Source organism: Narcine bancroftii, chromosome 11 (genome assembly GCF_036971445.1).
Source record: "Narcine bancroftii isolate sNarBan1 chromosome 11, sNarBan1.hap1, whole genome shotgun sequence".
NCBI classification, from domain to species: Eukaryota; Metazoa; Chordata; class Chondrichthyes; order Torpediniformes; family Narcinidae; genus Narcine; species Narcine bancroftii.
In genome coordinates, this window is record NC_091479.1 from 45,060,803 (window position 1) to 45,132,891 (window position 72,089).

General features: G+C 44.3%; 2 long non-coding RNA genes across 2 annotated transcripts; both read right to left on the minus strand.

Annotated features, from left to right (window-relative positions):
* Nucleotides 1-18,363: 18,363 nt before the first annotated feature.
* Nucleotides 18,364-24,284, minus strand: LOC138745325 (uncharacterized). The gene is made up of 4 exons (XR_011346173.1): nucleotides 24,160-24,284; nucleotides 22,851-23,040; nucleotides 22,102-22,179; nucleotides 18,364-18,754 (listed from the first exon to the last, which is right to left on the minus strand). It is a non-coding gene; the product is annotated as an uncharacterized lncRNA (long non-coding RNA).
* Nucleotides 24,285-31,902: 7,618 nt separating this feature from the next.
* Nucleotides 31,903-41,388, minus strand: LOC138745326 (uncharacterized). The gene is made up of 3 exons (XR_011346175.1): nucleotides 41,275-41,388; nucleotides 39,616-39,756; nucleotides 31,903-32,333 (listed from the first exon to the last, which is right to left on the minus strand). It is a non-coding gene; the product is annotated as an uncharacterized lncRNA (long non-coding RNA).
* Nucleotides 41,389-72,089: the final 30,701 nt, after the last annotated feature.

Genomic DNA, 72,089 nt, shown 5'->3' on the forward strand with positions numbered 1-72,089 from the left:
TTTTCATGCCCAAGAATTTCTGCAGACCCTGAACCGTGGTAGGTGTTGGAAAAGCACAGACTGCCTCTACCTTGATGGTTAAGGGAAAGACACCATTGACCATGATCTTGTGTCCCAGGAAGTCGATGGTGGACTTGCCAAATTGACATTTGCTATGGTTGATTGGAATTCCTGCAGCCATTGGAACAGACAGCCTAAATGCAGTTGGTTATATTCTGTTCAGTTTGACTGGATTTGAGGACGTCATCCAAGTAGATGGAAGTGAACTCTGCCCAAAGCATCTATAAGATGTTGGAAAGTTTGAGCGGCATTCTTCAGCCCAAATGGTATCTTTAAGAAATTCAAAAAGCCTGAAAGGGGTAACAATGTCATCCTTATAGACCAGGATCTGACGGTATCCCTTGACAAGATCAACTTTGGAGAAAACATGGAAAATGTGCAGATGGGCAGCGAAATCTTGCATATGAGGGAGAGGGTAATGGGACATACCCTGGTCTGTTTTGGAGGTGTTGAAATTAGGAGATAATGATGGGAAATTCATTGAGCAGGACAGCATACGCATCTTTGTGCGGGGTATTCATCCCGAGGTAGGAAATTCTCCCTTTGCTGCATACCAGTGGGTATGGTTTCAAAGTGGTGGAACGACCAATTTCCTCCACTTCACGTCTACTGGCAAATCATAGGACCTTCAAAAATTTGCACCCAAAATGACCTGTGCAACGGAAGACAATACGCAATTCCAACGGAATGTCACACCTCCTTTCCAAATCGTGACCTGTCCTTTGCTAAAGCAGGGAATTGTAGCCCCATTTGCTGCTTGAAGAGCCAGGTGTTGTTATTTATGTTTTTTTTTCAAAATAGGTTGGTTGGATATTTGCACTTACTAGCGTCGTCTTGAAGATACAATAGGCCAGTCAGTACTTGTGCCAGATGCTGAGGCCCCGACTGGCAGCCGGCCTTTTCATTTCCTGCCTTTTTTCTCTAATAGGTAAATGGCTTTTTATGGGCTTTTTTCCCCATTGGAGATGGTAAAAACACCATTCTTGGTGCCCATCAGTAGGTTGATCCTTCTTTGACGGAATTGCAGATATAGGAGGCTTGTAGGACACAGTAGATGGATCTACTGATCAAAGAGGCTGTTTGTGAGCAGACACTTGCGTTGGAGAATGATCGAGCCTGTCAGCCTCCCATGCTACATCATGGGGATGGCAGAAATCCATGTTAACGATTGGTATTGTGACACGACCTGGGAGTTTGGACAGGAATAGAGTCTCAAAAAGTAAACAATCAGAATGACCATCTGCTAATACGAGCATCTCATTCATTAGATCAGATGGATCCCTGTCACTCAGGCCCTCCATATTTAAAAGCTCATGTCTAGTCAATTCCAGGAGAAATAGGCAGAACCTGGTTTAACTGCAGCCGTGGTGGCGGCATCTGCTGTCGTTGTGTCCATGATCACTGGAGATTCAAGCTTCGGCTGAATCTTGCATTCGGGGGGTCACCATTTCTGGCGGCAACTTTGGTACAGCTACTAAAGTCATATACATACCCACGTTAGTTAACACAAGACTGCTTTATTCAAACTTTACAGACTTCTTTTATATACCGCATTACTTGTCAGGGAAGATATTACAGCGGTGCTCAGGCAAGAGACTGGAGGTCTCATCGAGGGAGGCAGTGTGGGTAAAACTAAAAAATAAGAAGGGTGAAGTTACTATTATAGGGGTATATTATGGGCCGCCAAATGGGAAGGGAGAACTTGAAGAGCAAATGTGCAAGGAATTAGCTGGAATGTGCAGTAGGAATAGGGTGGTGTTGGTTGGGGATTTCAATTCTCATAACATCAATTGGGAAACACAGTCAGTGGGAGGGCAGGATGGCTTAGAGTTCATACAACGTGTTCAGGACTGCTTTTTGCAGCAGTATGTGGAGATGCCCATAAGAGGGGGGGCAATGTTCGATCTGTGGTTGGGGAATGAAATGGGGCAGGTGGCTGAGTGAGTGTTGGGGAGAACTTCAGATCTTGTGATCATGGGTCCATTAGCTTTTGTTTAATTATAGAAGGGGATAGGTCAGGTTCAAAGTCGAAGGTCTTCGAGTGGGGGAAGGCCGTATTTGAAGAAATGAGATGAGATTTGCAGAGAATTGTGTGGGCTGATTTTTTTGCCGGAAAGGATGTAGAGGAAAATTGGAGGGTATTAAAAGGTGAGACTTTGAGAGTACAGGATCATTATGTTCCAGTCTGGCCGAAAGGCAAGACCAAAAGTTCAAGGGTTTTCTTCGAGATAGTATGTACAAATATCTGGATAGTCAGGGATTGATCAGTAGCACCCAGCATGGGTTTGTGAAAGGAAATTCACGTTTGACAAACCTTGAGTTTTTTGAAGAGGTGACAAGAAAAATGGATAAAGGTAGGGCGGTTGACGTGATCTCTTTGGATCTTAGTTAGGCTTTTGATAAAGTTCCGCACGCAAGGTTAGTTAGAAAGGTTCAGTCACTAGGGATTAATACAGAGATAGTGAGATGGGTTGAGAGGTGGCTGTAAGATAGACAGCAGAGAGTCAGGATGGAAGCCTGTGATGAGAGGTGTGCCTCAGGGATCGGTGCTGGGTCTCGTTGTTTATCATTTATATTCATGATTTGGATGAGGGGATGGTTAATTGGGTAAGCAAATATGCAGATGATACAAAAATAGGGGGAAAAATGGATAGTGAGGAAGGTTTTCTTGGATTACAGGATTTGGTTTGTTTGGAAAAGTGGACTGAAAGATGGCAGATGAAATTTAATGTTGACAAGTGTGAGCTGCTGCATTCCGGAAAAAAATAACCAAAATAAGATATATGCAGTTTAGGGGAGGGCGTTGAGGAATGCAGAGGAACAGAGGGATCTTGGAGTTATGGTACAGAGTTCATTGAAGGTGGATTCCCAGGTAGACAGGGTGGTTAAGAAGGCATATGGCAAACTGGCCTTCATCCATGTGTACATGGATATGAGAGGGTTGGAGGGATATGGATGGAGAGTGGTGGGGGGGAACTAGTGAGTTGTTCAAGTGAACCAGCGCGAACTCAAAGGGCCGATATGGCCTGTTTCCATGCTGTAAACTGTTAAATGGTTAAATGTGCCTGGTTCCATGAGACATGGTGAGACATCATTAAGAGTTTGCTATCGATCCATGGGACCAGCAGGTTTAAATTAAGCCCTGTGAATGTCCTGTATCTACCTGCAGGAAACTCCACAGATCAACATGCCATTCCTCGGCATGCAGCACCATGTGCGTGTGATCCATTAAGTGGGTGAGTACCCAGCTGTCTGTTTTATGGTTTTGCGCGACGTCGGAGAACCGTGTCAGCGACGGTTCACAATGTGGGCTGTGCGCCCTCTTGGCCCACTACATTTATTTATTTAGATTATTCATGTGGTCATTACGTGCTGCATATTGTGTGTTTTTGTGCAGACACCATGGTAGTTTTGTCGGGTTGCAGATGTACGACCAAGTGCATCACTCCATAGATTCACAGAACATTACAGCACCGATACAGGCCCTTTAGCTTTTCTAGTCTGTGCCAAACTCTTATTCTGCCTCGTCCCACTGACAAGCATCCAGTTCATCGCCCTCCATCCCCCTTGTATCCCAAATTCTTCAATGCTAACATTGAGCTCACATTTCCTCATGCAGCTGGCAGCTTGTTCCACTCTCCCACCACCTTGCGTAGAGAAGTTCCCACTCCTGTTTCCCCTAAACTTTTCCCCATTCATCCTTTGCCCATGTATTAACGACTTCTCCAAGAGGTGGAGTCTCAAGAAAACAACCTCTACCCTCAAGGACCCTCACCACCCAGGCCAGGCATTCTTCACCCTGCTATCACTAGGGAAACAGGTCCAGGAGCCTCAAGATGAACGCCCAATTGTACAAACGCAGCTTCTCTCCTTCTGCCATCAGATTTCTGAATGGACAAGGAACCACAGATACTCCCTCACTTACTCTTCATTTTGCACAAATGGATTTCTTTTTTTAAAATGTAATTTAGAACAATATTTGCCCCTATATTGCTGCCACAAAACGACAAATATTGTGACATATTCATCACAATAAATTTTTAATTCTGAACACTGCGCGTACATCAGATAACAATCATAGCTCAAAAAACAATTTCAAAAGATGAATTAACTATTTCCATGCACCCTTCCCTTTTATGTCTATTTTTCTCAACCCACTCCATGATCGAGACATCTCCACCTAACCCAACCCACATTTCTTCTCCTATTCAAAGCACTCAGTAATACACCAAGGCAATAAAATAAAAACTCAATGCTGAAAATACTCAGCAGGTCATCTACTGTAAAAATAATTGGAGTTAAAACCTTCAGGTCGATAACCTTTCACTGGGATTCAGAAAGATGATCAAATAAACCTGATTCTCTTTGCTGAGAAAAAGAAGAGGGGAAATAACAAAATGAATACGTGGGATCAAAAGCCCGAGCAGCAGAAATAGCAGTGGTGCTGGATGAGTGGATTCGACTCGTTGATCAGCATATCTGTCTGGATGGAGGGGTAAAGGATAAACAAGACGAACATGATACCGTCACTGGGAGGTTCAATACGACAGCTGCAGAGAATCTGAAATGAAGGAATGGTGAAAATACTTGTTTTTGGATCAATGTGACAAAATTTCACCTGACAAAAGAAAACAAAATTGTTTTGCTCTGTCAGAATTCTCTAGATCAAGGGGCACAATAAAATAGTTCAGAAGCCAACATTACGAAATTGAACAGTGAAGTTAAAGAAATCGGCAGCAAGGGATAAAGCAGAGTTACATAATTCCCTGAAAATGGTAATAAATATGAAGGAAAGTTTGATAATAAATAGTCTCCCTTGCAGTTGGGGTACAATGTGTTTCTTGAGATCAGAGGAATCCTGGAGCCAGGACAAAGAGATCTTATGAAACCCAAGGATTTGATTGAGTTGTTGGGCTAGTTGGATGTGGAAGGGCTGAAGGGTCTCCTGCTCCTTCCACTGCCTCTGTTTTCTGTATTGCGATGCTGATTGGGTGCGCCTGTGTGTTTGCTCGCTCGCTGATTGGTTGCTTCAGTTGCGCAAGCCAATGGGTTGATTCGGTGTGTCCGCTATTGGATTGGACGCTGAAATCCATTGATGGGCGGATTCATGGGCTGATTGGCTCTTGCTGTGAGGAGGCGGGATGTTGGCGGCGGCGTCGTCTGATCGGAAGGAAGACAGGGTTCTAAAGACATCTTTTGGCATCTTGGCCTTTATTAATTAACATACTGAAAATAGGAGTTGGGAAGTTATGGTGAGGTTGTATAAGATGTTGGTGAGGCCACATTTGGAGTATTGTGTGCGGTTCTGGTCGCCTAGCTACAGGAAGGGTATTAGTAAGATTGAAAGATTGCAGAGAAGATTTACTAAGACGCTGCCAGATCTTCAGGAGTTGAGCTACAGGGAAAGGTTGAACAGGTTGGGACTTTATTCCTTGGAGTGTCGAAAAATGAGTAAGAAATTGCTTAAAGTGGAATATGATTGGGAAAAAGGCTGAGAAAGACTGCAGTGGACACAATTGTGAAGGAAATATTTTGCTTGAGAAAAATTGTCATTGGCCCATTTCCTCGGGAGTTATGAAACCATGCACAGAACAAGTCAATGAGGTACGATTAAAAAAGTGGTTTTCAAACTTTCTTTCCACTCACATCCCACTTTAAGTAATCCTCTACTAACAGAGCACTTCTGGCATAGGGATTAAGTAAAATATGAGCTGGGGAGGGGGGGGGGGAGTTTGAAAATCACTTCTCTCGATGAAAAGGTTTCTCCATCTCTGTATTAAGCAGACATCCTTTTATTATGAGGTTGTGCCCACTGGTCCTAAACTCTCCCACTCCTGGCAAAATCCTCTCTATCCAGCCCTTTCACTATTCATAAGATTTCAATGAGGTCCTGCCTAATCCTTCTAAACTCAGGCGAGTCTAGGCCCAGAGCCATCAAATGCTCCTCAAACATTATTCCTCTAATCCACAGGATCCTTCTTGTAAACCAACTCTGGGCCATCACATCCTCTCTTAGAAATGGGGCCTAAAATTGCTAACAACACTTACAAGATCAGGACAACCAGAAGGTGGTCACGGGAGGGGAAGCTAGCTGCAGGACTGCCTAGAGTCCCTGGATTGGATCGTGTTCAAGAACATACCTGAGAAACTGAATCACTGTACCAGGACCATAGCGAAATTTATCAAAACAGCTGTGGACGAGGGTGTCCCCACCAAATTGTTCAGGGGATTTTCTCAACCAGAAATCCTGGATGAACAACAATATCCAGAAATTGCTGAGAGCCAAATCACAGTTTGGAGATACAGATACACAAGGAGCCAATACGAACCATGGAAACCCATCTCGCAGATGGTGGAGATTCACACGAGAATGGAAACAACAAAGGATACCCGTCAGCTGTGACAGGGGCCTAAATGACATAAAGTGCTGCATAAACAAATCTGGTGCAGTGGGAGGCGGCAAAGCCTCACTCCACATGAACTCAATGCCTTCTACACCTGATATGACCACTAGTACAGGGAAGAACCAATGCACACCCCCCCCCCCCCTACATCTCTTGATGATCCGCTGCTATCAGTAACCAAAGATGACAACATGGGCTGCCTTCAGGAGAGTGAATCAAAGGAAAGGATCAAGCCTGGATGGAGAACCCAGCAGAGGACTGATAACCTGTGTTGACCAACTGGCCATGGATATCTTCAACATCTCACTCTGACAGGGTGTGGCACCCACCTGCTTCAAATAGGCATCAAACATACCAGTTCCAAAGAGTGGGGTAACCTGCCTAAATGATGATTGACAAGTGACACTCACATCCAGTGATGAGGTGGATTGAGGGGCTGGTGTTGAAGTACATCAGCTCCTGTCCAAGGGGCGACATGGATCGATTCCAATTTGGTTAAAGCAGTACCAGACCTATGGCAGATGCCATCTTCACTGGCTCTGCCAAAACCCTGAAACACCCAGACGACAAAGGTGCATCCATCAGAATGCTCTTTATTGACTAGAGTCTGGCATTCCAAACCATGCTCCCATCAAAGCTGATGAGCAAATTCCAAAGTCCTGGGACTCCATAACATACTGTGCAATTGGATCCAGAATTTCTTCATCTCCAGGCCCCAATTAGTGTGGATTGGCAAGAACAACTCTTCCAAAATCTCCATTAGCTCCCAAACACCAGAGGGTTGCATATTTCACCCCTGCTCGACTCGCTTTACATCTACAGCTGCATGGCTTGGTATGACGACACCATCTACAAATTCACTGACGATAGCACAGTCATGAGCTGCATGAGGAGGGCAACGAGTCAGCATTCAGGAGGGAGATTGAAAGCAGGGTTCAATCATGGACCAACAACAACCTCGCACTCAATGCCACCAAAACCAAGGAGATGATTGTCGACTGTAGGAAGAAAAAAAGATGGACACTGCCTGAATTGGAATGGTTTTGGTTTTGACACACACACACACACACACACACACACACACACACACACACACACACACACACACACACACACACATATATTTGTGCAGAGTGGAGTTAGAGTGAAGTAAAAAGTGTTGTTATTAATCTTTACCAATTAAAATTATTGTTTGAAGATGCCATTGTCCTGTGAATTATCATGGACCGTTTTGTGCGAATATTAATCTTTAAAGTTACAATAGTTTATATATATTATCAAGTTATTTTGTGGGTTGGATTCAGGGTCACACACACAATCCTTTGAGATGCCAGAAGGCAAGCCATGTACAAAGATGAAACATCTGCTCATTTTGCATCTGAAACCGAAAGAGGAAAACCTTCATGATGGTCCTTGAGATACTGGAGTGTTTGCTTTATTAAAAACGGAAGAATTTGTGTCGTCAGGGAAGACTGCTGATCAAATCGAGAGACCATCTGTTGATTATCTGTGTTCTTAAAATTGAAACTAAGTCAATAGAGTGCTGAGAGATGGCAGCTGTTCGAATAAGCGAGTTCTTGATTCAAGGCTGGAGTCCATTGGCTCATGATTCATACTTTTGAAGAGGCTGAATGGACTTCAAAGGCAGAAATGACGGCACGTGTCATGGGATGAGCCATTCTGGAGAAACATTACAAATGAGAGGCAGAAGATGTTGTCCATGCTGTGGGGAAGAGAGGATTGAAGATACAGTCGTCAGAGAAGGTACAGTTACATCGTCTTCTCCTTTGACCAGGAGTAACAAGTGGATTTTGAAGGAGGAAGACCATTTCTAACCGTATCTTTGAGATCAAGAGAGCAGCCTCGTTGAGACCGTGGAAATGGCCACTTTTGATGAATAAAGCCAAAGTAATCTTGCATTTGCAACATAACCATTTTTAAATGGAGACTTAGTTCAGCCCTTGACTGAGTTGATGAAATCTTGGTGGAAGAAAATAGCCACTCCACTGTCTCTTTGAAAAGACAACAGATTCATCATGTGGAACAGATTCTGAAATCTCCCTGCAAGAGAGGAAAATAAACTCTCGTAGAGTAAGTTTCAGAACAATGATTTTTCATCCAAGAAATTCAGACGAGTTTGAAAGAGGACCGATGACGAGGTTTTGAAATCCTTCAGTTGCTTTTGCCACAATTTAAAGAAATCGACATGGTGTCAAACGACTCAAATCCAGATACAACCCTTCACAAATTGAGCTCTTCCAGCTCCATTGGGTTCAACCAGCGAAAGATGAGGGGGTAAAGCCACCGCGTTAGAGAGAGTCAGCAGGTCAAACAGACATAGAGCAAAGAGAAAGAGACATCAAACACATTGTGGGTTTGTCCCTTCATCAAAGAAAGATGAGGAAGAGGTCAGAAATGGGACCATTAAATTGTGGGGATGGAGGGCAGGAGGAAGCCAACACACACAGAGAGGGGACTTGGGTACCTGGGGCAAACAGGCGGTTCCCTCCCCCTGCCCGCCCTTCTCCCCCTGCCCGCCCTTCTCCCCCTGCCCGCCCTTCTCCCCCTGCCCGCCCTTCTCCCCCTGCCCGCCCTTCTCCCCCTGCCCGCCCTTCTCCCCCTGCCCGCCCTTCTCCCCCTGCCCGCCCTTCTCCCCCTGCCCGCCCTTCTCCCCCTGCCCGCCCTTCTCCCCCTGCCCGCCCTTCTCCCCCTGCCCGCCCTTCTCCCCCTGCCCGCCCTTCTCCCCCTGCCCGCCCTTCTCCCCCTGCCCGCCCTTCTCCCCCTGCCCGCCCTTCTCCCCCTGCCCGCCCTTCTCCCCCTGCCCGCCCTTCTCCCCCTGCCCGCCCTTCTCCCCCTGCCCGCCCTTCTCCCCCTGCCCGCCCTTCTCCCCCTGCCCGCCCTTCTCCCCCTGCCCGCCCTTCTCCCCCTGCCCGCCCTTCTCCCCCTGCCCGCCCTTCTCCCCCTGCCCGCCCTTCTCCCCCTGCCCGCCCTTCTCCCCCTGCCCGCCCTTCTCCCCCTGCCCGCCCTTCTCCCCCTGCCCGCCCTTCTCCCCCTGCCCGCCCTTCTCCCCCTGCCCGCCCTTCTCCCCCTGCCCGCCCTTCTCCCCCTGCCCGCCCTTCTCCCCCTGCCCGCCCTTCTCCCCCTGCCCGCCCTTCTCCCCCTGCCCGCCCTTCTCCCCCTGCCCGCCCTTCTCCCCCTGCCCGCCCTTCTCCCCCTGCCCGCCCTTCTCCCCCTGCCCGCCCTTCTCCCCCTGCCCGCCCTTCTCCCCCTGCCCGCCCTTCTCCCCCTGCCCGCCCTTCTCCCCCTGCCCGCCCTTCTCCCCCTGCCCGCCCTTCTCCCCCTGCCCGCCCTTCTCCCCCTGCCCGCCCTTCTCCCCCTGCCCGCCCTTCTCCCCCTGCCCGCCCTTCTCCCCCTGCCCGCCCTTCTCCCCCTGCCCGCCCTTCTCCCCCTGCCCGCCCTTCTCCCCCTGCCCGCCCTTCTCCCCCTGCCCGCCCTTCTCCCCCTGCCCGCCCTTCTCCCCCTGCCCGCCCTTCTCCCCCTGCCCGCCCTTCTCCCCCTGCCCGCCCTTCTCCCCCTGCCCGCCCTTCTCCCCCTGCCCGCCCTTCTCCCCCTGCCCGCCCTTCTCCCCCTGCCCGCCCTTCTCCCCCTGCCCGCCCTTCTCCCCCTGCCCGCCCTTCTCCCCCTGCCCGCCCTTCTCCCCCTGCCCGCCCTTCTCCCCCTGCCCGCCCTTCTCCCCCTGCCCGCCCTTCTCCCCCTGCCCGCCCTTCTCCCCCTGCCCGCCCTTCTCCCCCTGCCCGCCCTTCTCCCCCTGCCCGCCCTTCTCCCCCTGCCCGCCCTTCTCCCCCTGCCCGCCCTTCTCCCCCTGCCCGCCCTTCTCCCCCTGCCCGCCCTTCTCCCCCTGCCCGCCCTTCTCCCCCTGCCCGCCCTTCTCCCCCTGCCCGCCCTTCTCCCCCTGCCCGCCCTTCTCCCCCTGCCCGCCCTTCTCCCCCTGCCCGCCCTTCTCCCCCTGCCCGCCCTTCTCCCCCTGCCCGCCCTTCTCCCCCTGCCCGCCCTTCTCCCCCTGCCCGCCCTTCTCCCCCTGCCCGCCCTTCTCCCCCTGCCCGCCCTTCTCCCCCTGCCCGCCCTTCTCCCCCTGCCCGCCCTTCTCCCCCTGCCCGCCCTTCTCCCCCTGCCCGCCCTTCTCCCCCTGCCCGCCCTTCTCCCCCTGCCCGCCCTTCTCCCCCTGCCCGCCCTTCTCCCCCTGCCCGCCCTTCTCCCCCTGCCCGCCCTTCTCCCCCTGCCCGCCCTTCTCCCCCTGCCCTTCCTTCTCCCCCTGCCCTTCTCCCCCTCGCCCTGCCTGGCCCCGCCCACTCCCCTCCTTGACCTGCCCCGCCCCCTCCGGGCTCCCGCCCCTCCCATCCCCCTCCCTCTCCCTCATCCCCCTCCCCTCCCCCTGCACCGACGCCTCGGCTCCACCCAAACACCCCGCCGGTACCGGCCACTCCTGGGTGGGGCCCGGCGGGCTGCGGGTCGCCCGCTTGCGCGGCTGAGGAAGGTCCCGGCGCTGCCGCCAACTTCATCCCATTCGCGCCCGCGGCGACCCGACGGACCCTGATCAGACGACGCCGCCGCCAACGTCCCACCTCCTCACAGCAAGAGCCAATCAGCCCGCGAACCCGCCCATCAATCCAACCCGACTTCAGCGTCCAATCCAATAGCGGCCTCACCGAATCAACCCATTGGCTCGCGCAATTGAAGCAACCAATCAGCGAGAGAGCGAACACACAGGTGAACCCAATCAGCATCGCAAGACAGAAATCAAAGGCAGTGGAAGGAGCAGGAGACCTTTCGGCCCTTCCACTTACAACTACCCCAACACTCAATCTAATCCTTGGGAAACACAGGATCACTTTGTTTTGGCTCCAGGATTCCTCTGATCTCAAGAAATACATTGTACCCCAACTGCAAGGGAGACTATTTATTATCAAACTTTCCTTTATATTTATTACCACTTCCAATTTAATGGAGGACACAAGTGGTAGTGTCAGCCAGCTGGACTGCCTCGGGGAACCTCATGGAGCAGGCAATCATGGTGAGAAGGTAACTCATCCCGTGGGAGGCCGGTAGTGACCCTACAATGTCATTGTAGATATGGCTGTACCTATGTGGTGCTGGCTCGAATGTCTGGGGTGGCGCCTTCACGTATGTCTGCATTTTGGTCATCTGGCAGAGTGTTCAGGCCTTGGCCCACTGACAACCTGTTTCTGGAGGCTCAGCAAGAGCAACCGATTGACCACCATTTTGACAGTACTGATGGCCGGGTGCGTCAGATTGTGCACCTCATCATAAAACTGCCATCTCAATGCTATCGGCACGATGAGGTGGGGTTTGCCATTGGAATGTCGCAGAGGAGCGTCTACTTACCAGGATCGATGTTAACATCCTCCAGCCTGAGCCTGGACATTGCTGTCTTGCTTGCAAGGATCTCAGGGTCATCCTGCTGTCCCCTGCCGAGGGCTAAGTAGTCTATTCACTGGGACAGGGCCTGGATAGACTTGATTGCGGGGATGGGGCAGTGTGTCACCCACGATGTGTTGAATGTCTGTAGTGAACTCAGACTCATATGAGAGGAGTCGCTGCTGCTTGGCCGACCACAGGTCTAACACTTTATGGAAGGCAAATATTAATGGCTTCTGGTCCATGAAGACACTGAATTGTCTACCTTCCAAAAATACCTTAAGTGCCTGACTGCCAGGTACAGCACCAATTGTTCTCAGTCAAAGACGCTGTATTTGAGTTCAGGTGGCCAGAGGTGTCTGCTAAAAAAGGACAGGGGCTGCCATTCCCCTTTGATGAATTGCTCCAGTGCACCCCCTACTGCTGTGCAGGAAGCATCTACTGTGAGAGTGGTGGGTGTCTCTGGCCTGGCGTGTACCACAAGGGTTGTGTTGGCCAGTGCGTCCTTGGCCTTCTGGACGCCTCCAAATCCTATTGTCCCAGGTAATGTCTTGACCTTTCTCCGCATGATGAGGGCCACGGGGGGGCGTGGCAAGATGGCGTAAGGATCAGACGTGCCTTCCAGTCCGCTCCTGACTCTATCTTAATGTTTTGTCTAGAAATGCCCGTTAAAATTCTTTAAAAGTTTAGATAACTTCAGTGCTGTTAATTTAACTTATAATGGTAAAATTGGTGGAAAAGAGCAAAAAAAAACGACAACAGATTATCAAAAAACTACATTTTCCAAAAGTTCAAGTTTTGGAGCCTACCTACAGGAAAAACATCGAGACTCAGCCTGAAATGGATCCCAGGAGAAAGGTACAGCTTTCGGATGTAGAGTTCAATATTACATCGGTAGAGCCCACTAAAGAGGGCGCCAAACAGCCTTTAGTAAAAAGTTACTCAGGTTCGCACATGTGCAGTAACATCTGACGGCAATGTTATGAATGAACCACTTGTAGTAACATCAGTTGAAGTACCGGCTGGGGAAAGGCATTTGTCAACTGTAGCGGTGGCACTGCAAACTGCACCTTTTGAGATAAAAGAACCTATACAACTTGATGGATGGGGAAAACCCCGGCCAGCGTCCTCCAGTCATTGCTGGAGAGGCTGTGGCAGGGGTTTCCACACGCAGCTATACTACAAGGAAGGCAACCAGAATGAAGGAAGCAAAAGAAGACCCTTTGGTTATGCAGAAGAAGCAGGAATCTGTTGAGCCAGAATCTCTTCCAATTGAAAAGATTCTTGTGAATCTTGAATCTAAATTATCTTATACAATGCAGGGATTATCCAAGATTATGACTGAACTTGGTACTAGGTTTAATACTCTGTGGTGAAAATACATTCTTAACAGATGGCTGAGTTTGGAGCTTTTAAGCTTGAAGTGAGAGATAAATTTAATTCGTGTGAAGAAGATATATACGAAATACGAGATCATGTTTCAGATGTGACCAAAATGGTCAAAGACTTACAAACTCAAAATAAAGATTTGGTGAAAAAGATTGATTATTTGGAAAACCAATCCAGACGGAACAATATAAAGATTATTGGTTTGCCGGAAGGAATGGAGGGACCAGACCCAAGAAAATGTTTTACTGAATGGATTCCGCAGGTGCTGGGTCAAGAACATTTCCCGGAAGATATAATACTGGAACGTGCTCACAGAGCCTTGCGTAGAAGACCTATTTCAGGTCAAAGTCCAAGACCTGTTTTGGTTTGTTGGTTGAATTATTACGACAGAGAAATAATTTTACGAGTGGCAATTAGAAATGCACAACAGAGAAAATCACCCTTGATGATTCAAAATAATCGAGTTTTCTTCTATGCAGATTTGAGTCAAGAAGTTATGTTCCAATGACGGGAATTCAATTCTGCTAAAGAGTTGTTGTGGAAGAAAGGTTATAAGGCAACCTTTAGATATCCAGCTGTTTTGAAGGTTTTTCAAGATGGTTGCCAACCAAATTTCTTTGATTCTCCAAAGGAAGCTATAGCATTTGCTCAAGAGCTGCCAATTACTCTGTTTCAACAGAGACGTAGTCGCCGCGATCTCTAAGGAGACAAGAGATGGAAGAAAAGAGCCGTGCTCCAAGAAGGAATGGTTGTAATGGTGACTCGGCAGTTGGAGCTGATTAAAAGAAGAGTTGTTCTTTTTTTTAAATTTTTTTTTAAAAAAGGAATATTAAATAATGATGATGTTAGTTTAAGATGAAGTGAGAGTTGGGGGAGAGAACTGGATGGGCACTATTTCCTGAAAGTCATCTGCTACGTGTGAGTTATCTCACACCCATTTTTTTTGGGAGTTACCGCATTGCGTGGTTTAGACGGGAGGGGGTATTTTTAACCTCCTACCTGTTATTTTTCCTTTTTTTGTATTATTAGATTAAAGAGTTAAGGGTTTTCTTTTGTGTTTATAAAAAAAAGCATAAGAAAGTATTTGATTGTTTAAAAAACTAAAAATTCATGCGGTTTTTTTTGTAAAGTTTATTCAGTAGATCAGGAATATTTGAAATTTAAATGTGAATGGGATGGATAAGTTTTTTTTAAATATTTTTTCTTTAACTTTAAGGTGAAAGGAGTGGTAATTCAGGTGCATATTATTTTGCTATTTTAGTTATAGAACGAAGGGAATAATGGTGAAAGTTATAAATTGAATTGTACAATTCTTAATGAGGCTTGAATTTTGTTTGTGGCTTATGCTCTATTTGTTGAAGATATAGATTTCGTTGTAGATGTATTTTTATTATTTGGATCTGAATTTTAACGTAATGATTGGGGATATTTAAATGTGGTATTGGAGCTTTTATTGGGTAATTATTCAAGGTTAAAAGGGAAAAATGGTGGAAGAGTACCAAATTTGAATTCTACAATGTTTAATGAGGTTGGAATTTTGTTTTAAGATGGCAGTTTATGTGACTAATATGATGTTAGATGTGAAGTTAGTTGATATTTGGTGAAGGTTTATCTCTATAGAGAAAGTTTTATTTTTCATCTTTTTTTTTCTCATGCTACAATTTTTTTTAAAGAATTGATTATTGTTTAAGAATTTTTGATAGACAATGTTACTAATTTTACTAATTTTTTATTTTAAGTTTGTTAATTATATGTTTCATCTTAACTCTGTTAAATATATGCATTTAAGTTTGATTTAAATATGTTTTTTAAGTCTGATATCTTAGTATTAATTACTTTTCTTTTTGTTAGTATTTTAATCGGTTATGTTTTTGGTTTTTTTTGTAAGTGGGTTTTTTTCTCACATATATTATTAACTTTATTAATTCTTCACCCTTTATATTGGGGGGAAGGGGGGGTTGGACTAATTTGAGTTGGGTTATTAATGTGTAATAATTATTGGGGAGGGTATACTTTATTTAGATTACTGATACTGTATTGTAATTTTATTATTTTGTTCTTAATTTTTTAAATGTAATTCTATATGTTATTCATGTTATAAAATCTTAAATAAAGTTTAAAAACAAAAAAAATGATGTTGGCCACTACCGGTATGAATCGGTGATAAAAATTAATCGTACCAGTGAATTCTTGCAGCCCCTTCATTATGTGGGGTTTGAGGAAGCACTTAACAAACTCTATCTTTTCAAGCAGGGTTTAGTTCCGTGCCTGTTGATTTGACCCCCAAGGAAGTCGAACGTTTCCAACCTGAACTAGCACTTAGCAAGGTTTATATAGTAAGTCCAAATTCCCGCAGCCAGGCGCACAGTCACATTAGATGGTCTCTGTTTAGCTTCATTGCCACCACTTTGACATATTGTGGTTACTGCCACCCTCTGCTGTTGGAGAATATCCTCCTTGGTCTCAGCCCCTCAATGTAACTAAGAACCCCTAAAATGCCCCTCATGTTTTGGCCTTCATCACTACTCCTGGCAAGGCATTCTTGACACCCACAACTCTGGGTAAAAGAAAATACCCCTGATATTTCCCCTAAATCTTCCTCCCTTTGCTTTTGACAGATGTCTTCTAGTGTTTGCTACTCCGATCTGGGTTTCAGGCAAACTGAAGGGCATCTTTCACTGAGTTTCTGGTTTTCCAGCAGTTGTGGATGTCTGTCTCTGGATGCTCTGCTCCGTGGACCACCCCGCAGTATCCCATCTAGTCCTAGAGTCTCTGTGTCAGACATTCTCTGCTGACCACTGCCTGATGGCTTTGTGGTCAAATGTGTTTGTCTATGAAACCGTTCCCAGGAAGGTAAAGGGGCAAAGTCTTGCTGACTGGAACATTGTGCAGCACCAGGGTCAGGCCAATCTTTCGCAACACCTAAGCCAGGTAGAACCTCAGCACATAGCAGCATTTGGTGCCCTTGCACTTTGGTTGCAAGCACAGCCACACACAATTATGGCCATGCTGGTTACACCCTTGTCCCCATTGATTGACGATGTACACGGTCCTTCTCCAGACTCTATCCATTTTGGACCCTCACATGAATAGGAAATTTGTTTTGGGAATTGACAGGGTGGTGGTGTGGGGATGGGCCAAACCTGGCTCACGTGCAGCAGGACCGAAAGTTCCTTGCACATTGCACCTGATAATCAGGTTTTACCCGAATGACAGAGATGGGTATCTCTGTGGTTCTCCCTGTCTCCTGGACCTGGGGGTCTTTGTACTGCTCCCCATCTCCTTAAGTTGGTGCTTTGTTCTCCACCACCCCCACAAGAAATCCAAGACCCCTGGATGGAGGGCAGAGGCGCAGAGAGATCAGTGAGAACACGGGTAGTTTCAACAGGGTGGGGTCCATCCAGGCGCCTGATAACAGGAGGAACCAAGTGGGAAGGAGGATGCAGGGCATTCGATAGCAGGACATTGCGAGAGAGTGGATTCCTCGAACTCTTGAGGGGAGAAGGCGCTGGTCGATCCATCGGTTTAGGTGGGGCAGGGTATAGACATGGCAGCTGACTGGAATTGTCAGCGGGTTACTGAGACCTGGGAAAGGAGGGGAAGGAGGGTGCAGTAGTGTTCTGAGAGTGCTGAGGGAGAGGCAACATGGGTGCCACCTCAAGGCAATGGTCCCCTGATTGATTGCAGGGATGGGCTCTGTAAATAGACTCATAGATATCCAGCACAGAGCATCTTTGTCGCCCTGCCATCAGGAAGGAGATATGGAGGAATAAAAGCAGAGCAGCCAGGGAGGGAAATAGCTTCTTCCCACAGGCCGTGCGATTGACAAGGCAACATGAGCTGGATGGGAGCTAAGAATGAAAAGGGTGAGAGGAATATGGACTGATTACAACAGCTCAGCTAGCAGGAGAGAGGGGCTGAAGGGCCTGTTTCTGTTTTGTCTATCTGGACCAGCTTTTGAGTTCAAGCTTTAAAAAACCCAATCATTTTTAAATTTAATATCAACGGTACAGAATGAATCAAGAGACAAGATGTCTGTCCAGCAGCAAGCGTCGAAGGCACTTCCTGAAACGGAGGCTCTGAAACCACAGGGAGGTTCTGGACGGAAAGAGGCCCAGCTTCTTCTGGAAGGAGGAGAGGAGAGGCAGGGGAAATGCGGGGGAAGGGAAGGGGAGGGGAGGGGCTAGGGATGCCGTCCACCGTTCACCTCCCCTTTCCTCTACCCCGTTCCCCTCCCCTTTCCATTGCCCGTTCCCCTCCCACATCGCCTCCCCCTTCCAGTCCCCAGTTCCCGTCCCCCGCTCGCCTCCCCCATTCCCCTCCCCCTTCCCTTCCTCCTACTCCTAACCCTAACCCCTAACAAAATCCTAAACCTAACCTTAACACTACCGATACCCCCTACCACCACTCCACGTCCCCTAACTCTACCCCCACCCCATCCACTAACCCTAACTTTATTCCTACGCCTATGCCACCCCCTAACCCCAACCCTAATGCTACCCACCATCCCCTAACCCCAAACCTCACTCCTCCTCTACCCCACTGCTCCTAACACAAGCCCACTTCCCTGAACTATAGACCTAACCATAAACCAAGATATAGCCCTACCCCATGTCTCCTAACACTAACCCTAACTCTACCCAACTTCCCCAACCCTAAACTAAACCCTATCCCTATCCCTTACAACCTACCTCCTTCCCCTAACCCTACCTCCTACCCCTTCCCATACCCGCACCCCCTACAACTATCCCCTTCCCCTAACCATACCTCCTACACCTTCCCCATACCCACACCCCCTACAACTACCCCCTACCCTATCCCTTACAACCTACCCCCTTCCCCTAACCCTACCCCTTCCCCATACCTGCACCCCCTACCACTATCCCTACCCTATCCCTTACAACCTACCCACTTCCCCTAACCCTACCTCCTACCCCTTCCCCATCCCCGCACCCACTACCACTACCCCCTACCCTACCCCTTACCACAACCCCTACCCTTACCCCCTTCCACTACCCCCTTTCTCCTACCCCCTTCCCCTCCCCTTCCTTCCCCTAGGTTAGGGGTAGGAAGGGGAAAGGGAAGGGGGAGGGGAAGGGGAGGAGGAGAAAGGGAGGGGAAGGGGGAGGGTTAGGGGAGGGGATGGGGGAGGGGAAGGGGAGGGGGAAAGGGGAAGGGAAGGGCGGAGGGGAAGGGGGAGGTGAAGAGTGGAGGGCTGGGGTTAGGGCATAGGTGTGAGGGCAGGAGAAGGGGAAGGTGAGCGGGAGGGGGTTGGGATGGAGGAGGGGTAGAGGAGAAGAGGGGAAGTGGGTGAAGGGACATGGAAGAGGCAGGGAATGGGGTTGGCAGGGCCAGAGGGATACGACGGGGAGGGGTTCAGGCCATCATGTTGTTGTCCGTCCTCTGTTCAGCTGGGATGCGAGGTTCTCTGGACTCGTGTCTTGTCTCTGAGATCGCTCCTTCTCCTGGGAAGAGAAATACGAGTGATAGAGATACTGCCTCTGAGGCCTGATCACAATGACTTTGGAGGGTCCCAACTCTTTCCCCATCATCCCCCCTACCCCTGAACACTGGAGCCTTTCCCCTTCCTCTGCTTTACCTGAGGAAGTCTGTTTTGGCGAAAACCACGATCTCTCTCTGCAGAGCTCAGAGCAACGTGTGTCCATCAGGCAACACCCTGGTTCTCCACGATATGGCAGCAAGATGTTAGACAATCATGGATGGATCAGTCGAGACCATTCAGCTGATCCATCTGAACCTACCCCACAACAATGTTACCCTCCCCTCCCTCACACCAGTACTCTCCATTTTTCTTGAATTCCTGTCCATATTAAAATCCTTTTCATGCCTTTTTTGGACCAGCCTCCGCTACTACCCCAACAATGCATTCCAGCCACCCACTACATTCTGTGTGAATAAAATGTACCCCTCACGTCTTGCCTAAATTTCCCTCAGCTCACCTTATTTAGCCGTCCTCTGGTATTCTCGCCCCAGGAATGCACACAATATTCCAAGTGTGGTCTGACGAGAATTTTATACATCTGCAACGATACCTCTTGGTTTTTGAACTCAATCCACTGACTCCTGAAGGCCAGCACACAATACACCATCTTAAACTCCCTCTCAATTTGCACAGCAACTTTGAGCGATTTATGGCGCAGGATCTAAATATATCTCAGTCCTGCACACTGTTCATAATCCTGCCATTAACCAAGTGCTCTGCCCACACATTCTTGTAATCCGCATTCAATGAAGATATTGGTGTATATGAAGCTACTTTTAATGGGTCTCCAACCTTCTTTGGAATAACTGTTATTCGTGCCCTTGAAAATTACTCTGGAAATAAACCTGGACCAGTTGCTTATTTAAGTACATCTGATTTACAGGATTGAACTCCATCTGTCACTTCTCTGCAAACTGGATGACCTATGACAACCTTCTACACTGTCTACAACATCTCTACCTCTGTGTCATCCCCTGACGTACCCACCCTTCCACTCCCATCATCATTCATAAAAATCACAAAGAGCAGGGGTCCCAGAGCAGATCCCTTTGGAGCGCCACTAGTCATTGTTCCATCTACTACTACCCTCTGTTTTCTGCAGACAAGCCAATTCTGAATCCACACAGCCAAGGCTCCATGGATCCCATGCCTCCGGACATTCTGAATGAGGCCTCCGTGGGGACCTTGTCAAGCACCTTACTAAAATCCTCGTGCAGCACATACAGACCTTGACCTTCATCTATCTCCGTTGACACCTCCTCGAAAAACTCAATTTGACTCGTGAAGCAGGACCTGCTCCTCACAAAACTATCCATGAGTTTCCCCAGCATGTTTGGGCATTGCCCTCGGCCCCAGCATCTGCAGACTTCCTGGCCAGTCCCTCCCTTACCCCTTCCCAGAGCTTCCGCATCCATTAGAACATCAAGCATTGCTGCCCAGAACAGTCCCTTTGGCCCATAAAGGCTGCACTGACCTTTGTAAATGTTCTCCACAACCTTTACCTGTACCACACCCATAGGAACATAGGAAGTGGGAACAGGAATAGGACAAAAATGGCCTATCGAGCCTGCTCCGCCATTCAATACGATCATGGCTGATCTAATTTATGACCAAACTCGACCTACCCTGCCTTCTCGCCATATCCACAAATTCCTCTATCATGTAAAAATTCTGTTCCCTTACATCCACATGCTCGTCTCAGAGACTTTTATATGTACCTATTCTACCAACCGCTACCACTTTCTCCGGTGACGCATTCAAATCTCTCACAACTCTCTGCATAAAAAAAATCTCCCCTCACCTGAAGCGGATGCTCTCTGAGATTTGCACCTGACACTTTAGGAAAGGTTTCTGGCTGTTCATTCCATCTAAGCCCCCCACAATCTTATTTAGAATAAGTTATTAAGCTGTGGAAGGGGCAAGTTGGGAGAGGGAGGAGGGGAGAGAGCTGGTGGGGGAGGGGTGAGAGCTGGTGGGGAGGGGACAAGGCCGTGTTGTGGAGAGGGATCAGGACCGCGTTGAGGTGGTGAACGGACAGACATGGGTGGATCTACCTGCCGAAATAAAGGAGCAATAAGAAGGCCATCTCGGGATCTACCAGCATCTTCTGCGGCTTGATGTCTCAATGGAAAACCCCCTGAGGATGGAAGTAGGCCATGCTCTGCTACAGCTGGTACATGAACATCTGGCAACACAACGATATAACATGACCCACTCTGCCTCCACACTGGCCGGGTCTATATCCTGAGGGTAAGGGGAGGTGGGTGAAGGGCCCCTCCCTGCCAATCAACATCCATCCTCATCATCCTCTCCACCCCTCTCCCATCACTACCCTTTCTCTCCTCACCAATACCCATTGAGACCCTCATGCACCCTTCATCGATATCCAGTCCCCAGCGAGACTCAGCCAGTAAACTCCTTCATATCCTCCAACCCCACCATCCAAGCTTGCCCCAGTGGACAACTTGACCACCCAGACCCACAACCACCTTGATGTAGATCATGGGAATGGGCTGCTTGGCCTTGTTGAAGTGCTGGACCATGCAGTGAACCGTCTCGGGAACATAGTCCAGACCCAGATTCAAATAAACCTGCTCTTCCTCTTGGACACAATACAAACATGTCAGCTGGATTTACCCTCCAAAACCCCGTGCCTCTCCCAACAGGAGTGCCAGCCCCTCCTGCTCTCTGTAGGCCTGATGCCCCCACTGCTCAACACAACATGGCATGAATCCAACGGCTCAGCGAGCAGAGCGTCAACAGGCCGTAGTGGACCCGTCCGCTGCCCCATCATTCGGCTTCTGGTGAGACTGCACAAAATGTGCAGCTCTGACCGCCCTCCCTCGTGAGGCAAGGATTCACCGGGGGAGAAAAACCATTGACGTTTCGAGATGAGAAATGTTTGCAGCCGGGTGTTGGCTGGGGTCGAACATGTGGAGGCTGAGTTGTTGGGACGATTCAGAGCAGGCGTTGATTTGGAAGCGCACCAAAAGGTGCCAAAAGTGAGTTATGGGGGAAAGTACATTCGTGAAATGAATTGGGGAAACAGACTGGAGGGGCTGAGTGGCCGAATTTGGCGACCTTGTCTTGTGGTCTTGGCTGCTGCTGTCTGGAGTTGAAATGGCAAGAGGTCATGAGTTAATGGGTGAGGAGCAGGGCTGCCAACGTCAAAGAGTCAGCACTGGTCAGAGGGGCAGGATGGAGGCAACAGAGAGGCTGCAGCGAGACAGATCGATTGAAGGAATGGGGAAGGTAGCAGCAAATGATATGCATCAGAGTGAGGGTGGGGTGGGTGCAGGTGGATCTTACCTTGACTACAGAGGAGAAGTTGAGAAGAGGGACAATGATGGTGTGATCCAACTTTCGCACGATCTGCAGTTTGCGGTTCTATGGCGAGAGAAGAACATCAGCAAGGCTGGGCGATGGGTCGGGGCCCTGAGGAGCAACTTGTCCAAGTTGAGGGGGGAGGCGGGGAGGAGATTTGTCAAGAGGTCAGAGGTGGGGAACTCCAAGGGAGGCCGAAGTGGGGGACTTTTCGAGAGTCAGTGGGGGGGACTTTTCGTGTCGCTGGAGTGGGGACTCGTCAGGGGGTTCAATGAAGTATCATTTCAGTTTTTATGATTGTTTTCCCAGCTTCTACAAAACAATGAATTTGCAGAAAATCTTTGATATTTGCCAGGTGAGTGTGTGTGTGTGTGTGTGTGTGTGTGTGTGTGTGTGTGTGTGTGTGTGTGTGTGTGTGTTTGTGTGTGTGTGTGTGTGTGTGTGTGTTTGTGTGTGTGTGTGTGTGTGTGTGGGATGGGGGGTTGTGTGTGGGGAGGGGGGCTGCTGTTGTGGGTTTGTGTGATTTTCTCTGTTTCCAAACCCCATGGCTGCTTTGGTCTCTGTCAGATGCTCCTCTTTCCACCCACCCTTCAAAAATGTGTTTGGGGTGTTTGTCAATTGGGTGTAATTGTGTGAAACGGGCTCATGTGTCGCAAGGGCCTGTGAACGTGCTGTAGGCCCTAAATTTAAATATCAGGGTTTTTCATTTCCACACAACTGCTCCTCCCCCTCACCTTGAATCTCTTGTCTTGCAAGATCTTCTTGATGGCAATCAGCTCTCCGGAGTCCACCAGCCTTGCCTGGTACACCACACCGAAAGATCCATTGTCGATGATTTTAACATCTGTGCAGGACTCCACCTTGGGGACGTTGGGTCCATGACACGGTGTGGCCACCTCTGTTGTGACCTTATTGCCATGTCCTCTGGGGAAGAAGCAGCAGCATTTACACACCCAGAGGGTACACAACAGGTCATTTATCCCAACCCAGCCTTGCTGTCCAAGTTAGTCTCTACCCCTCCCTCTAACTCCCTTCCAAGTGTCACCTAAATGTCAGAATTGATCCTCTGGTGGTTCGTTCCAGCTTCTCTCAGTAGAAATATTGCCACCCCAGGTCCTTCTATGATCACTCTCCTCAGACTGAGGCCAGTTCTGCAGCCGTTCACTTTGTCTACAACCCTCCCTCCATGAGAGGATCGGGTCATCCTGAACTTCAGCACGTCCCGGGGAGATGAACCACTCTGAACCCCACCACAGGTTTAGCAGAAGCCCTCCACATTCCCAGAAGCTCAGCAACATCGTGATCTTCCATGATGCAAGCGAGACCTCGTCGCCTGAGGGAGCAGGTGGTGCGGAGAGAGCCCCACTCTTCGCCGCTCAACTCTGTTGGGTCCGCCGCAGCAGAAACACTTTCTAGCACCTTGATCCAGGTCCACTGGGGGAAAGAATCCTATTCCGGTTGGGGGTGTGTGGGGGTGTATGCAAGGGTGGAAGGGATCTTGTAACCACGGGGGGGTGGGGGGTGGCGGGTGGAGGAGCGGTCCTGTCTCTCAGTGGACAGATCCCATTCCAGGTGGAGGGGGAGCTCTGTCCCATTTCTGTTGAAAAGTCTGCCTTCCATCCCCCTCGCAACTTCTCTTCTCCCTCAGACACCTCACACTCTCCCCTGCCCCGATTCCTCTACCACACTCTCATCCCCCACCCATGGTTTCCCCAGTGCTTTCCGTCCCCTCGCACCCCATTCCCCCCAGCTCAACCCTATGTCCCCTACCTCTGATCCAATCTCCCTTGACATTAGCCTGTGGTGCAACCCCATTCCTTCGCTCTCCCCTCCACTCCCCCAGACCCCATCCCTGTATCCCCTCACATGCCATTGTTCTCCCCTCCCCAGTCCCCTCCAGCTGCCTCATAAAGTGCCCTGCACTCAGGATGGGGAGAGGGGATTAAATGCAGCCTCCATTCTCTCCGCCCACACTGGGTGAAGGATGGTGCCAGAGGAAGCTCTGTCCCAGTAGGGGAGCCTGTAACAGGCTCTTTATCTCACCCATGGGTGGAGGGTGCTTCCAAACACAACCCTGTTGATCAGAGGGTCCCTGGGATGAGACAGCGTCCTACTCCGACACGTGGGCCAGAATCCCCTTCCAGGAGAGACATCTTTCTTTTGTTGCTGTGCCATGGCACGACTCAGCTATGGCTGCCCCATGCAGTGACATCATCACCCCCTCTGTGTCATCATCTCCCCCCTCTATGACACCTCCCCTCTCTGTGACACCACTAGTGTAATGGGCAGGGACATCCAACCATTTAAATCCTTCTCAATTTCCCCAAGAAGGGGAGAATAATTCAGCTGGTCTAAATTACTCGTTGTTATCTATTCTAACTCCTAGATATTTGATCCCATTTTGCCGCCACATTTGTTGACTATTTTCTTGACATTGGCTCTAATCCCCCTTCCTAAGTGACATGATTTTGCACATATCCCAAAAGAACTTATACCCAGAGATGTCCCCATAGTCCTCCAGGGTGGAGCACAACTTGGGCAATGAGTGTATCCGGTCTGTCAGATATATCAGAACAACTTCTGCAAATAAATTGATTTCATGCTCTTCCTGGCCTGTTCTGAAACCTTTAATGCCTGAATCCTGGCAAATGGCCTCAGCTAATCGCTCCATGGCCAGTACAAACTCACTCACTGGGAGTGTGGGGGAGGAGTCAGACCTTGATTGGCATGCCTGTTGGCTACCTCTGTCCCTCTCATCTCGACATCAGTGGCTCAGGTTGGGGGAGTCTGTGCTGCCTCCTGCAGTGCACAGCAGCGCTGCTGGACCACCTTTATCTCCTTATTTTCCTGGGCCCTCTCCAAATCTTTCCTTTCTATGATCTCACATTGGTTTCTCAGGAGAAACACTGGCAGCCAAAAGGCACCCTCTGATTCCCCTTAGATTTTGGGAACCCCGACTTCTTGAAGTGGGACCACACGTGGTGACCTATTTTCTCAAGATGTGGATCCAGGAGCTTGGACCAGTCTACCAGTTTGCCGTGGTCCGCCAGCATGCTTGCCAAGCTCCCGAACCCTGCACTCTCGTCAGTCCACCCGCAGATCTTGTTCTCCCTGCCTGCACTCGATTTCCTGCCCCAATTCCAAAGTATCTCCACTGCAGCTGTGTTCAGTCGGAACTCGAAGGACCCTGCTCACTGCACCAATTATTATGTGTGTGAAACTGATTCGAGGGTTCCCAAGGGTGGCGAATTTGAACACAGTTGTCTTTTATTGACACATGTAGTGAAGTCGCACGAGGAGTAAAAGACACACACAGACACAAACTCGCCGGATTAATCGATACACTTGCAACCACTCGTGGATAGAAGACTTGACAATCAACTTGTCACAAATGATACCTTGAACAGGTCATTCATTCACTCATTGATCTTGGATGCCTGTGGGTGGTAGGGGATATGCAGGTGGCCCCAAATACTTGGCATCACCACCCATTGCTGGTCGGACGTTATCCGATAGGGTATTCCACATATGGAGCACGCTAAAATGGTGCTTGGTCGGCCCGCTGGCAGGACATCTGAGTATGTGCTGACCATCGTGAGAACATATCACTTTTTATTTTGGCAGGGGAGAGGCCTGATATGGTCAATTTATCAGACTTGGCCAGCTCCCGAACCCCAGCGAATGCGGCCCTTGGTTTTAATTGCTGACAAATAGGGCATTTGGCCATCACAGTTCTTGCAACATCATGAGACCCCCAGATCCTCTGTCCATCATAGTGCCCCCATATGCCCACATTTATGATGCACCAATGCTGCCAAGGCTCCGGGGTCTCTCTGCTTGGGGAAAATAGTGGCAGAGCATATTTGAGCAGCTCAGTCCACAGTGGCATTGCGTCAGCTTCAGCGGTTTTCCTGGAGGTGTGTCCATCCACATGGTGGACCCTGACTATTCTTTTGTTGTTCCACCTCTCAGAAGATCTGCCAGTGCTGTTGTCCTCAGAGCAGGCAGCCATGGATCTGCCTCCCTGTCTCCTGCCGCCGACCCATCCACACTGACGTGCTGTTTGGCACAGCCCAGAAATCCTGTTGCACTGATCGGAAAAGAGGCTCCTGGGCCCGCCTGGTTGTCCCTTTTCGGATCAGTGCCACAGCTGCCAGCTTGGACAGTTGGCTCTCCCCTCCACCTCACCCTCTTGTGTCAGTACTTTATCTGTGGTGGGCTGGAGCGCTCCCACCTTACACCACTGTTTTTCGCACCTCCATCAGCCGGAGCCATCAGTAAACCAAGCTTTTTCCTGCTGTCCAGCATTGAGGATGTTGAACGGTTTGCCCCAGGCCATGGTGCCAAGCTCTTCTCGGGGTCATTCAGGTGGGAGGCTGTCACTTTCGGGCAGGACATGATTTGTTCTTGCAAGTGGCTCAGCCCTTCGATCCCGGCCTCTGTGCGGTCTGCCATGTACCACTTCTTCGGTCCGCTGTGAGTGGCATCCGCAGATTTAACCCATCACATGTTGGGGAGGTGTGGCTGGATTGTGACTGTCTCTGCTGCCATCTGGTTCTCTGTGGTGAGCAGGCGAGCATCTGACACTCAGATGGGGAGTCGCGGGAGGCACCTTCCAGGAGGGAATTGAACAAGAAGCTGTGTGGGACTCGGTGACCTTGCCTCTTTTGCTTGACGCTCCAATAGGCCATTGTCTTCATGGCAGAGACAAGTCATTCAAAGTGTCTTCCAGTTTTGAGGGGTTGGGGATACTTGTGGTCAGTGGCAGTGGCGTTCAACAGCGTGTTTTGCCATTAAAGAAGCCATTTGTTGTTCAGGTCATCAATGAAGCGGAGAGTTTTTTTTTCTGGGCAACATTGTACAGTAGATGGAGGGGCAGGGTGAGATGGGGAATATGTTGGCACCAGTAACCCAAAAGACCCACAAACCTTTGTGCCTCAACTTGTTGGTGGGCACCGCAATGAGGATTTTGCTTTGAGCAACCATTGATATTTCTCTGCTGCCTGGATGCTCAGGAAAAAGACTGTTGGACTAGGACCCTGGACCTTTTCCAGGTGGTGCCTCCCTGGTGCCAGTGTCTGGGGTGTTGCTGCTGGTGTCCAAGACATCCTAAAGTGGGCCAGAGGTTGCGGTACATGGAGATACCAATGACATAGGGAGGAAGAGGGAAGAGTTCCTGAAAAGTGGGTCCAGGGCGGTTGGTGAGAGCTGAAAAGAAATAGCATGAAGGGAGTCATGTTGGGATGACAGTCTGGGCCATGCGACAGTGAGGGCAGGAACAGAATGAGGTGGAGGATGAAGGCGTGGCCTGAAGGTGCGGGTTAAGAGCTCCTTGAGGGCATCCTATTTGCCTTGCTCGGGAGGCTGATGTCAGAAGTCGATGAGCCTTGCTGCCACGTCCTGATGAGCAAGAACATCATGGAGGAGTAATGGATGTCATCAGCGGTGATCTCTTGGAGGTGGAACTGGTCCTTGGCCTGTTTGAACCCCACGTGTGGCTGCGACATCCAGAACGTTGACAGCTTCAACCAAACCATCTGAAGCGCCGCCTGGACCGTGATCTTCACATCCAATTGAAGGGCTGGGTCCTGCTGAGGTCACCACTGTAGCAGGCGCGCTCCCGCGAAGTCTGGAAAGAATGACATGCACCCAAGAAGTGGAAGTGGAAGATAAGTTGCTTGAACAGGCAGCTCCAGCCTCCGGTTGGAAGGCGATCCTCCCGTTGCTCATTGATTCCCACGATGTGGGAATCCCCTGGGATGAAGGGCATTGGCCCCAACGGGGTCTGCGCTGTCAGCGTGTTTGTCGGCTCTCTAGTGTAGTGACTCGTGTCTCGGTTAACAGGCCACTCCAACTCAATATGTCAGAAGAATATGCAGCCCATATTTACCAAGGGTGGGTGTGGATATTTACATGAAACCCTGACACTCCCTTTCACCTGAAGGCCTCCGTTTATTCAATGAAACTTTAAAGTAACAGACACTTCTGTTGAGGCGAGAAGGGGAGAGGTTAGGATATTGGGGATGAAGGTGGGAGGTGGTTTCTTTATTCTTTCTTTTATAGATGCCACACATTAGATGAGCATTATTATTAATTGTGTGAATTTGTTGTGGTTTTAAGTATATAAATATTTTTTTTAAATTATCGGCAGGACCACGAGTGGCAGATAGGATCATGGGTACTCTCTTCCTCCAACCCACCCACCCCAAATATCAATGGGATAAACCGGGTTCATTGTCAACGTCGTCGAGGATCCCTTCCACCTGCCCACAGCATTTGGCAGCTCTTCTCGTCGGGAAAGGGGTCGAGGAATATCGGAGCCAGTAGCACCAGGCCCAGAAACAGATTCTTCCTGCGAGCAGTGAGAATGGAGAATGATGGATGACCGGCTCAGACAAAGACTCCAAGACTCTGCTATTGATTCAACAGAATTTATTTCTTTTTTGGGAGGGACTGCACGTGTATCATTTGTCTCTCTGTGCATAGGTCCGGTTGTGTGTTTGCAGAGGTTTCCACCATGAACACAGTTTCCTCGGGTTCAATTTGAACGGGTACAGAGGAGCTTTCCTGGATTGGAGAATGTATCTCATGAAACAAAGTTGACTGAGTTCGGGCTTTTCTCTTTTTCACCCCAAAATTAACTTTATTCTAAAATTATTGACCAAGAGGACAACTGTTCCATGTCTTTTCTCATCCTCGTGTTGCATACCTATATTCTCTTCACTGCACACGTTCTCTGTTTAGCATCATTCCACCACTTTGACACCTTGTGGTTACTCCCTGCACTCTGTGGTTGAAGGGGTTCCCCTTAGTCTCCGCCCCTCAAGACCCGGAGGATTAGAGTCCTTCCCCACAGCGCCCTCGTGTTGGCTGCGCCAAGCCTCAGTGCATCTCTCAGCAACCTGGAATAGGCCGGTGGGCAGCGTTCCCTCACCCACATCTCCATGTGCTAAAAGACCAGCAGGTTAACGTCTAACAGTTATGCCCTTTGGACCTCGATGTTGTGCTGACCTATCAATTCCAAGCAAAATAAAAACTAGACCCTTCCTCCTTCATAACCCTCCATTCTTGCAATGGAGGGAGTGCAGAGGCAATTCACCAGGGTGATACCTGGAATGGCAGGAATGACTTATGAGGAAAGATTGCACAAATTGGGATTGTTCTCACTGGAGTTTAGAAGATTGAGAGGGAATCTCATAGAGACATATAAAATTCTGGCAGGGCTGGACAGAATGGATGGAGATGGGATGTTTCCAATGGTGGGAAAATCCAGAACCCAGGGCCATGGTTTGAGGATAATAAGCAAACCATTTAGGACCAAGATGAGGAGGAATTTCTTTACCCAGAGAGTGGTGAATCTGTAGAATTCATTGCCACAGAGGGCAGTAGAGGCAGGTTCATTAAATATGTTTAAGAGGGAATTAGATATATTTCTTCAGTATTATGGTATTAAAGGTTATGGAGAGAAGGTGGGGACGGGGTACTGAACTTTAAGATCAGCCATGATCTTGTTGAATGGCGGAGCAGGCTCAAAGGATCGAATGACCTACTCCTGCTCCTATCTTCTATGTTTCCTTCATTCATGTGTTCAAGAAGCCCTTAAATGCCGCTAATATTTTAGCCTTCATCACCACTCCTGGCAAGACATTCCTTGCACCCACAACTCTGTGTAAAAACAAGTACCCCTGATATTGCCCCTAAACCTTCCTCCCTTTGCTTTGGGCTTCTAGTGTTTGCTTCTCTTATCTGGGTTTCAGGCAGACCAAAGGGCATCTTTCACTGAGTTTCTGGTCTTCCAGCAGTTCTGGATCTCTGTCTCTTGATGCTCTGCTCAGGGTACAACCCCGCAGTATCTCATCAAGTCCTAGTCTCTGTGTCAGCAGGAATTCCATGCTGACCACTGCCTGATGGCCCTGTGGTCAATAGTGTTTGTCTATGCAACCATTCCCATGAAGGTGATGGGGCAAAGTCCTGCTGACTAGGACATTGTGTGGCATCAGGGCCAGACCAATCTTTCGCAACACCTGAGCCAGGTAGAACTTCAGCACATAGCGGCTTTTGGTGCCCTTGCACTTTGTTTCCAAGCACAGCCAAACACAATAGCCATGCTGGTTAGGGTTATGCCCCCATTGATTGACGACGTACATGGTCCTCCAGACTCTATACATTTTGGACCCCCACATGAATAGGAAATGTGTTTTGGGAATTGACAGGGTGGAGGTGTGGGGATGGGCCACACCTGCCTCACGTGCAGCAGTACCCGAGAGCTCCTTGCACCTGATGACCAGGTTCTACCGGATTGACCGAGTTGGGCATCTCTGTGGTTCTCCATGTCTCCTGGAACTGGGGGTCTCTTTACTGCTCCCCATCTCCTTGAGTTGGTACTTTGTTCTCCACCATCACCACAAGACAACCAAGACCCCTGGATGGAGGGCAGTGGTGCAGAGAGATCAGTGAGAATATGGGTAGTTTCAACAGGGTGGAGTCCATTCTGATGCCTGATAACAGGAGGAAACCAACGGGGAAGGAGGATGCAGGGCATTCGATAGCAGATGGGGCAGGGTGTAGACATGGCAGCTGACTGGAATTGTCAGGGGGATACTGAGACTTGGGAGAGGAGGGGAAGGAAGGTGCAGTTGTGTTCTGACGAGAGAGTGCTGAGGGAGAGGCAACATGGGTGGAACCTCAAGGCAAGGGACCCCTGAATTTTTTGCAGGAATGGGCTCTGTAAATAGACTCCCAGATATCCAGCAAAGAGCATCTTTGTCCCCCTGCCATCAGGAAGGAGATATGGAGGAATAAAAGCAGAGAAGCCAGGGAGGGAAATAGCTTCTTCCCACAGACCGTGAGATTGACAAGGCAACATGAGCTGGATGGGAGCTAAGAATGAAAAGGTGGAGAGGAATATGGACTGATTACAACAGCACAGGCAGCAGGAGAGTGGGGCCGAAGGGCCTGTTTCTGTGTTGTCTATCTGGACGAGCCTTTTGAGTTCAAGCTTTAAAAGACCAAACCATTTTTAAATTTAATATCAACGGTATAGAATGAATCAAGATACAAGATGTCTGTCCAGCGGCAAGCGTCGAAGGCACTTCCTGAAACGGAGGCTCTGAAATTACAGGGAGGTTCTGGCTGGTATGAGGCCCGGCTTCCTCTGGAAGGAGGAGAGGAGGCAGGGATAATGTGGGGGTAGGCGTGGGGAGGGGAGGGGGTAGCGATGCCTTCCTCCATTCACCTCCCATTTCCTCTACACCGTACCCCTCCTCATTCCCATGCCCATTCCCCTCCCCCATCACTTCCCCATTTCCCGTGCCCTGCTCGCCTCCCCCGCTCCCCTCCCCAACCTAACCCTAACCCCTAACAAACTCTATCCTTAACGTTAACACTACCGATACCTTTAAACACTACACCACGTCCCCAACCCTAACTCTTATTTCCACTCTGTCCCCTAACCCTATCCCTACGCTGTCCCCTAAACCCAACCCTAATCCTACCCACCTTCCCCAAACCCCAACTCACACCCCACCTCTACCTCCTACTCCTACCCCCTTCCCCTAAACCTAAAACAAGCCCACTTCCCCAAACTCTAAACCTAACCCTAAACCTCGACCTAACCCGAGCCCACATCTCCTAACCCTAAACCTAACTGTACCTCTACCCGTCCATGACCCATATCTTAATTCTACCCACCTTCCCCAACCCTAACCTAAACCCTACCCCTATCCTCTACACCTACCCCCTTCCCCTAATCCTACCCCATACCTGCAACCCCTTCCACTACCCCATTACCTACCCCTACCCTCTCACTACCTCCTTTCTCCTACCCCCTTCCCCTATCCTTCCTTCCCCTAAGTTAGGGGTAGGAAGGGGAGGGGAAGGGAAGGAGGGGAAGGGGAGGAGGGGAAGGGTAGGAGGTGAAGGGGAGGGGCAAAGGAGAGGGAAAGGGGAGGTGAAGGGAGGAGGGCTGAGTTTAGGGCATAGGTGTGAGGGTAGGTGAAAGGGAAGGTGAGTGGGAGGGGGTTGGAATGGAGGAGAGGTAGGGGAGAAATGGGTGGGGGAAATGGGTGAAGGTATATGGAAAAAGTGGGGAATGGAGTTGGCAGGGCCAGAGGGAGAAGGGGAGGGGTTCAGGCCATCATGATGTTGTCCGTCCTCTGTTCAGCTGGGATGCAATGTTCTTCTGGACTCGTGTCTTGTCTCTGAGATCGCTCCTTCTCCTGGGAAGAGAAATACGAGTGATAGAGATGCCGTCTCCGAGGCCTGATCACGAAGACTTTGGAGGGCCCCAACTCTTCCCCCATCAACCCCCTCCCTACTTCTGCACACTAGGGCCTTTCCCTTCCTCTGCTTTACCTGAGGAAGTGTGTTATGGAGAAAACCACAATCTATATCTGCAGATCTCAGAGTACCGTGTCTCCATCAGGCAACACCCTGGTTCACCACGACATGGCAGCAAGATGCTGGACAAATCATGGATGGATCAGTCGAGTCCCTTCAGCTGACCCATCTGAACCTACCCAATAGCAATATTACTCTTCCCTCCCTCCACCAGTACCTTCTGTTTTTCTTTTATTCCTGTCCCGAAATTAAAATCTTTTTCATGACTTTTTTGGACGAGCCTCCACTACTACCCCTGGCAATGCATTCCAGCCACCCACTACATTCTGTGTGAATAAAATATCCCCCTCACATCTTGTCTAAAGTTCCCTCATCTCACCTTATTTAGACGTCCACTGGTATTCTCGCCCCAGGAATGCACACAATATTCCAAGTGTGGTTTGACTAGAATTTTATACATCTGCAACGTTACCTCTCAGTTCTTGAACTCAATCCCTGACTCCTGAAGGCTAGCACACAATACAGCATCTTAAACTCCCTCTCAATTTGCACAGCAACCTTGAGCGATTTATGGAGCAGGATCTAAATATTTCTCTGTCCTGCACACTGTTCTTAATCTTGCCATTAACCAAGTGCTCTGCACTCATGATCTTGTAATCCGCATTCAATAAAGATATTGGTCTATATGAAGCTACTTTTAATGGGTCTCCAACCTTCTTTGGAAAAACTGTTATTCATGCCCTTGAAAATGACTCTGGAAATAAACCTGTACCAGTTGCTTGTTTAAGTACATCTGTATTTACAGGATTGAACTCCATCTGTCACTTCTCTGCAAACTGGATGACCTCTGACAACCTTCTACACTGTCTACAACATCTCTACCTCTGTGTCATCCCCTGACGTACCCACCCTTCCACTCCCATCATCATTCATAAAAATCACAAAGAGCAGGGGTCCCAGAGCAGATCCCTTTGGAGAGCCACTAGTCATTGTTCCATCTACTACTACCCTCTGTTTACTGCAGACAAGCGAATTCTGAATCCACACAGCCAAGGCTCCATGGATCCCATGCCTCCCGTCGTTCTGAATGAGGCTACCGTGACGACCTTGTCAAGCACCTTACTAAAATCCACGTGCAGCACATACAGACCTTTACCTTCATCTATTTCCTTTGACACCTCCTCGAAATACTCAATTTGACTCGTGATGCAGGACCTGCTCCTCACAAAACTATCCATGAGTTTCCCCAGCATGTTTGTGCATTGCCCTCGGCCCCAGCATCTGCAGACTTCCTGGCCAGTCCCTCCCTTACCCCTTCCCAGAGCTTCCGCATCCATTACAACATTAAGCATTGCTGCCCAGTACTGCCCAGTTCAGACCTTTGTAAACATTCTCCACAACCAACTAACCCTTACCCGTACCACACCCATAACTATGGGTGGATTAAATATCCAATTAACTTCTTTCTGAAGTAATGTATCAGGAATTTGATGTTGATTCCAATTTTGAATAACTTTTCATAATTCTAGTTGAGCTCCTGTAAAGTTAGATCCATTATCAGAACATAATTCTTTTACTTGACCAGGTCTAGGAATAAAACGCCAAAGAACATTAATAAAAGAGTCTGTATCAAGCAATGACGCTACTTCAATATGAATTGCTCTCATAGTCAAACAAGTGAAAATAACTCCATATCGTTTTTCAACACTTCGTCCTCACTTTACTTGCAAAGGACCAAAATAATCAACTTCCACGGATGTAAATGGGAATTCATCAGGTGAAACTTTGTCCTGTGGTAAATCTGCCATTTGTTGTTGTTTAGGTTTTCATTATCTCTGTCAGTCACCAAGAGATGAAACCTCATGATTTCATTATTAATATATTTAAGCACTGATGTTCTATCAGTCCAAAACACAGGATCTGCTAACTCCATCTGTAATTCTCTTCTTAACATAGCATCCATTTTGCTCGCCATAATAGCAGCAGTCAATTCCATTCAAGGTCTGGTGACTGACTTTAATGGAGCCACTCTGTCTTTTCCCATTACAAATCCACCATCTACTCACACTTGGTTATTTCACAGGACTCAGTAACTGACAGGATCAAAACCACCTTCACTTACATCAGAAAAATGGTGTAACTGAGCAAATGTGGCCACTCCAAAGTCTGTTGATGTCAAAACGTCCAAGTATTTGAAGACGCTCAATCTAATTTTTCCAATCTTGTGCAATGGATTCTGGATTAGTTTCATCCCATCCAAATTTTCTTCTGCACAAAACTGGTATTTGGCCGGGCTGATCATTAGGCTGAATTCAGCCAGTCGGGAGAAGAGGGTGTGCAGGTGAGACTTGTGTTGTGCCCAGTCTCTGCTGGCGACAAGAATGTCATCCAGATAAATGAACACAAAATTCAAATCCCTGCGCACTGTATCCATGAGCTGCTGGAAGGTCTGGGCGGTGTTCTTGAGCCTGAAAGGCATGCATAAAAATTCGAACAAACCGAAGGGTGTGATGATGGCTGTTTTGGGGATGTCGTCGGGGTGCAATGGGATTTGATGATACACGCACACCAGATTGACCTTGGAGAATACTCTCATATCATGCAGATTGGCCATAAAGTCCTGAATGTGAGGGATGGGGTAACGGTCATATACTGTCATATCATTAAGCCGTCGATAATCTCCGCAGGGGTGCCAGCCATCGGAGGCTTTTGGGACCAGGTGGAGCGGTGAGCCCCAGGGCTGTCAGAGCGACGAATGATCCCCAGTTCCTGCAGATGCGAGAACTCCTCTTTCGTTATCTGGAGCTTATCTGGCGGGTTTAACAGTAATGTACGATAAATTGTATCAGACACTATGACCCCAGGTTCACAGTTGGGAGAATATTTAACGGAGATGTACAGTCGACGACCTTGGCAGATACTGAGACACTGTGTTCACAGTACTGAGAAGGTTTAACAGAGAAGTATGGTAGAATAAGGCAGAATCTGTGACTCCAGGTTTACAGTAGTAAGAAGGTTTTAAAATGATGTATAATAAACTGAGGCAGATACTGTGAAATCTGGTTCACTGTGGGTGGAGGTTAATGGTGATGTACAGGAGACTACGTAGATACATTGATACTGGGCTCAGAGTGGGGAAAAAAAGCTTTATTGGTGTTGTATGGGAAACTGAGGCAGTTACTGTGACACCGGGTTCATAGTGGGGAAAATGTTGAACAGAGTTGTACGATAACCTTTGGCAAATAAAGTGACACCAGCTTCATATTGGGGAGAATTTTTAATGATGATGTACACTAAACTGTGGCAGATACAGTACCACCAGGCTCACATTGAGGAGAAGGTTTACTGGTGATGTGCGGTAGAGTGGCAGGCTCTGTAACACCGAGTTCACAGTAGTGAGAAGGTATAATAGTGATGTACGATAAACTGTGGCAGATACAGTAAAACCGGTCTCCCAATGGGGAGAAGGTTTAATGATGATGTGTGGTAAACTTAGGCTGATACTTTAACACGAAGTTAACAGGAGGAGAAGGTTTAATGTTGATGAACGGTAGATTGAGGCAGAAACTGAGAGACAGCATTCACAGTAATGTGAAGGTTTAACAGTGATTTACTATAAACTGTGTCAGATACTGTGACAAGATGGTGCAGAGGGTAGACGTGTGGTTCCACCCTTCCCCAGTTAGACTATTAAATGCTCGATTTTAAAAGTTGTAAAAGTGATTAAAAATACTGTTTATAGACTTTGGAATTGTGGAGGATCAAAATAGCTACAAATGTGAAAAAAATCGAAAACTCAGTTCCAGAAGAAATTACCTTACAAAAGTGTTGAAGAATTATGGCCGAGTTCAACTTGAAGCAACGGAGTCGTTGACTGGCGTCTCCAAGCCTCAGAGGATTCCTGCCCGGCGAAGTATTTCGTCGGCACCACTTGCGCTATCGCAAGATGGCACCAGCTCAGCGATGAGTTCAGCGGTTTTGACTCGTGCACTCACGAACACAGGCGTGAGGGCGGGCCAGCTGAGCGAGGACAGGCACATAAGCGTGCAGCATTGCCTGGTGGTCAGGAGAGGTACAGTGTAGCATCAGAAGACGCACTGCGTAGTCGGTGGCCCTACTGGGCATGCACAGTGTGTCGAGGGTCCACAAACCTTTGGAGAAGGTGTGGGCTGTGGGGGAGCCTGATCGACGGTGAACTGACGAGGTCGGCACACTGTTGTCGGGTGTCCAGACCCACAGCAGCACCGGAAGAGGACCTATTGCTATGGAGGAAGAAGATGCTCAATTTCATTAGAATTTCAAGAACTGGGGACTGCGGCAAAAGAAGGTCAGCCTCAAATGGAGGTGATGGATCCTGGACTGGATTCTGTGTTTCCAATTCGGGAAGGGATTGCTCAGCTCATGGAAGATATGGCAAATATATCAATGCAGATGAATCATCAGATGAATCAAGGATTTTCAGAAATGAAAACTAAAATGAACACTGTGTGTGAAGAAATAACTTTTATGAAGCAAGATATTAATGTAGTTAAGAGTGATGTTACGAGATGGACACGATCAGTGGATACTGTGCAAGATCATTTTAAAAAGATTGAGGAGGCTTTCTTGAATGCAAGAGTCAAATGGAGCATAATAGAGAAAAAATGGAAATAGTGGAAGATCCTTTTGTAGATTGGGGGATTCAGAAGAAGGAATTATTGAAGAAGTTTGGCTCATTAGAAAACCAATGTCGTAGAAATAATGTTAAGATAGTAGGTCTTCCGGAAGATATGCAAGGTTCGGATCCGATGTAGGTTTTGAAGAAATGGATCCCAGAAGTGTAGGGCAGGTAATTTATTCCAGATGGACTGGAATTAGATCGAGCAAACAGAGCGTTAAGGAAGAAACCGTTTCCAGGCGAATTACCACGAGCAGTTTTGATTCGCTCTTTTAAATATCAAGACAGAGAGATGATCCTCCGATTGGTGGTGCAGAAACACGGCAAAATCAGGATCCACTGATGGTTCAAAATAATAGGGTTTTTTTTAATGCAGATCTGAGTCAAGAAATTATCAGAAGAGACCGAGAATTTAATTCAGCCTAAGAAGTATTGTGGCGAAAGGGATATAAATTTGCTTTTCGTTATGCGGCAGTATTGAAAGATTTTTATGGGAATTTTCAATCTCAGTTTTTTGAGAATGACCACGATGCTTTAATATTTGCTAATTCATTGCCAGATGTATGAGGAAGTGGGCGATCGTCACCATTGTCACCGAAGGGAAAGGTCAATGGGAATGGAAATGGGAAGATTGGAAAATATGGAAAGAATGGGAAAAAAGTTGAATTGACACAAAGTCTTCTCGATATTGAAGATCCGGAACAATCAGTGGGACTGGAATCACTGGGTTGAATGTTTTTGTTTCAGTACTTTGTGAAAGTCTGACTGGGGGTGGGTGACACTGAGTCCTTTAGTCACATGCCACTTGTGGACTTTACCACACCCAAAGTTTTAGGGGGCTACTACTTTTGAGTAGCTTGTTTTGGGATTGATTTTTATCTCTTTTTTGGAATTTTTTAAATAGGTGGGGATTAGAATACTGTGAGACTTAGAAGGGGAGCATTATTTTATAGTAGGATTCACATTTGTGAGAAGGTTTAACAGTGATATACTATGAACTGCGTCAGATACTGTGAGACCAGGTTCACAGTGGGGAGAATGTTTAACAGTAATGTACAATAAACTGTGTCAGATACTGTGACACCAGGTTCATAGTGGGGTGAAGGTTTAACAGTAATGTATGATAAACTGTATCAGATACTGTGACACCAGGATCACAGTAGGGAGAATGTTTAACATGATGTACAATAAACTGTAGCAGATACTGTGGCACCAGGTTCACAGGGGGAGAACGTTTAACAGTGATGTAGGGTATGTTGAGGTAGATAATTTGACACCAGGAGTAAAGTGGGGATCAGGTTTAATGGTGATGTACTGTAGACTGAGGCAGATACTGTGACACCAGGTTCACAGTGGGGAGGAGGTTTAATGGTGATATACCGTATGTTGAGGTAGATAATGTGACACCAGGTGCACAGTGGGGATAAGGTTCAACGATGATGTCCGGTAGACTGAGACAGTTACTGTGACGTTGGGTTCACAGCAGTGAAAAGGTTTAACAGTAATGTACGATAAACTGTGTCAGATACAGTGACACCCGTTCACAGATGTGTAAATGTTTAACGATGATGTATGGTAGACTGATGAGAGATACTGAGACAATGGGTTCAGAACATTAACACGGTTTATCAGTCATGTACAATAAACTGTATGAGATACTGTGACACCAGGTTCAGAGTGGGGAGACGTTTTAACGGTAAAGTACAGTAGACTTTGGCATATTCTGTGACACTGAGTTCAGGGCAGTAAGAAGGCTTAATGGTGATGTGCGTTAAACTGAGGCAGATACTTTAACACCAGGTTCACAGGAGGAAAAGGTTTAATGTTTATGAACGGTAGAATGAGGTAGAAAATGTGAGATGGATTCCACAGTACTAAGAAGGTTTAACAGTGATTTACTATAAACTGTGTCAGATACTGTGACACCATGTTCACATTGGGGAGAATGTTTAACAGTGATGTACGGTAAATTGAGATGGATACCGTGACATCGGGTGCACAGTGGGGAGGAGGTTTATCAGTGATATACGATAGACTGAGATCAATACTGTGACACCAGGTTCACATTGGGGAGAAGGTTTAACGGTGATGGACGGTAGACTGAGGCAGATTCTATTACACAAGGTTCACAGGGGGGAGAAATTTTAATGTTGATGTACGATAGACTGAGGCAGAAACTTTGAGACAGGATTCACATTCGTGAGAAGGTTTAACATTGATGTACGATTAACAGTGTCAGATACTTTGACATCAGGTTCATATTGGGGAGAAGGTTTAACGGTGATGTACAGTAGAGGGAGGCAGATACTGTGACACCAGGCTCATTGAATTGTTCATTTATCTTAATTACAACATCTAATTTATATGCTCCATTTTTTTGCGGCAACTTCCAAACATTCCATAAACTTCTACTCTAATCAGATTTTGTTCATTTAAATAGGTCACCACGAAAAGCCTAAATCGTTTGGTCTCTTAAGTACGCTGCACAAAATTAAATTCTTTACCTGGGTTTGGTTCAACGGCACTTCAGTCTGCTTCATTATTTTTTCAGCCCCTCATTTTGTGCTTTCTGCTTTGCCCAGCCGATACGCCAAATGGGCATCCAACTCTGTCTTCTCAGCTTCACCCAACGTTTCCTCTGTAAACTTGAGCAAACCAAGAAGACTAAAGTTAAAATTTTCACATTGGCATTTTCAAACACAAAAATGACACTGTGAGTTGCAATTTCACATCAAAATCCCACTTGCTAAACTTGCAAGCAACTGAATCGCATCCAACAGCTGGAAAATTGCAAGAGAACTGCTTGGTTAAAGCAAAGACTCCACCCACTCACCCCATTAAAGGCCTCCAAGTTTACAACAGATAGCAACCTGAAAGTTAAATACAAACATCTGTATCAGGAATATTAACGGGCTTTTAAAAAAAAATCACTTCCACTATTGAAAGAAAACTCCTCAGGGAACATCAGGCTCTTGTTGAACAATTCCTGTTGTATTGCTCAAAATGGTTTGAATCTTGATTTCAAGCAGAGTCATTTGGTGAGATTGTTGGTCCAGAACAAACCCTGCCAACACACTCCTTTAAATACCTGCAAAGACCTGGTTCAGCTCTGCTCCATGCTAAAGCTATCAAGCTTTTCTGAAGAGATAACAAACTTCAGATGCTGGTACATTGAGTCACAAAAACACTAATGCTTCCCTGAACAACACAACAAGAACCTTCCCGAGTGGTAAATATCAACAAGACATAATATCATTTCACTGTTGTGTTTGTGTCGTTGGAGAATTCCCTTTCCATTCAATCAGAATTAGAGTTTTGGGTGCTGTATTTGAGAAAAGATGTGCTGGTGTTGGAGAAGGTCAGAGATGATTTACTGGAATGATATCAGGAATGAAAGGGTTAGTGTATGAGGAACAATTGTCGACTCTTCGACTGTACTAGTTGGAGTACAGAAGGATAAGGGGGACCTCAGAGGCATTTCAAATGCTGGAAGGCTTGGACAGAGTACATATGGCAAAGATGTTTCCATTGGTAGGAGATTCTAGGACAGGAGAGCATAATTTCAGGATAAAAGGGTGTCAATTTAAAACAAATGTGGAAAAAATTATTTTGTCAGTGCGTCGTAAAACCCACGTGAGGTCATTGGGTGTATTTAAGGCAGAGATTAACAGGTATTTAATACGTCAAGGAATTAAGGGTAATGGGGAGAGAGCTGGGCAGTGGGGCTGAGTGGAAGAATGGTGGAACAGACTCGACGGGTCTACTTCTGCTCCTATATCTTGTGATCTATATCCTGCTGGAGACCTAGACAACCCTCCTCTTGTGTTCCATTCTTAGAAAACATTCTGCATCGTGGTTTTATGTCACGTGAACCCATTTCCGATTGAATCCCATGTTACAAGTAACCCAATGCAAATTCTGCATTGAGAGGACTGCAGCTTCCTCATTTTAAAAATTGTTATGGAGCAGCTCAAATGAGGCTTCTTTTTTTGAAAGGGATAAAATAGAATCAAATAAAATAGGAGAGGGAAAAGCAGAAGAATTTATGTACAAGTGGGAATCAAAATTAATGGTTGGTGATAAAGATACACAATTGTTGAAACATTTGATTAATATATGGAATAAAATAAATGATGTAATTGGTGTAAGTGGATGTACATCACCCAGAATGGCTTTGATTCAAAATCCTCGTATCCTCGTATCTTCAGGATCATCAATTGCTGGATAGCTGGTTTCGTAAGGGGATTATAAATGTTGAAGATTGTTATGAAAGGGGTCAATTAATGTCATTTGAGCAACTGAGAAATAAATATCATATAACTCATCGCAATCTTTTTTGCTATTTCCAACTAAGAGCATTTTTTTTATATAATTTTTTATTTTTCACACCATAAATCACATTAACCATGATACACATTTTTTCCTTTTCACGCATATACAATGTCATTTTCTCCCCCCCCCTCCCTGCTCCCCTCCCACCCTCCCCACCTCCCCCCTCCCGTCCATTTAAGGTATAAAATCTAGGATACATTAAACCAGTCAGACAATGTTGTCATTCAATAAAAATACACCACAAATTCCACTGAGTCCATTCTTTTCATTTCCTTTTCCTTCCGTTAACTTAGGTAGTGATTGTCCCCAGTAGGTTTTCGCTATTGTGTTTAATATAAGGCTCCCATATTTGTTCGAATATTTCAATATTATTTCTTAAACTATATGTTATTTTTTCTAATGGAATACATTTATTCATTTCTATATACCATTGTTGTATTTTCAAATTATCTTCCAATTTCCAGGTTGACATAATACATTTTTTTGCTACGGTCTAGAGCTATCTTAACAAATCTTTTTTGTGCATCCTCCAAATCAATTCCAAATTCTTTGTTTTTTATGTTACTTAGGAGAAAGATCTCTGGATTCTTTGGCATATTGTTTTCTGTTATTTTATTTAATATCTGATTGAGATCTTCCCAAAATTTTTCTACTTTTTCACATGTCCAGATTGCATGAATTGTTGTTCCCATTTCTTTTATACATCGAAAACATCTATCAGATACTGTTGGGTCCCATTTATTTAACTTTTGAGGTGTAATGTATAGCCTGTGTATCCAGTTATATTGTATCATACGTAACCTCATATTTATTGTATTTCTCATCGTTCCAGAGCATAACTTCTCCCATGTTTCCTTTTTTATCTTTATATTTAAATCCTGTTCCCATTTTTGTTTAGTTTTACCATTTGTTTCTTCATTCCCCTTTTCTTGCAGTTTAATATACATATTTGTTATAAATCTTTTGATTATCATTGTAGCTGTAATCACATATTCAAAGTTACTTCCCTCTGGCAAACTCAAACTGCTTCCTAATTTATCCTTCAAGTAGGATCTCAATTGGTAATATGCCAGTGCTGTATCTTGAGTTATATTGTATTTATTTTTCATTTGTTCAAAGGATAATAATCTATTTCCTGAAAAACAATTTTCTATTCTTTTAATCCCTTTTTTCTCCCATTCTCTAAAGGAAAGGTTATCTATTGTAAAAAGGAGTAACTTGTTTTGCGTCAATATTAGTTTTGGTAATTGATAATTTGTTTTATTTCTTTCTACATGAATCTTCTTCCAAATATTGAGTAGATGATGTAATACTGGAGAACTTCTATGTTGTACCAATTTTTCATCCCATTTATAAATATGTGTTCAGGTGTCTTTTCCCCTATTTTATCTAATTCTAATCTAGTCCAATCTGGCTTTTCCCTTGTTTGATAAAAATCTGATAGGTATCTTAATTGTGCGGCTCTATAATAATTTTTAAAGTTTGACAGTTGTAAGCCTCCTTGTTTATACCATTACATTAATTTATCTAGTGCTATCCTCGGTTTCCCCCCTTTCCATAAAAATTTCCTTATTATTTTCTTTAACTCCTTGAAGAATTTCTCTGTCAGTTGTATTGGCAATGTCTGAAATAGGTATAATATCCTTGGAAAAATGTTCATTTTAATACAGTTTATCCTTCCTATTAGTGTTAATGGTAAATCTTTCCAATGCTCTAAATCATCCTGTAATTTTTTCATTATTGGATAATAATTGAGTTTATATAGTTGGCCGAGATTTTTGTTTATTTGTACACCTAGGTATCTTATTGCTTGCATTTGCCACCTAAATGGTGATTCTTTCTTAAATTTTGAGAAATCCACATCATTCATAGGCATTGCTTCACTTTTATTTACGTTGATCTTGTAACCCGACACTTCTCCATATTCCTTCAATTTCTTATATAATTCTTTTATTGATAGTTCTGGTTCTGTTAAGTACACTATAACATCATCCGCAAATAGACTGATTTTATATTCCTTGTCTTTTATTTTTATCCCTTTTATATTATTTTCTGTTCTTATCAATTCTGCTAGTGGTTCTATAGCTAACGCAAACAATAAAGGTGATAGTGGGCATCCCTGTCGTGTTGACCTGCTTAAGTTAAATTGCTTTGATACATGTCCATTTACTGTCATTTTCGCTAACGGTCCCTTATATAATGCTTTAATCCAATTAATATACTTCTCCGGTAATCTGAATTTTTGCAATACTTTAAGTAAATCATTCCATTCTACTCTGTCAAAGGCCTTCTCTGCGTCTAAAGCAACTGCTACTGTTGGCGCTTTACTCCCTTCTACTGCATGAATTAAGTTAATAAATTTACAAATATTGTCTGTTGTGCGTCTTTTTTTAATAAATCCAGTTTGGTCTAGATTTACCATTTTAGGTACATACTCTGCCAATCTGTTTCCCAATAGTTTAGCTATTATCTTATAATCTGTGTTAAGTAATGATATTGGTCTATATGATGCTGGTGCGAGTGGATCTTTCCCTTGCTTTTGTATTACTGTAATTATTGCTGTTTTACATGAATCTGGTAAGCTTTGTGTTTTATCAATCTGGTTGATTACTTCCAGGAGGGGAGGAATTAATAAATCTTTAAATGTTTTATAGAATTCTATTGGGAATCCATCCTCTCCTGGTGTTTTATTATTTGGTAATTTTTTTATTAACTCTTGTATTTCTACTATTTCAAATGGTTCTGTTAATTTATTTTGTTCCTCTATTTGTAATTTTGGTAGTTCAATTTTAGTTAAAAATTCATCTGTTTTCCCTTCTTTCCCTTCCTTTTCAGTTTGGTATAATTGTTCATAGAATTCTCTGAAGTTTTCCTTGATCTCCGTTGGATTATATGTGATTTGTTTGTCTTTTTTCCTTGATGCCAATACCATTTTCTTAGGTTGTTCTGTCTTAAGCTGCCATGCTAGAATTTTGTGCGTTTTTTCCCCTAGTTCATAATATTTCTGTTTTGTCTTCATTATGTTCTTCTCCACCTTATACGTTTGTAGTGTTTCATATTTTATTTTTTTTATCTGCCACTTATCTTCTTTTAGTTGTATCTTCCTTCATTGCTAATTCTTTTTCTATATTTACTATTTCCCTTTCCAACTGCTCTGTTTACTGATTATAGTCCTTCTTCATCTTGGTTACATAACTTATTATTTGCCTTCTGATGAATGCTTTCATTGCGTCCCATAGTATAAACTTATCTTTCACTGATTTCGTATTTATTTCAAAATACATTTTAATTTGTCTTTCAATGAATTCTCTAAAATCCTGCCTTTTAAGTAGCATGGAGTTTAATCTCCATCTGTACATTCTTGGAGGGATGTCCTCTAACTCTATTGTCAATATCAAGGGTGAATGGTCCGATAATATTCTAGCTTTATATTCTGTTTTTCTTACTCTATCTTGCATACGAGCTGATAACAAAAATAGGTCTATTCTTGAGTATGTTTTATGTCTAGCCGAGTAACATGAATATTCCTTTTCATTTGGGTGTTGTTTCCTCCATATATCCAAAAGTTGCATTTCTTGCATCGATTTAATTATAAATTTGGTTACTTTGTTCTTTCTGTTAATTTTTTTCCCAGTTTTGTCCATGTTTGAATCCAAATTCAGGTTGAAATCCCCTCCTATTAATATGTTCCCTTGCGTATCTGCTATCTTCAAAAAAATATCTTGCATAAACTTTTGATCTTCTTCGTTAGGTGAATATACATTGAGTAGATTCCAAAACTCCGAATATATCTGACATTTTATCATTACATATCTCCCTGCTGGATCTATTATTTCCTCTTCTATTTTAATTGGCACATTTTTACTAATTAATATAGCTACTCCTCTTGCGTTTGAATTATATGACGCTGCTGTTACATGTCCTACCCAATCTCTCTTTAATTTCTTGTGCTCCAATTCAGTTAAATGTGTTTCTTGCAGAAATGCAATATCAATTTTTTCTTTTTTCAGTAAATTTAGCAGTTTCTTCCTTTTAATTTGGTTATGTATTCCGTTAATATTTAAAGTCATATAGTTCAGCGTTGCCATTTTATACTTTGTTTATCTTCCCTTTCCGTTTCTCCATCATCACCTTTCCTTCTTATCCATTTCTGCTTTCTTGTTTTGAACACTTTATAAGACAACATTTCTAAAACATCAAACATTTTCATTATTCTCCTATTTAAAACTTCTTTAACCCCATTCTCCGCTCCCCCTCCTGAGTTGTCCTTTATCCCTTGTCGGACAACCACATCTCCCCTCTCCATTTGGATTTGCAAATTCACTCGCAAACGTCAGCTGATTTTGCAGTGACCCGTAACTCCTCCCCACCCAGCCCCCCCCAGAAAAGATTTCAATTTTCATATGTAACAAAGGTCACTCTTTTAATTCCCTCCTTATTCTCTCTATTCCATTTCCCTCCCTTATTAATTCTTGTCTATACTCTATATATTTTCTTCTAAATACGGATACATTCATGTATGCACACTATATATACACACATATACCCCTTTACACACATACATATAGATCGTGGTCATTTTTACTCTTATTACATGTCTTCATCTCTCTGCTTGTTTTGTAGTTGTTCTGCAAATTTCCTTGCTTCCTCTGGATCCGAGAATTGTCTGTTTTGTTGCCCTGGAATAACTATTTTAAGTACCGCTGGGTACTTTAACATAAATTTATATCCTTTTTTCCATAAGATCGTTTTTGCTGTATTGAACTCCTTCCTCTTCTTCAGGAGTTCAAAACTTATGTCTGGATAGAAAAAAAAATTTTGACCTTTATATTCCAGTGGCTTTTTGTCTTCTGTTACTTTCTTCATTGCTTTCTCCAATATATTTTCTCTTGTTGTATATCTTAAGAATTTTACTAAAATGGATCTTGGTTTTTGCTGCGGTTGTGGTTTCGGGGCTAATGTTCTATGTGCCCTCTCTATTTCCATTTCTTCCTGTAATTCTGGTCGTCCTAGGACCCTGGGGATCCAATCTTTTATAAATTCTCTCATATTCTTGCCTTCTTCATCTTCCTTAAGGCCCACTATCTTTATATTATTTCTCTATTATAGTTTTCTATCATATCTATCTTCTGAGCTAACAGCTCCTGTGCTTCTTTAGCTTTTTTATTAGATTCTTCTAATTTCTCTTTTAAGTATTTTACTTCCATGTCTACAAATGTTTCACATTTTTCCATATTTTCCACTCTTTTTGCCAATTCTGATATGGCCACTTCCATTTTATTCATTCTTTCTTCTGCGTTTTTATTCTTCTTTTTATCTCATCAAATTCTTGTAATTGCCATTCTTTCACTGATTCCATATATTCTTTAAAAAAAGATTCATCCATTGTCCTGCTTTTCTCTTCTTCTTCCACTTCTTCCTGTTCTTCTTCTTCTTCTTCCTCTGGGTTGACCATCTGTTGTTTCCTTGTTTTCTTTTTACACTCTTCTTCCTTGTTGTCGTTATTGTCCGTGTTCTGCACCTGCTGCTGTGTTGCAGGTGTCTCTCTCAGCTGTGGAGATCGACTCCGCAGCTGGTCCCCCCTCTCGTCAGTGTGTTTCTTTTCATGCGCATTGCGCATGCGTGACTCCTCGCGCATGCGGGGTTGCGCACTTTTACTCGGCTCTGCAAGCCATTTTTGTAGTCCCGAGCACGGGACCTCCACTGACCTGAGGGAGCGGGTCTCTCTCTCTGCGGCGGGCCTCTTCGGACAGGTAAGGCCTTCACCTTCTTCTTCCGACATTCTTTCTTCCTCTTTTCTTCCCGTTGTTTTCGACTTTTCTCTCTTCGCTGCCATTTTCTTCTCACCTTTATTTTTACTTTATTGTAAATTTTAATCTTGTACCTTTGTGTTTTGTGTGTTTTTTTTTTAACTTTTCCGGAGAGGGCTGGAATTCCCTGACCGGCCACTACTCCATCACGTGACTCCTCCACCATTTAAGGTTGTTAAAGAGCATTTTATTTATTTAGGTGTTAAAATCACCAGAAATTTTAAAGATTTGGTTAAATTAAATTTTGCTCCTTTATTTGTTTTTGTGAAGCAATCTTTTACTCGATGGGCCCTGTTGACTGTCTTTGGTTGGCCATATTAATGCTGTTAAAATGATAACATTACTTTGTCATATACCTATTTCAGATAGTCTCTTCTCCTTGAGGGTAAGAGAGATTGGAACGAGGGGTCATAAGTTAAGGGTTAGATGGCAAAATGTTAGAAGTAACACAAGAAGAAGCTTCTTCACTCAGAGAGTGTTGGCTGAGTGGGATGACCTTTCGGAAGAGGTCGTTACAGTAGGGTCAATTTTGTCATTTAACAGGAGGTTGTCATTTAACAGGAGTCAGCCTGAAGAAAACTGAGGTCCTCCATCAGCCAGCTCCCCACCATGACTACCAGCCCCCCCACATCTCCATCGGGCACACAAAACTCAAAACGGTCAACCAGTTTACCTATCTCGGCTGCACCATTTCATCAGATGCAAGGATCGACAATGAGATAGACAACAGACTCGCCAAGGCAAATATCGCCTTTGGAAGACTACACAAAAGAGTCTGGAAAAACAACCAACTGAAAAACCTCACAAAGATAAGCGTATACAGAGCCGTTGTCATACCCACACTCCTGTTCGGCTCCGAATCATGGGTCCTCTACCGGCACCACCTACGGCTCCTAGAACGCTTCCACCAGCGTTGTCTCCGCTCCATCCTCAACATCCATTGGAGCGCTTACACCCCAAACGTCGAAGTACTCGAGATGGCAGAGGTCGACAGCATCGAGTCCACGTTGCTGAAGATCCAGCTGCGCTGGATGGGTCACGTCTCCAGAATGGAGGACCATCGCCTTCCCAAGATCGTATTATATGGCGAGCTCTCCACTGGCCACCGTGACAGAGGTGCACCAAAGAAAAGGTACAAGGACTGCCTAAAGAAATCTCTTGGTGCCTGCCACATTGACCACTGCCAGTGGGCTGATAACACCTCAAACCGTGCATCTTGGCGCCTCACAGTTTGGCGGGCAGCAACCTCCTTTGAAGAAGACCGCAGAGCCCACCTCACTGACAAAAGGCAAAGGAGGAAAAACCCAACACCCAACCCCAACCAACCAATTTTCCCTTGCAACCGCTGCAATCGTGTCTGCCTGTCCCGCATCGGACTTGTCAGCCACAAACGAGCCTGCAGCTGACGTGGACTTTTTACCCCCTCCATAAATCTTCGTCCGCGAAGCCAAGCCAAAGGATGAGTACATGGATATGAGGGTTTTTGGCAGTGAGCAGGTAGGTGGAACTAGTGGAGTTCACTTAAATCAGTGCGGCCTAGAATGGCCCATGTGGCCTGTTTTCATCCTGTAATTGTTATATGGTCATAAAAGGCTGAGGAACAGTTCCTTCCCACAGGTGGTGAGAATGGTGAATGACCAAAGGATCTGCTCACACTAACATCCAAGGCTCTAATTTGGACAAAATAGTATTTCCTTCAGAGAAAAATACTTCTGCATATGTATTGTTTGTTTTTATGTGTGATATGTCTGGTTTTGTGTCGGAATGTTTGCACCGAGGACCAGAGAATGCCGTTTCGTCGGCTTGTGCTCGTACAGTCAGATGCCAAAAAACTGGACTTGACTTAATCCTGGCGAACTACGGCATGGAACAGGTCCTTCCATCTAATATGTTCCCCTCGACCAACTTAGGATTAAGGGCTTGTCCCATTTCCTGCATTTGGCCCAGATTCTTCCAAGCTCTTCCCATCCATATATCTGTCTAAATATCTATTAAAATCATAATTGTACTTGCCCCCACAATTTCCTCTAGCAGCTTGTTCCAGATATGGATCGCCCTCTCAGTAACAAATTGTTCCTCAGGCACTGCAAATGTTCATTCCCATCTTAAAGCCATGCCTCAGTGACCAACACTGATTCCTGTGGCACAGCATTGGCCACATCTCTCCCAACCACCCTGTCTCCCACCATGTCATCAAAGGTTCGAATGCTACCTCCCTCCATTTGGACCTCTTTACCACATCACTGACATGAATTATGAACAGTTGGGATGATACCAGCTGCCCTTCACCAGTTTGCAAAAGACTGGTGAACAGCCATACTGTCCATATTCTGTCCATGAACTAACCCACACTCCATGTCAGTATATAGTCCTCAATCACAATCACCCATTCTCCTATTTTGTTTCATCGTCTCTCGTGAAGCACCTTTCCAAATGCCTTAAAATGGATCAACACCCAATCTGGCTCCCACTCATCTAATCTGACAATGACATCCTCAAAAGGACTGGATAGCTGAATCCAACACCATTTCCATCGCCTCTGTCTCATCCCACCATCACGTTAGATGGCCTGCTATCACTTCCTGAATGATTCATTCCAGACATTCCCCACTTTTCTCTTGCCTCGCTGACCATCTTGTTACTCTGTACCAAGAACAACGGCTGATCACCCATCTCCTGGCTCCTCACCACAGAACCTCTCGAAGGAAGAGAGGAGACTTAATAGAAGTACATAAGATGACGATGGGCTTAGATAGGATGGAGAACCAACACCTCTTCCCTGGGGCAGCAACAGCAAAAATCAGAGGGCACCTGTTGAAGGCAAGTGGAGGTAAGTTAAGTGGAGATGAGAAAGGCCAGATGTTATTTTCCACAGAGTGTGGTGGGTGCCTGGAATGCATTGCCAAGGGTGGTCCTTTGTCTATAGGACCGTGGTCAGACTCCAGTTGGAGTACTGTGCTCAATTCTGGTCACCTCACTACTGGAAGGATGTGGTGCAGAGTAGGTTTACAAGGATGTTGCCTGGTTTAGGGAATGTGCCTTGTGAAAGCAGGTGAGTGAACTCAGCCTTTTCTCCTTGCACTGACGGAGGATGAGAGGCGCCTGATAGAGGTGTTTAAGATAATGAGAGGCATTGATTGTTGGATAGTCAGAGGCTTTATCTCTGGATTGAAGTGGTTGCAACAATAGGACACGGGTTTGGAAATCTACTTACTGATCTGAGGTCATCTAAAAGGTCATGCTGACCCTACAAAGAAGTGAAGGAATCATTCTAGACAGATTTCAATTCCAAATCTACCCAGTGTGGACGATCAAATTTATCCAAGTAATAAATCCAAAAAAAATCAGACAAGAAATATTAAGTGCCCAATAGTAAAATCAGACCACCATCCTTCTTAGGTTTCTGGAAGTGAAGCCCAATCTGATGCCTTCACCATTCCAAATATAATGGTGTGGTAAACCGATGTCGTGCTGTGATTGGGTGCTGCTGACAGGAAATGCCTCCCAAGACCGATCCTACCCATAATTCTTTGTTTGCTCCCCAATCCACTCTGTCTCGATCAGTCAATGAGGGTGACGGCTGTTCCAGTCTATAGTTAATAAAAGCCCATCAGTTTCACTTCAGTCTTATGTGATTATTGATGGTGCATCAAAGATTAAATCTTCAAATCAATATCATCAAATTAAGATTTCGCAATTAAAATTTGGACAGCTTGAAATAGATTTCAAACTTTAAATAATGTTATCATTTTAACAGCATTAATACGGCCAACCAAAGACAAAGTCTACAGGGCCCATCTAGTAAAAGATTGCTTCACAAAAACAAATAAAGGAGCAAAATTTAATTTAACCAAATCTTTAAAATTCCTGGTGATTTTAACACCTAAATAAATAAAATGCTCTTTAACAATCTTAAATGGTGGAGGAGTCACGTGATGGAGTAGTGGCCGGTCAGGGAATTCCAGCCCTCTCTGGAAAAGTTGAAAAAAAACACACAAAACACAAAGGTACAAGAATAAAAATTAAAACAAAGTAAAAGTAAAGGTGAGAAGAAAATGGCAGCGAAGAGAGAAAAGTCGAAAGCAACGGGAAGAAGAGAAGAAGAAAGAACGTCGGAAGAAGAAGGTGAAGGCCTTACCTGTCCGAGGAGACCTGCCGCGGAGAGAGAAGCCCGCTCCCTAAGGTCGGTGGAAGTCCCAAGCTCAGGACTACAAAAATGGCTCGCGGAGCCGAGTAAAAGTGCGCAACCGCGTATGCGCATGAAAAAAAACACACTGACGGGAGGGGGGAACAGCTGAGGAGTCGATCTCCACAGCTGAGAGTGACAGCTGCAACACAGCAACAGGAAGAGAACACAGAAAACAACGAGAACAAGAAAGAAGTGGGTAAAAAGAAAACAAGGAAACAACAGATGGCCAACCCAGAGGAAGAAGAAGAAGAACATAGAGAAATGGAAGAAGAAGGGAAAGGCAGGACAATGGATACATTTTTATTAAAGAATATATGGAATCAGTAAAAGAATGTCTATTACAAGAATTTAATGAAATAAAAAGAAGAATTAAGAGTGCAGAAGTAAAAATGAATAAAATAGAAATGGTCATATCAGAGATAGGAAAAAGAGTGGACAATGTGGAAGAACGAGAAATAATCGTAGAAATGGAAGTAGAGGACTTAAAAGAGAAATTAGAAGAATCTAATAAAAAAGTTAAAGAGGCACAAGAGCTGTTAGCTCAGAAGATAGATATAATGGAAAACGATAATAGAGAAATAATATAAAGATAGTGGGCCTTAAGGAAGATGAAGAAGGCAAGAATATGAGAGAATTTATAAAAGATTGGATCCCCAGGGTCCTAGGAAGACCAGAATTACAGGAAGAAATGGAAATAGAGAGGGCACATAGAACACTAGCCCCGAAACAACAACCGCAGCAAAAACCAAGATCCATTTTAGTAAAATTCTTAAGATATACAACAAGAGAAAATATATTGGAGAAAGCAATGAAGAAAATAAGAGAAGACAAAAAGCCACTGGAATACAAAGGTCAAAATTTTTTTTTCTATCCAGACATAAGTTTTGAACTCCTGAAGAAGAGGAAGGAATTCAATACAGCAAAAACGATCCTATGGAAAAAAGGATATAAATTTATATTAAAGTACCCAGCGGTACTTAAAATAGTTATTCCAGGGCAACAAAACAGACTATTCTTGGATCCGGAGGAAGCACGAAAATTTGCAGAACAACTACAAAACAAGCAGAGAGATGAAGACATGTAATAAGAGTAAAAATGACCACGAACTATATGTATGTGTGTATATGGGTAATATATATATATATAGATGTGTATGTATATATGTGTGTCCATGAGTGTATCCGTATTTAGAGGAAAATATATAGAGTATAGATAAGAATTAATAAGGGAATGAAAGGGAACAGAGGAAATAAGGAGGGAATTAAAAGAGTGACCTTTGTTATATATGAAAATTGAAAACTTTTCCGGGGGGGCTGGGTGGGGAGGAGTTACAGTCATTGCGAAATCAGTTGATGCTTGCGAATGAATTCGCAAATCCAAATGGAGAGGGGAGATGTGGTTGCCCGAAAAGGGGTAAAGGGCAACTCAGGAAGGGGAGGTGATAGAGGGGCTAAAGAAATTTTAGATAGGAGAATAAGGGAAATGTTTGATGTTTTAGAAATGTTGTCTTATAAAGTGTTCAAAACAAGAAAGCAGAAATGGATAAGAAGGAAAGGTGATGATGAGGAAACGGAAAGGGAAGATAAACAAAGTATGAAATGGCTACGTTGAACTATATGACTTTAAATATTAACGGAATACATTACCAAATCAAAAGGAAGAAACTGCTAAATTTACTGAAAAAAGAAAAAATTGATATAGCATTCGTGCAAGAAACACATTTAACTGAAATGGAGCATAAGAAATTAATGAGAGATTGGGTAGGACATGTAACATCAGCGTCATATAATTCAAAAGCTAGAGGAGTAGCTATATTAATCAGTAAAAATGTACCAATTTTAATAGAAGAGGAAATAATAGATCCAGCAGGGAGATATGTAATGATAAAATGTCAGATATACTCGGAGTTTTGGAATTTACTCAATGTGTATTCACATAACGAAGAAGATCAAAAATTTATGCAAGATATTTTTTTGAAGATAGCAGACACGCAAGGAAACATATTAATAGGAGGGGATTTCAACTTTAATTTGGATTCAAATATGGATAAAACTGGGAAAAAAATTAACAGAAAGAACAAAGTAACCAAATTTATAATTAAATCGATGCAAGAAATGCAACTTTTGGATATATGGAGGAAACAACACCCAAAGGAAAAGGAATATTCATATTATTCGGGTAGACATAAAACATACTCAGCTCGTATGGAAGACAGAGTAAGAAAAACAGAATATAAAGCTAGAATATTATCGGACTATTCACCTTTGATATTGACAATATCCAAGAATGTATAGATGGAGATTAAACTCCATGCTACTTAAAAGGCAGGATTTTAGAGAATTCATTGAAAGACAAATTAAAATGTACTTTGAAATAAATACGGAATCAGTGAAAGATAAGTTTATACTATGGGACGCAAGGAAAGCATTCATCAGAGGGCAAATAATAAGTTATGTAACCAAGATGAAGAAGGACTACAATCAGGAAACAGAGCAGTTGGAAAGAGAAATAGTAAATATAGAAAAAGAATTAACAATGAAGGAAGACAAAACTAAAAGAAAAGAATTGGCAGATAAAAAAAATAAAATATGAAACACTACAAACATATAAGATGGAGAAGAACATAATGAAGACAAAACAGAAATATTATGTACTAGGAGAAACAACGCACAAAATTCTAGCATGGCAGCTTAAGACAGAACAAACTAAGATAATGGTATTGGCATCAAGGAAAAAAGACAAACAAATCACATAAAATCCAACGGAGATTAATGAAAACTTCAGAGAATTCTATGAACAATTATACCAAACTGAAAACGAAGGGAAAGAAGGGAAAATAGATGAATTTTTAACTAAAATTGAACTACCAAAATTACAAATAGAGGAAAAAAATAAATTAACAGAACCATTTGAAATAGTAGAAATACAAGAGATAATTAAAAAACTACCAAATAATAAAACACCAGGAGAGGACGGATTCCCAATAAAATTCTATAAAACATTTAAAGATTTATTAATTCCTCCCCTCCTGGAAGTAATCAACCAGACTGACAAAACACAAAGCTTACCAGATTCATGCAAAACAGCAATAATTACAGTAATACCAAAGATAGGGAAAGATCCACTCGCACCAGCATCATATAGACCAATATCATTACTTAACACAGATAATAAGATAATAGCTAAACTATTAGCAAACAGATTAGCCAATTATGTACCTAAAATGGTAAATCTAGACCAAACTGGATTTATTAAAAAAAGACGAACAACAGACAATATTTGTAAATTTATTAACTTAATTCATGCAGTAGAAGGGAGTATAGCGCCAACAGTAGCAGTTGCTTTAGACGCAGAGAAGGCCTTTGACAGAGTAGAATGGAATTATTTATTCAAAGCATTGCAAAAATTCAGTTTACCAGAGAAATATATTAATTGGATTAAAGCATTATATAAGGGGCCATTGGCGAAAGTGACAGTAAATGAATATATATCAAAGTAATTTAATTTAAGCAGATCAACAAGGCAGAGATGCCCACTATCACCCTTATTGTTCGCGTTAGCTGTAGAACTACTAGCAGAATTGATAAGAACAGAAAATAAAATAAAAGGGATAAAGATAAAAGACAAGGAATATAAAATCAGTTTATTTGCAGATGATGTTATAGTATACTTAACAGAACGAGAATTGTCAATAAAAGAATTACATAAGAAATTGAAGGAATATTGAGAAGTGTTGGGTTACAAGATTAACGCAAATAAAAGTGAAGCAATGCCAATGAATAATGCGGATTTCTCAAAATTTAAGAAGGAATCACCATTCAGATGGCAAATGCAAGCAATAAGATACCTAGATATACAAATAAATAAAAACCTCGGCCATCTATATAAACTCAATTATTATCCACTAATGAAAAAATTACAGAACGATTTAGAGCATTGGAAAGATTTACCACTAACACTAATAGGAAGGATAAACTGTATTAAAATGAACATTTTCCCAAGGATACAATACCTATTTCAGTCATTGCCAATATACTTGACAGAGAAATTCTTCAAGGAGTTAAAGAAAATAATAAGGAAATTTTTATGGAAAGGTGGGAAACCGAGGATAGTACTAGATAAATTAACAGAATGGTATAAACAAGGGGGCTTACAACTGCCAAACTTTAAATATTATTATAGAGCCGCACAATTAAGATACCTATCAGATTTTTATCAAACAAGGGAAAAGCCAGATTGGACTAGATTAGAACTAGATAAAATAGGGGAGAAGATACCTGAACATATATAAATGGGATGAAAAATTGGTACAATGTAGGAGTTCTCCAGTATTACATCATCTGCTCAATATTTGGAAGAAGATTCATGTAGAAAGGAATAAAACAAATTTCCAATTACCAAAACTAATACTGATGCAAAATCAGTTAATCCCTTTTACAATAGATAACCTTTCCTTGAAAGAATGGGAGAAAAAAGGAATCAAAAGATTAGAAAATTGTTTTTCAGGAAATAAATTACTATCCTTTGAACAAATGAAGGATAAATATTACATAACTCAAGATACAGTGTTGGCATACTACCAACTGAGATCCTACTTGAAGGACAAATTGGGAAGCAGTCTGAGGTTACCAGAGGGAAGTAATTTTGAATATGTGATTACAGATAGAATGATAATCAAAAAATGTATAACAAATATGTATATTAAACTGCAAGAAAAGGAGAATGAGGAAACAAATGGTAAAACTAAACAAAAATGGGAACAAGATTTAAACATAAAGATAAAGAAGGAAACATGGGAGAATTTATGCTCTGGAACTATGAGAAATACAATAAACACGAGGTTACCTATGATACAATATAACTGGATACACATTACACTGGATACACATTACACCTCAAAAGTTAAATAAATGGGACCCAACAGTATCTGACAGATGTTTTCGTTGTTAAAAAGAAATGGGAACAACAATTCATGCAATCTGGACATGTGAGAAAGTTGAAAAATTTGGGGAAGATCTAAACCAGATATTAAATAAAATTACAGAAAACAATATACCAACAAACCCAGAGATCTTCCTCCTAAGTAACATAAAAAACAAAGAATTTGGAATTGATTTGGAGGATGCACAAAAAAGATTTGTTAAGATAGCTCTAACCGTAGCAAAAAAATGTTTTATGTCAACCTGGAAATTAGAAGATAATTTGAGAATACAACAATGGTATATAGAAATGAATAAATGTATTCCATTAGAAAAAATAACATATAATCAAGAAATAATTTTGAAATATTTGAACAAATATGGGAGCCATACATGAAACATAATTGAGAAAACCTACCGGGGACATCTACCACCTAAATTAACGAAAGGAGAAGGAAATGAAAAGAATTGACTCAGTGGAATTTCTTGTTTATTTTTATTGAATGACAACATTGTTTGACTGGTTTAATGTATCTTAGATTCTGTACTTTAAATGAATGGGGGGGAGGTAGGGAGGGTGGGATGGGAGGAGGGAGGGGTGGGGTAGAAAATGACACTATATGTTTGAAAAGGAAAATGTATGTATCTTGGTCAATGTGGTTTATGGTGTGAAAAATAAAAAATTAAAAAAAAACAATCTTAAATGGTATATTGTCATATATAGGATCATGTGAGTTGATTGGGAATAATTCAATTTTATGAAAATGTAGTTTCAGAGGAAAGTTTAGTGGTGATAACAGAGGCCAGATGTTATTTTCCACAGAGTGTGGTGGGTGCCTGGAATGCATTGCCAAGGGTGGTGATGGAGGCTGGAACAAGAGGGACATTCAAAAGACAACATGGAATGTCCAGGGAAGTTCTAATTTATTCATCACAATCCCATCTGAAATCACCATTATTGACGGATTGCGATGAAGGCCATTGGTCATCCTGATGAGTTCTAGAACATTCCATTCTGTTATAAACAGGGTGAATGCGATGTTGGGATTCATTTCCAGAGAGACAGCAGGCAAGAGCAGGGGTGTGATGTTGAGACTCCATCAAGCTCAGGTAAGGCCTCTCTTGGAGTATTAGGGACAGTTTTGGTGCCTTATTTGAGAAACAAAGTGCTGGCTTCGGAGAGGGTTGAGAGAAGATTTACTGGAATGTGACCAGGATTGAAAGGGTTAACATTATGAGGAATGGTTTTCAGCTGGATTACAGAGGATGAGGGGAAACATATCGAGGCAGTTCAAATGCTAAAGGCCTGGCCAGAGTAAATGGGGAAAGGATGTTTCCCATGGCCTGGATTTTAGGACGAGGGTATAATTTCTGGAGAAAAGATGCCAATTTAAAAGAGAGATTCAGAAAAATTTCTTTCGCCAGAGGTTCATGATCTGTGGAGCTTGATCCCACAGGCGGCTGTGGAAGCGAGGTCTTTGGGAGTATTTAAGGCAGAGATTGCTATGCTTTGTATTAGTCTGGGAATCTTGGTTTAAGGGAAGAAGCCAGGGAATGTGTTCAATATTCGACCAGCAGCAATAGAAATTCACAAAGGCAAGGGTATCTTCACAACAATCATTTATTTATTAATAATCTCTTACTTCATTTGAAACTTAAATCTAACTTATCCACATGATGTGCAAATGTGTGTGCATGCGCGCATGGGGAAAAACCTAAACTATTAAATTATAAGCTTAATTCTGAAGAGATGATTTTAATGTTCAGTCTCAGAAATTTTTGTGTTGAAAATAGTCTTTACTGCTGTTCAAAAGCAATTATGGAGGAAGCGTGAGGCATCAGACCTCAAAACTCACAAATTTCTTGTCAAGTTGCTTCCAAAGAATTGTTTCTTCATATGACTGATTTTCCACTCTTGCATGGAAATTTCAGGACGTTTTTCTTCCCCAATGATTTAAAAAACCCAAGCAAGGGTTACACGAAGTCCCATGAAGAAAGAGACGCAATAGAACTACCCTTGTATCATTGTGCCTCCTGTGAGGTTCAAAAATCCCAGCACAACCACAAAGTACAAGACACGGCTTTAATTCGAGTCACACCAGCGGGAATAAGTAGTATTAATGTCAGGTGGACAGTGTCACCTGGCTAATACAAGAATCTCATTGGAATTTTACCATGGGGAGGTACAATATTTAAGGCATATTCTTGAATACAAATTTGATGGACATCCCTTTAAACTTGTTTGAGGTACATTGTTTCATGTCTCAGCTTTTCACATTTCTGGATGCACTTTCTTAAGAAATGGAAATGATAGACGTCAAACAAGACTTCACATGAACAAGTCAACTCGAATAGATGTCATTTCTCATGTACAAATGAGTTGCTGTCTGAGATGCTGGATTCCAATCAGTTTAACATCCACGTTTTGTAAGCCTTGGGCTTTGAAGACTTCCTCACTGTGCTGTAGGTTTGGAACGGGCCATGATTTGAACTGAACAGGAGTCTGGCAGAGGCTGCGGGAGCATCGGAGACAAATCCACGGTCACCCAATGACTGTGAAGGGACTCTCTTTGACCTCTCTTTGCCTGACTGTAAGGGGAGCCAGTCAATGTTCAGGCTCACAGTGAATCTTTGTCTGCATTATTGTCAGACTGAGGGCAATGATTTCAGATTCAGATTTATAGTCAAGGTACATGAATGATCGCACATACAACCCTGAGATTTGTTATCTTGTGGGCCAGGCCAAATGACGACTTCTTGGAATTGCAAGAAAAAACTGGACACTGCGGAAACAAATAAAGAAATGGAAACAAACTGTGCAATAAAGAGAAGTAGGAAAAATCAATAAAGTGGCAAAGTAAAGTCCTTAAATGAAGCCCTGATTGAGTTTGTTGTTGAAGAGTCTGATGGTGGAGGGGGAGCGGCTGTTCCTGAACCTAGTGGTGTGAGTCTTGTGGCCCCTACACCCTATCCAGTGAGAACAGAACATGTGCTGTGTGGTGTGGATCCTTGATGATAGCTGCTGTAATATTGTTGATGATGTGTAATATTACATTTCTGTTTGATGACATGACAATAAATCGTATCTAATCTGATCCGAAAGCAAGTATTTACCACTCAGCTTTGGGGAGTGTGGGGCTGAACTGCCTTCTTGAACTGCAGCCATCTTTCTGGTGAAGCTGCTTTTAGGCAGGAGGGTGGGGGAGGGGGGTCTTCCAGGATTAAAATCCAAGGATGATGAAGGACCAGCAATATATTTCCAAGTAGGAATGGTGCAGGACTTGGAAGCTGAGGGAAAACTAACAGCCTGGTGCAACAAGTGTGTGGGATACATGGCATGAGGAACGTTTGCTGGCTCTTGGCCTGGATTCGTTAGAATTTAGGAGAATGTTTGAGGGGGAAGGTCCTCATTGAAACATTTTGAATGTTGACAGGCATAGTCAGAGTGGATGTAGAACAGTTGTTTCCAATGGTGGAAGAGTTGAAGAGAAGGAACAACTTCAGGATTGAAGGAATTCCACTTAGAGCAGAAATGTGGAGGAATTTCTGTAGCCAGAGGGTGGTGAATCTGTGGAATTTGTTGCCACAGGCAGTTATGGAGCCAGGTCATCGGCAGAGATTCTTGATTAGTCAGAGCATCAAGGGGAGAAGGCCAGGTAGTGGGGCTGAATAGACTATTTCTGCTCCATAGTCTTGCATTCACCTGGACAGGAGCGATATTTTCTTATTTTAATTATCTAAACCTTGGTGAGACACCAGGATTGCTTTGATCTCCTTACCATCACATTTTAAAATTGGAGCCAGTTTGAGGTGTGTGGTTTGCTGCAGGTGTTCATCCCACTTTTCTTTGTTCTTTTGACTGATTATGTTCCCTATTTCTTGCCAATCCAGCTGAAAGTTGTTAACCATGAGGACCGAGCAATTCTGGCCTCTCGGTGATATAGAGGGGCAACTAATTCGATTAATCCTTGTACTTAACGTGTAAATGGCACTTGGCAAGAACTTGTATTTCCTCCCCTATAACTGTTTTTAAGATGGAGCATCTGTGTGTGGTAGCTGGCCCTCCTTCATTGTTCTGGGCCTGAGGGAAACCGCTCTTTCTGTATTGAGTTCCATCCATATCATTTTGTTGTTCATGTGGACATGGATGTAAAAATTTGGCTCTTTGTGGCCCACGGATGGATAACATGTTCACTTTGGTTTGGTTCCACTTCTGATTCATTGGTATCTGGATTTCAGTGTCTGGCTTTTCCCGTCTCTTGGTCAAAATGTACTTTTCAGGAGGCTGGCTGGTAATCTTTCCTCAGTTTAATCAATGGGCATCTTGCTTTGATGTGCCCCTTCACATTGCATTTGTGGCATTTGGCTTTTTGAAATAGCAAATATTGGGACTTTGATTTCACCACAGCGAAAACATTTTTGGCGGGCAGGTTCCTGGCGGGAAGAATCTTGGCGCCAAGATTTATTGATAGCCAAGTCTCTCGGACAGACATCTGCATTGCTTCCCACTGTCTCGGCGGCAGTCGCAATGTCTAACTCCAGTTCAGGTGTCAGATTTTGTGTTGCAATTTGTTTTCCTCGGGTCGTTTGTTCAGCTAAACCCATTATGAATTGATCTCTTGACGTCTTTGATCTGCCCAACTGCATTGTATCTAGACAGTTTACATGAAATTGGGGACAGACTCTCTATGTTGTTGTTTACATCGGTAAAATTTATGACTTTCTGTCATCACTGGAGGTGGGGTGTTAAGGTGTTGAGCGATCACTTGACAGATTTCAGCAGATGTTTTCGTTGAAGGCATGTGTGAGCTGGTCAGCGATCTTAAGAGCTCAGGTGCCTCCTCCCATTAGGGTTAAAAACAATGCCCGTTTTTATTGGATGTAGGATTTTCAGTCATATCATGTGCAATACAATGATCATCAAAACCTTCTACATAAGCTTCCCACGTGTCTTCATCTTCATTGGATTAGTCTAAGGGAGCTGCAGGAACTGCTGCCGTCATCTCACTGTCTTCTGGAGTAGAAATGATAAATGTGTCATGGTTGAGTGAGTTCTTGAATCCTCGTCGCCACTGTTATGTTCGAGCCCCCCATTGTAAATAATGACAGTCATATCGTCAATGCCAACTAACTCAATGCTTTATTCATTACATACTACAGAAATGACTACCAAATGTTCAGTATAAATCATTTCATACACGTAATGGTGTCATATTCAACAGAGAGGTGAGCATTGATGATGTCTGTGGGAAAGGAGAAAGGGAAAGGGGAGAGAGACAGATCTTGGGGAAGGTGATGGGGGAGAATTGAAGTGGGGAGCTTAACGACAGCCAGAGAAGTCAATATTAATGTTATTCAGTTTCAGCAAAATTTGTGACACATATTCTTGTCAATCTCTGATTCCGAGCATGAGATTCAGCTCCCTTCCCAGCACAGGACATGTCGGACAGGCCTTGATCCTGCTGACACAGTGGTGGAGATAAGTGGGGGTGTAGGAGCAGATTTGTTCAAAAGTGGCGTGTATTTTTGAACTGTAAGACCACGACATCATCAAGACATTCTACAAGTGGGTGAAGAGCAAGAGGATAAGACGTGAAAGAATAGGACCTATCAAGTGTAACAATGGGAAAGTGAGGAAATAGCAGAGGGGTTGATGAAGACTTGACGATGGAACAGGATCTTGGTGATTGAAGTGATGACCTGCAGCAAACTGAAAAGCTTGAGCCTGGAGATAAAAGAGAGAGGATGTGGTGGAGCTTTTGGAAAGCATCAAGTTGGAGAAGTGGCTGGGACCAGATGAGATGGATCCCAGGCGACTGTAGGAGGTGAGGGAGGAGATCGCTGAACCTCTGGCAACGATCTTCGAATCATCGATGGGACGGGAGAGGTTCCGGAGGATGTTGATTCTTTATTCAGGAAAGTGAGTAGAGGTAGCCCAGGAAATGATCGAGCAGTGGTTGGTCAATTGATGGAGAAGATGATGAGAGGCAGGATTTATGAACATTTGGAGAGGTGGAATACAATGAGGAAGAGTCAACGTGACTTTGTCCAGGGCAGGTTGAGCCTTACGAGCCTGATTGAATTTCTTTGAGGCTGGGACTGAACCCATTGATGAAGGAAGAGCAGGAGATGTTGGGTATATGAATTTCTGCAAGGCGTTTGATAAGGTTCCCTATGCAAGTGTTATTGAGAAGGTATGGAGGCAAAGCAACCAAAGGGGCATTGCATTGTGGATGCAGAATGAGCTTGACCACAGATGGGAGAGAGTGGTTGTGGACGGGTCCTATTCTGCATGGAGGTAGGTGCCCAGTGGTGTTCCTCAGGGATCTGTTCTGGGAACCATTGTGATTTGGATCAATGACCTGGATGAGGAAGTGGAGGGATGGGTTAGTCAGTTTGCAGATGACACAGTGATTGGGGGTGTTGTGGATAGTGTGGAGGGCTGTCAGAGGTTACAGCAGGACATCGTTTGGAAGCAAAATCCCGGCTGAGTAGTGGCAGTTGGAATTCAATCCAAAGAAATGCGAACTGGTTCATTTTGGTAGGTCAGATATGATGGCAGAATTTAGTTTTAATGGTAAGACTCTTGGCAGTGTGGAGGATCACAGGGATCTTGTGGTTTGAGTCCATAGGGGGCTCCAAAAAGCTGTTCAGGTTGATTCTGTGATTAACAAGGCATACTGTATATTGGACTTCATTAATCGTAGAATTGCATTTAGGAGACGAGAGGGTTAAGAGATGATTTACTGGAATGATACCAGGATTCAAAGGGTTAGCATTTGAGGAATCGTTTTAAGCTTTTCGGCTGTTCTTGATAGAGTACAGAGGATGAGGGGAAATTTATTGAGGCAGTTCAAATGCTGGAAGGCCGAGCCAGAGTAGATGTGGCAAGGATGTTTCCCATGACAGTGGATTGTAGGATAAGAGGGCATAATTTCAGGATTAAAGGGTGTCAATTTAAAACAGAGATGCAAAATATTTCATTAGTCCGGGGCTCACGAGTCTGTGAAGCTTGTTGCTAAAGGCAATTGTGGAAGTGAGGACATTGGGAGTAATTAAGGCAGAGATTGAGATGTATAGGATTAGTCAGGGAATCATGGTTAACAGGAAGAAAGCCAGGGAATGTGTTAAATACGAGACCAGCAGCAATAGAAATTCACAAAGAAAACAATATCTTCCAAACAATCGTTTTTTTATTTATAGTTTATCGTTTGTTCCTTAACTCTAAACATAAATGTAACTTAACCCCACAATGCGCAAATGAATGTGTGTGTGTGTGTGTGTGTGTGTGTGTGTGTGTGTGAGGAGGGGGTGCCCATTATAGTTTAAGCTTAATTCTGAAGAGATGATTTTAAAGTTCAGTCTCAGAAAGCTTTTGTGTTGAACTTAGTCTTTGCTGCTGTTCAAAATCAATTATGGAGAAAGCGTGAGGCATCAGACCACAAAACTCACAAATTTCTTGTCAAGTTGTTTTCAAAGATTTGTTTCTTCATGTGACTGATTTTCAACTCTTGCATGGAAATTTTGGAACTTGTTTTTCTTCTACAATAATTTTACAAACCCAGGCAAAGGCTACACAAAGTAGCTTGTAGAAATGGATACAGTAGAACTGCCCTCTTTTGGCAAAGAGACAGTGAATTGACCCTTCTTCATTGCCACTGATATTGTGGATCTCCCATGATAAGAAGAGCATCACTACAGGACCTTCTGCTTGTTTGACTGAAGTGATTTCCAAGTGTTTCAACTTATCTGGTCTGAAGGTTTATGAGACAATGTGAAATGGGCACCCTGCCGGATGTGGAATAGGCCTCCTGCCGGAATCAGGATGTGGAATAGTCCTCCTGCCGTATGTGGAATGGACCTCCTGCCGAATGTGGAATTGTCCTCCTGCCGGATGTGGAATGGGCCTCTGGTGCCCGGATGAGAATTGTGCCCCCTGCCGGAAGTGGAACAGACTTCCTGCCGGATACTAGATGTGGAATAGTCCTCCTGCCAGATGTGGAAAGAGCCTCAATCCGGATGCCGGATGTGCAATGTGCCTCCTGCTGGGAAGGTAATTATTAACATATCTTTTGTCCACATGCAGCTATTTCAACTTTTTGTGAAGATACCTTTCATACCTGGTCAGGTTCAGAATCAGGATTTATTGTCAAGAACATGTCCTAATATTTGGTGATTTGGGGCAGCAGGATGGAGCAAACATTCATCTTATAACCATCGTTCAGAACTAGACTTAAAAATAAAGTTAACAGTGCACAAAAAAGCAAGGCTGTGTCTTTGGCTCATTGATTATACAGGATCTGGTGGCATCAGGGAAGAAACTGACATTGTGGCATTGACCTCTATTCCTCAGGCTCCAGTACCTTATCCAATGATAGTGAGTGAGGAAGTTATGGTCTGGATGGTGGAGGTTTTCCATGATAGAGACTTTTATTTTAAGACAGCATGTCATGTATAGATTCTGACTGGAGTGAGTTCTAGTGCCTGTGATGTTACAGGGAGAGTTAAACACCCTCTCGAAATTATCATTTTCCTGAGAGATGGCACCTCCAGACCAGGCAGTGATGCAACCTACCAGAATGATCTGCATAGTACACCTGTGGAGGTTAAGGTGTGTCTTCATTGCGATAATGAATCACCTCAGGTACATCTCACAGTATAGCCAATGGTGAGGCTTTTTTGTGAAAGCATCACCATGGAGGCTCCATGACAGATCCTCAGAGTTTTCTTCTTTCTTTCTTTCTTCTTTGGCTTGGCTTCGCGGACGAAGATTTATGGAGGGAGTAAAAAGTCCACGTCAGCTGCAGGCTCGTTTGTGGCTGACCAGTCCGATGCGGGACAGGCAGACACGATTGCAGCGGTTGCAAGGGAAAATTGGTTGGTTGGGGTTGGGTGTTGGGTTTTTCCTCCTTTGCCTTTTGTCAGTGAGGTGGGCTCTGCGGTCTTCTTCAAAGGAGGCTGCTGCCCGCCAAACTGTGAGGCGCCAAGATGCACGGTTTGAGGCGTTATCAGCCCACTGGCGGTGGTCAATGTGGCAGGCACCAAGAGAATTCATTAGGCAGTCCTTGTACCTTTTCTTTGGTGCACCTCTGTCACGGTGGCCAGTGTAGAGCTCGCCATATAATACGATCTTGGGAAGGCGATGGTCCTCCATTCTGGAGACGTGACCCATCCAGCGCAGCTGGATCTTCAGCAGCGTGGACTCGATGCTGTCGACCTCTGCCATCTCGAGTACCTCGACGTTAGGGGTGTGAGCGCTCCAATGGATGTTGAGGATGGAACGGAGACAACGCTGGTGGAAGCGTTCTAGGAGCCGTAGGTGGTGCCGGTAGAGGACCCATGATTCGGAGCCGAACAGGAGTGTGGGTATGACAACGGCTCTGTATACGCTTATCTTTGTGAGGTTTTTCAGTTGGTTGTTTTTCCAGACTCTTTTGTGTAGTCTTCCAAAGGCGCTATTTGCCTTGGCGAGTCTGTTGTCTATCTCATTGTCGATCCTTGCATCTGATGAAATGGTGCAGCCGAGATAGGTAAACTGGTTGACCGTTTTGAGTTTTGTGTGCCCGATGGAGATGTGGGGGGGCTGGTAGTCATGGTGGGGAGCTGGCTGATGGAGGACCTCAGTTTTCTTCAGGCTGACTTCCAGGCCAAACATTTTGGCAGTTTCCGCAAAGCAGGACGTCAAGCGCTGAAGAGCTGGCTCTGAATGGGCAACTAAAGCGGCATCATCTGCAAAGAGTAGTTCACGGACAAGTTTCTCTTGTGTCTTGGTGTGAGCTTGCAGGCGCCTCAGATTGAAGAGACTGCCATCCGTGCGGTACCGGATGTAAACAGCGTCTTCATTGTTCATTGAAGAGATGAAGACGCCTCAGAGTTTTAATGCTTAGGAATTTGACGTTCGCGAACATCTGCACTCCTGACACCTCCATGAAGACTGGGTCGTGTTCTTTTGACTTCCTGCTGAATCCAAAATCTTATCCATTGTTTTGTTGACATTGAGTGAATGGTTTGATTTGTTAGCATTCAACCAGCTGATCTATGTCCTTCCTTCTTCGCTACATCATTGCCATTTATTGTTTGCTGACCATTCTGGTGTCATCAGCCAACATGTCGATAGCAATGGAATTATGGCTCACCACACACAGTCATGGGTTTGCAGAGAGTAGAGCAGGGGGCTAAGCACACATCCTTGGACTGCGCCTGTGTTGATGATCAGTGGGGAAGAGACCTTGTTTCCAATTCGTCCTGACTGTGGTCTTCCAATGAGAATGTCAAAGATCCAATTGCAGAGTGAGGTACAGAGGGATAAAGTTAGTTGCTTTTTGACCAGCACTGAGGGAACAATGGTATTGAAGGACGTCCTGAAGTTGATAACTAATCTAATATTGCTCCTTTTGAATCAACAGAGACTACCTAAATGAATTGAACTATGAATTAACCACATGCAGTCTCTTTTGCCTCCCTTGTTGCTCGACGTGTAATATTGATGAGTTGGAAAGATGCTGTTGCCCGTAAAAACACTCAATTACTCTGCGATATGGTGGCAGGCCTAACTTTGAATTAATGAGATATTCTTCCACAGATTCACATTTAAACATTCTATGTCCATGGGCACTTTAATTCAAAGTTTTTGTAACATTTAATCACTTGGACCTTGCTTTATATGTTTGTGTTTTTTAATGGTAGTGAAATTTTATGTACTCACTAAAGAACTTCAGAAGGGAAGGGGAAGGAATTTTGAGTATAGTATACTCCTTAAATCATGTTCTATTAGACATATGTTTTAATTGTTTAAATGTTTATCACTTTATTTCTGTTTGTTATGATATAATGGTTAGACATTATCAATTTATTTTTATAATTTGTATTTTATCTAAATATTCCTTTTTATGTATTACCATTGATTAATGGCTTCTGTTTGTTTCCTGTTTCTGTAAAGGCCACTGAAAATATTTTAAAAGAGAGCCTCATGCCTTTGAAGCAATGGGCCTCCTGCCGGGTACCGGATATGAAAGGGGCCACCAGCCGGATGTGGATTGGGCCTCCTGCCAGATGCCGGATGTGGTATAGTCCTCCTGCCGGATGTGGAATGGGCCTCCATCCGGATGCCGGATGTGAAATGGACCTCCTGCCGGATGTGGAACGGGACTCCTGCCGGATGCTGGATGTGGAATAGTCCTCCTGCCGGATGTGGAAAGAGCCTCAATCCGGATGCCGGATGTGCAGTGTGCCTCCTGCTGGGAAGGTAATTGTTTACATATTTTTTGGTCTCAAGCACCTATTTCCACTTTTTGTGAAGATACCTTTCATATCTGCTCAGGTTCAGAATCAGGATTTATTGTCAAGAACATGTCCTAATATTTGGTGATTTGGGGCAGCAGGATGGAGAAAACATGCATCTTATAACCATCGTTCAGAACTAGACTTAAAAATAAAGTTAACAGTGCACAAAAAAGCAAGGCTGTGTCTTTGGCTCATTGATTATACAGGATCTGGTGGCATCAGGGAAGAAACTGACATTGTGGCATTGACCTCTATTCCTCAGGCTCCAGTACCTTATCCAATGATAGTAGAGTGAGAAAGTTATGGTCTGGTGTGGTGGAGGTTTTACATGATAGAGACTTTTATTTTAAGACAGCATGTCATGTATAGGTTCTAACTGGAGTGAGTTCTGGTGCCTGTGATGTTACAGGGAGAGTTAAACACCCTCTCGAAATTATCATTTTCCTGAGAGATGGCACCTCCAGACCAGGCAGTGATGCAACCTACCAGAATGATCTGCATAGTACACCTGTGGAGGTTAAGGTGTGTCTTCATTGCGATAATGAATCTCCTCAGGTACATCTCACAGTATAGCCAATGGTGAGGCTTTTTTGTGAAAGCATCACCATGGAGGCTCCATGACAGATCCTCAGAGTTTTAATGCTTAGGAATTTGACGTTCGCGAACATCTGCACTCCTGACACCTCCATGAAGACTGGGTCGTGTTCTTTTGACTTCCTGCTGAATCCAAAATCTTATCCATTGTATTGTTGACATTGAGTGAATGGTTTGATTTGTTAGCATTCAACCAGCTGATCTATGTCCTTCCTTCTTCGCTTCATCATTGCCATTTATTGTTTGTTGACCATTCTGGTGTCATCAGCCAACATGTCGATAGCAATGGAATTATGGCTCACCACACACAGTCATGGGTTTGCAGAGAGTAGAGCAGGGGGCTAAGCACACATCCTTGGACTGCGCCTGTGTTGATGATCAGTGGGGAAGAGACCTTGTTTCCAATTCGTCCTGACAGTGGTCTTCCAATGAGAATGTCAAAGATCCAATTGTAGAGTGAGTTACAGAGGGATAAAGTTAGTTGATTTTTGACCAGCACTGAGGGAAAAATGGTATTGAAGGACGTCCTGAAGTTGATAACTAATCTAATATTGCTCCTTTTGAATCAACAGAGACTACCTAAATGAATTGAACTATGAATTAACCACATGCAGTCTCTTTTATCTCCCTTGTTGCTCGACGTTTAATATTGATGAGTTGGAAAGATGCTGTTGCCCGTAAAAACACTCAATTACTCTGTGATATGGTGGCAGGCCTAACTTTGAATAATCAGATGTTCTTCCACAGATTCACATTTAAACATTCTATGTCCATGGGCACTTTAATTCAAAGTTTTTGTAACATTTAATCACTTGGACCTTGCTTTATATGTTTGTGTTTTTTAATGGTAGTGAAATTTTATGTACTCACTAAAGAACTTCAGAAGGGAAGGGGAAGGAATTTTGAGTATAGTATACTCCTTAAATCATGTTCTATTAGACATATGTTTTAATTGTTTAAATGTTTATCACTTTATTTCTGTTTGTTATGATATAATGGTTAGACATTATCATTTTATTTTTATAATTTGTATTTTATCTGAATATTCCTTTTTATGTATTACCATTGATTAATGGCTTCTGTTTGTTTCCTGTTTCTGTAAAGGCCACTGAAAATATTTTAAAAGAGAGCCTCATGTCTTTGAAGCAATGGGCCTCCTGCCGGGTACCGGATATGAAAGGGGCCACCAGCCGGATGTGGATTGGGCCTCCTGCCAGATGCCGGATGTGGTATAGTCCTCCTGCCGGATGTGGAATGGGCCTCCATCCGGATGCCGGATGTGAAATGGACCTCCTGCCGGATGTGGAACGGGACTCCTGCCGGATGCTGGATGTGGAATAGTCCTCCTGCCGGATGTGGAAAGAGCCTCAATCCGGATGCCGGATGTGCAGTGTGCCTCCTGCTGGAAAGGTAATTGTTTACATATTTTTTGGTCTCATGCACCTATTTCCACTTTTTGTGAAGATACCTTTCATATCTGCTCAGGTTCAGAATCAGGATTTATTGTCAAGAACATGTCCTAATATTTGGTGATTTGGGGCAGCAGGATGGAGAAAACATTCATCTTATAACCATCGTTCAGAAATAGACTTAAAAATAAAGTTAACGGTGCACAAAAAAGCAAGGCTGTGTCTTTGGCTCATTGATTATACAGGATCTGGTGGCATCAGGGAAGAAACTGACATTGTGGCATTGACCTCTATTCCTCAGGCTCCAGTACCTTATCCAATGATAGTAGAGTGAGGAAGTTATGGTCTGGTGTGGTGGAGGTTTTACATGATAGAGACTTTTATTTTAAGACAGCATGTCATGTATAGGTTCTAACTGGAGTGAGTTCTGGTGCCTGTGATGTTACAGGGAGAGTTAAACACCCTCTCGAAATTATCATTTTCCTGAGAGATGGCACCTCCAGACCAGGCAGTGATGCAACCTACCAGAATGATCTGCATAGTACACCTGTGGAGGTTAAGGTGTGTCTTCATTGCGATAATGAATCTCCTCAGGTACATCTCACAGTATAGCCAATGGTGAGGCTTTTTTGTGAAAGCATCACCATGGAGGCTCCATGACAGATCCTCAGAGTTTTAATGCTTAGGAATTTGACGTTCGCGAACATGTGCACTCCTGAGACCTCCATGAAGACTGGGTCGTGTTCTTTTGACTTCCTGCTGAATCCAAAATCTTATCCATTGTTTTGTTGACATTGAGTGAATGGTTTGATTTGTTAGCATTCAACCAGCTGATCTATGTCCTTCCTTCTTCGCTACATCATTGCCATTTATTGTTTGCTGACCATTCTGGTGACATCAGCCAACATGTCGATAGCAATGGAATTATTGCTCACCACACACAGTCAAGGGTTTGCAGAGAGTAGAGCAGGGGGCTAAGCACACATCCTTGGACTGCGCCTGTGTTGATGATCAGTGGGGAAGAGACCTTGTTTCCAATTCGTCCTGACTGTGGTCTTCCAATGAGAATGTCAAAGATCCAATTGCAGAGTGAGGTACAGAGGGATAAAGTTAGTTGCCTTTTGACCAGCACTGAGGGAACAATGGTATTGAAGGACGTCCAGAAGTTGATAACTAATCTAATATTGCTCCTTTTGAATCAACAGAGACTACCTAAATGAATTGAACTATGAATTAACCACATGCAGTCTCTTTTGCCTCCCTTGTTGCTCGACGTTTAATATTGATGAGTTGGAAAGATGCTGTTGCCCGTAAAAACACTCAATTACTCTGCGATATGGTGGCAGGTCTAACTTTGAATAATCAGATGTTCTTCCACAAATTCATATTTAAACATTCTATGTCCATGGGCACTTTAATTCAAAGTTTTTGTAACATTTAATCACTTGGACCTTGCTTTATATGTTTGTGTTTTTTAATGGTAGTGAAATTTTATGTACTCACTAAAGAACTTCAGAAGGGAAGGGGAAGGAATTTTGAGTATAGTATACTCCTTAAATCATGTTCTATTAGACATATGTTTTAATTGTTTAAATGTTTATCACTTTATTTCTGTTTGTTATGATATAATGGTTAGACATTATCAATTTATTTTTATAATTTGTATTTTATCTGAATATTCCTTTTTATGTATTACCATTGATTAATGGCTTCTGTTTGTTTCCTGTTTCTGTAAAGGCCACTGAAAATATTTTAAAAGAGAGCCTCATGCCTTTGAAGCAATGGGCCTCCTGCCGGGTACCGGATATGAAAGGGGCCACCAGCCGGATGTGGATTGGGCCTCCTGCCAGATGCCGGATGTGGTATAGTCCTCCTGCCGGATGTGGAATGGGCCTCCATCCGGATGCCGGATGTGAAATGGGCCTCCTGCCGGATGTGGAATGGGACTCCTGCCGGATGCTGGATGTGGAATAGTCCTCCTGCCGGATGTGGAAAGAGCCTCAATCCGGATGCCGGATGTGCAGTGTGCCTCCTGCTGGGAAGGTAATTATTTACTTATTTTTTGTTCTCATGCACCTATTTCCACTTTTTGTGAAGATACCTTTCATATCTTGTCAGGTTCAGAATCAGGATTTATTGTCAAGAACATGTCCTAATATTTGGTGATTTGGGGCAGCAGGATGGAGAAAACATTAATCTTATAACCATCGTTCAGAACTAGACTTAAAAATAAAGTTAACAGTGCACAAAAAAGCAAGGCTGTGTCTTTGGCTCATTGATTATACAGGATCTGGTGGCATCAGGGAAGAAACTGACATTGTGGCATTGACCTCTATTCCTCAGGCTCCAGTACCTTATCCAATGATAGTAGAGTGTGGAAGTTATGGTCTGGTGTGGTGGAGGTTTTACATGATAGAGACTTTTATTTTAAGACAGCATGTC